Source organism: Durio zibethinus, chromosome 14 (genome assembly GCF_047325235.1).
Source record: "Durio zibethinus cultivar Kanyao isolate XHJ-2024 chromosome 14, ASM4732523v1, whole genome shotgun sequence".
Lineage (NCBI taxonomy): Eukaryota > Viridiplantae > Streptophyta > Magnoliopsida > Malvales > Malvaceae > Durio > Durio zibethinus.
This window is the reverse complement of record NC_143175.1, coordinates 21829172-21890119: the sequence shown is the minus strand read 5'-3', so window position 1 is coordinate 21890119 and position 60948 is coordinate 21829172. Positions and strand designations below refer to the sequence as shown.

At 30.2% G+C, this 60948-nt stretch overlaps 4 protein-coding genes across 5 annotated transcripts; 2 read left to right on the top strand and 2 right to left on the bottom strand.

Moving 5' to 3' along the window:
* Window positions 1-458: 458 nt before the first annotated feature.
* LOC111293756 (zinc finger CCCH domain-containing protein 30-like) lies at window positions 459-4339 on the bottom strand. Its single transcript, XM_022886682.2, has 2 exons — window positions 4043-4339; window positions 459-3078 (listed from the first exon to the last, which is right to left on the bottom strand). Exon 2 carries the CDS (start codon window positions 2929-2931, stop codon window positions 838-840), a length of 2094 nt encoding a protein of 697 aa, XP_022742417.1. The 5' UTR covers window positions 2932-3078; window positions 4043-4339; the 3' UTR covers window positions 459-837.
* Window positions 4340-20870: 16531 nt separating this feature from the next.
* LOC111295588 (G-type lectin S-receptor-like serine/threonine-protein kinase SD3-1) lies at window positions 20871-24864 on the top strand. Its single transcript, XM_022889131.2, has 2 exons — window positions 20871-21741; window positions 22109-24864. The coding sequence occupies exon 2, from the start codon at window positions 22120-22122 to the stop codon at window positions 24421-24423; it is 2304 nt and encodes a 767-aa protein (XP_022744866.2). The 5' UTR covers window positions 20871-21741; window positions 22109-22119; the 3' UTR covers window positions 24424-24864.
* Window positions 24865-26829: 1965 nt separating this feature from the next.
* LOC111295296 (protein VACUOLELESS GAMETOPHYTES-like) lies at window positions 26830-28350 on the bottom strand. Of its 2 annotated transcripts, XM_022888725.2 has the most exons (3): window positions 27921-28350; window positions 27227-27689; window positions 26830-27090 (listed from the first exon to the last, which is right to left on the bottom strand). In XM_022888725.2, the coding sequence occupies exons 1-3, from the start codon at window positions 28315-28317 to the stop codon at window positions 27087-27089; spliced, it is 864 nt and encodes a 287-aa protein (XP_022744460.2). In that variant the 5' UTR covers window positions 28318-28350; the 3' UTR covers window positions 26830-27086. The 2 variants fall into 2 exon arrangements, with proteins under 2 accessions (XP_022744460.2, XP_089599036.1); XM_089742910.1 differs by having other exon boundaries at window positions 26835-27689.
* A 15311-nt stretch (window positions 28351-43661) lies between these two features.
* Window positions 43662-45991, top strand: LOC111294362 (galactan beta-1,4-galactosyltransferase GALS1-like). Its single transcript, XM_022887642.2, has 2 exons — window positions 43662-44970; window positions 45237-45991. The coding sequence occupies exons 1-2, from the start codon at window positions 43814-43816 to the stop codon at window positions 45583-45585; spliced, it is 1506 nt and encodes a 501-aa protein (XP_022743377.2). The 5' UTR covers window positions 43662-43813; the 3' UTR covers window positions 45586-45991.
* Window positions 45992-60948: the final 14957 nt, after the last annotated feature.

The window sequence follows — 60948 nt, the reverse complement described above, 5'->3', positions numbered from 1 at the left end:
AGAATCCAAATCTCAAGACTTTCATGCCATGCCATTCCAATAAACCCCCACCAATACCAAAGAGATAAGAACAGAAAAAGAATCAACACCAATGGAATAAAAGAAAGTTACAAAAAGACAGGAAGATTAAGAAGAAGAAATGAAAAGAAATTTATAGTACAAGTAACAATGAAGGTATTGGAATATGAATAAAGCAGTAAAACTATAGCTGAATGTTACATCATCGTCATCATCAACAAAAGCATCATAAATTCTCCACCCCATTCTTTCAAATTACAGGCACCAACAAGTTATTGACTCCAAACTACATTAGAAGAAACAAATTTTGCTCTATCTTATAATCTCTCTAAAAAAATTGACCGAGCCCGAAAAACCATCAAACTCTTTAGATGAGAACTTCATGATCCATTTTCATTTGATTTCTCACAAATGTGATAACGAATATAACAGGAAAAGGATAGAAGGAGGCACAGGATTTTTGGTTTTCATTGTAATGGAATAAAGTTGCTCATCATTAGAAATATGGAAAAAAAATAGAAATAAAATGACAGCAATAGAAGTCTAATTTCGAAATATTGGAAGAAAAAACACCTAGCCTGGGCATAATTTCTTTAAACATAACCCAGAGGTTTATCCTCAACCTTTTCTAATTGTTTTGTTGTAATAATAAATGGTGAAAATGAAATTTCACTTGTCAACTGACCTTCTCTCTTTGCCTTCACCTTTTGTTACTGTTTACCTTCCTTCCGCATTCATCACCAACAAAATCCCAAAAAATACATATGTTATTTACCAAAACCTTTTTGTTGTCTCTACCTCAGGGCTTAGTGAACTGGTTCAGTTTTGCTGAGCCACAAGCTGATCAAGCTGCATTTGCTCAAACCAAGCTCCCAACACAGCATGATCGACAGGATCAATTTGAGAGTTCATATTAGAACCCTCACTTGAAGAAGCATTAGGTGCAATACCCGAGACAGGTGCTGCCATTTTCTCTTTGATCTCAGTGGGAGATTCTTTTACAAGGGACTGAACCCATGATAAATCGGGCTCATCTCCATTGCCAAGCTCAAATGAAGATGACCTGCGATGCTTGCCCAATTCATCTGCATTGACAGCCCAGTCTGGATTCCCATTGGAGGATCCCCATTTTGACCAAGAATTTACAGGGGAACCGACAAAGGCAGCAGAGCCAGAACCTAGCTCCCTAGAGCTTAGGCTGCGAAATTGTTGCTGCTTCTCACGTTGAGCTAACATTGAAACCCGAGAGCTCATTGGTGAGATAGGTTCTACATTTCGAGGAGACATCCTACCAGACAGAGAAGCCTGCAATAGAGGATGCTCGATATTTTTAGGAGAAAAATTTGTATTTATAGGTGATAGCATGCTTTGCTGCTGCTGATATTGATTGAGAACAGCAGACTTATGGGTTGGAGAGAAAACGGCTGCAGCCAATGCTTGATCAGAGTACCGAGGAGATGAGTTCTCAGCAGAAAAGAGATCATCAAGATTTGATGGGGTCAGGGTCTTCAATCGACCAGATCGGTTCAAAGAACTCGAACTCATTGATGGCTGGGTAAAGCTAGATAACTCATTTATCAGCTGATGTTGCTGCATATCAAAATCAGGCAGCAAGTTGAAGTCTTCAGCTGGAATGTCTCTTGCATTAAGCGAAGATCTCAGGCGACTAGATTGAAGATTGCTTCCTGGTAGATGCAGGGCTGGAACATTAGGCTGTGGCCAGGCAACATTAGAATGAGACATGCCATTTGCAGATGGAGACATGGGTGGTGTGAATGGTGATGGAGACATTACAGATACAGATGAAGGTGATCCAGGCAACAGACTCAAGGCGGTAGCAAAATCAATGGCTGCAGCACCAGAAGTACTTGAACGAGGAGATGGAACAGCAGAACCAGTGGAGACAAAAAGAGGTCGGAGTTCCTCAGGAGTATGAGCAAAGAAGCAGACTCTCCTTGCACAACTAGTACCATCCTTGCACAACCGGGTTCGATATTGTGCAGGGTGTAGCCAGCATTCAAAAACACCATGAGCATATTCACACATATCTCCACGCCTACATGCCCCCTTGCGAAAATCAGGGCAAGGAACACAACTGTAATGGAACTTCCTAGGATCCCTTCTTCGAGCATTCTCCCCTGGGTGAACAAATGGGCACTCTGTCCAATCATGGGAGTAGGCACGTGAACAAGGCCGCACCTTGAATGAATACATCCGGAACTCATCAGTTGAATATATGCTGTTCTTAATGTCTGGAAGAGATGGATCAATCGGGTATTCTTTCTTCTCTGATGTTGAAGAAATAGGAACATCAGTTGACTTGGACTTAATTGGGGAATCTGAACCAGATGACAGTGACCCATTCTCCTGAGAAGGTGATAAAGGAGGGGAGTTGAAATTTAAAATAGCTGTTGACACCCTTAAATTCCGCTCAAGAACAGAACTCTCAGTTGCAAGGAGTTCTTCAAGAGCTAATTTTACAGCTTGAAGCTTTGGAGGAACAACAATAACATCAGCAGGAAGATGACCATTTGCATCAACCACATTTACATCAGCACCAGCTGCTAAAAGCAGCTTCACAACATCAATAACATTCACAGCCCCACCGGAGGCAGCACAATGAAGGGCAGTGCTTTTGTCATGGCCACACACACGGTTAACATCAGCATCTGATGAAGAAAGGATCAGCTTAATAACATCTATGCTACCATATGTAGCAGCAACCATCAAAGGAGTTCTCTCCTCATTAACCATCTGTTTCGAGCCCTTCTGACGGCCATACCACAGCCCAACCTCATCAACACCAGAAGGATCGCGTTCAATGGATCGTTTAAAGCCCTCAACATCATTATTAGCAGCAAGCTCAAGCAAGCTTGCAAAAGTATCTTCGGTCTCTACAGTCAAGTGATTCATATCTACGCTAGCTGGTCTGCTATCTTCAAAAGAAATATTAGATGTTGTTGGAGTCGGCCTCTGCTTTAACCACTCCGATCCACAACACACGCTTTCATTTGATAAGAATCCAACCGTGATTTAGAAACAGCACCCATTAGAATCAACCTGTGAAAAAAAAGTCAACTTCATATATATGATCAAATATTCCACTAAGGGTTTTAAGAAAACAACGGGGAAGGCCAAGTCAGTGTTCATCAAGAAGATTTCAACAACAACAAATAGTAGTGGAATATTAAATTTAGATTGACAGCAAACCTGATAGATCATTAGAGGGAGGAGAAAAGAAAAAGAAAAGCATACCCCAGGGAAAAAGATAAATAATTTTCACTTCATATTTTCCTACGCTTTCAGACATAATTGCCAAGCCCAAACATAGTGTCTTACTAAAATTTTTTAGAAAAATTGAACGTTATATTATTATTAATATCAGGAAATTAGAGTTTTAAGAATAAAATATAGGGTTTAGCTGAAGGCAGGAACTCGTAAGAACTAGTAAGAAGGAAAAAGAAAATAATTCTGTTTGACAGCCGTTAGAAAATAAAAAGGAAGCAAAAATATTGAGGCTTTCATCTTCATAGGTTCCAAACATTAGAAAACTGATTTTTTAACTTGTAACAAGCTAAAACAGAACATCAAGAAAAACAAGATTGATTCTCTTCCATTTTCTTTCTTAACTTTCAATCAGTTTTCCCAGTAACCAAAAATTAAAATAAACAAAAACATCACGAAAAATTTTTTTTTTAAAAAAAATGAAACACACTATATTATCATTAAAGGATCTTGAAACAAATCTTTCAATGGTCATCACTATCAAACTAAAATAATTTTTAAAAAACAATAAAAGAATCACTGAGAGCAAAAGAAGTAGATAAAAGATCTAATTCTGATGCAATCAAAATCAAAATTTTAGCTAAAAAACAAAGCAAAAACAAAAATAGAGAAGCCCCATGAACGAGATCTTTCTTACATGTGACCACCCCAACCATTACAAAACAACGTAAGAATAGCAAAACATAGTGGCTTTTTAAGTAAAAAATGAACTTAAACTAAAACCAATAAAAACACTTACCAGTTTAAGAACCCATTTCTGTTGTAAGAAACCAATAAAAAGGAGAGGTTTTTACAGATCTACTTGGAAAAAATTGGAACTGGGTCTTTGAGATATAGCTTCAGAAGTGAAGAAAAACTTTTGATCTTCACTTCGATTCGATTATTATTATTATTTTTTTTTTTGGGGGGGGGGGGGGGGGATGGGGGTTAAGCACTCAAGCTAAGAAAGAGAGAATTTTGAGAGAAGGAACAGCTGCTGCTTCTTTTTCTTCTTTCCATCTCTATTTCCTATGTTACTGCGGCTTTTTTCTGTCACGAAAAAAAAAATTTCAAAAACCCAAAACAATTAAAGAAAAAGAACCAATTAAATTTTTGAAGAATTGCTTTATTTTTTAGATAAAATCGCCTACCCAATAAAAAGGAAAGAGAAAAAAATAAAATAAAAAAGGCAAACGCGCTGAGGTGACGTTAATTGGGTGTAGCTATGAATATTCCTCCTGACCGATCAAATAGTAACGCGTCATTTCCAAAGGAAAAGCATGTAATTAAAAATTCCAGTTAAGGTTATTTTTGTCAATTCAAAAAGCATGTGATTTTCTTATTTTTTACGTGGCGTGAATTGATTGCATTTTGTTGTTTTAACTAGTACAACCCTTTCGACAGACAACCTAAGTTGTTGTGTAATAATTTAACCTTGTCTTTAGATCAAATTCCTTAGAAATTCAACCTAAATTCACCTTACATGACGGTTAAATTTCCGAAAAAGTAGCCATCAACTGCAACTTTTCTTTCCGGAGAACACGAAGGAAAAATCAGACCTGGCACCGTTTCATTGGCTCTTGAAACGTAAGGAAATCTATTATTTTCCCTTAAATGCCCTTTATTTGTTGCCAAAAAGGAATCCGTGCCCCATTTAAACCAATACGATTCTGACACCTCATTAGTGTCAATTACAAAAATTAGCTTTAAACTAAAGTGTAAACGCAACTGCGAACCGGTTGAGGAGGTGGAAAGGTAGGAGAAGAGATGGGTTAGGTGAGTAAAGGGGACCGGAGGTGCCAGTGAAAGCGCGGGCGTGCGCGAAAAGGCGATTGAACTGGGATCTACAAAGAGAAATGGAGTCCGCCAATTACTTTTCAAGCGTAGAAAGAGCGGACTCGAAAGGCATTAATCAGTTGTGGTTAATTGTGGAGTCAAATCACAAGGGGGTGGAAAAGCATGGAGTGCGGTGCACTAGGGCTGATAATATTTCGAATTAGATCATATTTGATTTCATTCGATTTTTTAATAATATATATTATTATAAATTTTTAAAATTTGATTTGAATTTAAATTAATATTTTAAATTAAATTTTATTGATTGATTTAGTTAATTAATTTTTTATTTTTATATTTTTAATAATAATTTTAATATATTTAAATAAATTTTTATATATAATAATTATTTGTATTCTATAAAATTTTAATATATATAACTAATAAAAATATATAATTATGTTCGATTTAATTTTTATCATTTTTTATGTTATAATTCAAAATTTAATATGTATTTAATATATATAATTAATATTTAAATTCAATCTAAACTTAATAAAAAAATTGATATATATCAAATCGAATATTATAATTTTAAATCATATTTTTTTATTTTTTTCTTCTCAATAAAGCGCTAACAATACGATAAAAGTGAATAATTATTACTATAAATATCAAATTTACAAGATACGTAATTTTTTATTAAATACAAAAATAAATCTAAATGTTTGTTTCCTACTTAACTAATTAAATTTGTTAATTTTAAAATTAAAATTCATTTATGTAGACGTAACCTTTGTGGACATTAATATTAATAAATATGATATAATGATAATTTAATAAAATTTAGAAATACCCACCCGTTATATTGGGATAAACTATTTTTTGTCAAGATTTTTATTATTATTATTTTGAATATATTTATAATTAATTTAATACATAATTTAATAAAAATATTATAATAATTTTTAAATAAAATATCATATATCAACTTTCCACAATATAATCGTAAGTTCGTTTTTATAATTATTATAAGAGATATTATAGTAATTTTGATCAATCATGATAAAAAGGATATTTTGTAATTATAATTAAAAAATATTATAATAATTTTGATCAATTATAATAAAAGAGATATTTTCATAATTATAATAAAAAAGGTGTCATAATAATTTTAATTAATTATGATAGAAAATTTTTTTTATAATTATGGTAAAAGAGTCATTATACTCATTTAAGGCATGTCAACTCATCATCGAATAATTAAAAGGCATTCTAGTAATCTCAATAAGAAACTATTAATTTAATTTGCAATTAATTTTATGTTATGTTAAAAGTAAAAGTATTATAATAATTTTTAAATCAAATGTCACATGTCAATTTTTTTCAAAATGAAGGCAAAAATATTTAAATAATTTAATATATAATTAATTTTATATTATATTAAAATTTAATACATAATTTAATAGTAATATTTATTTCAAAATTTTAATAAGGGTGTTTATAGTAATTTTTAAATAAAATATTATATGTCAACTTTTTATGAAGCAATTATAAAATTATTTTCATAATTATGATAAAAGATATTATAATAATTTTAGTTAATTATAGTATAAAAATAATTTCATAATTATAATAATTTTAATTAATTATGATAAACTAAATATTTTCATAATTAAGATAAAAATAAATTATAATAAATTTTTATATTATTTGAAGAATATTTTTGTAATTATAACAATAAGGACATTACAATCATTTTAACAATGTGTCTACTAATTATTAACTAAAATGAGGGACATTTTAGTAATATTGGAGGGATGTTACTTTAAATATTGTTTATAGATTGATTTAAGAAGTGTTATAATTTATGTATAAAGAATTTAAAATAAAACATGGGAATGAAAAAATGTACTCTAAAATGGGAAATTTTGGCAGCCGCCCCATTTGAACAAATACCAGAAAAAGGTGAAAGAGAATATATTATTATTATTATTAATTGTTTTAATAAACTAAAAAAGGGAGATTGTTGCGTGTAACGCATTGGATTCCATCATGGTGTCAGCTAGTGTAACAACCGCTGATGTTGCAGATTCTTTGTGGGACCTAGACGATGGAGAGGGTTGATGTTGATAAAGCCCACTACTTATCTAATTAGTATTCGTTGTTGGGTCAGTGGGGTGCAACACCTTCTTAGTTATGAAATGGAAATTTATATATTTGACATTAAAATTATAGCCAAATTCTTCATTTGACATTGAAACTTTAAAAGTTTGCAATTATGTGTTTAAATTTTATTTTCATCCATATGTTTTTACAATCTACGCAAGACTAATATTTTTAAATATATATGTTTGTAAAATTGAAAAAATTATTTTTAGTTATATTAAATAATTTTAAATTAATAGTACATGTATTTTATATTTTCTAAATAAAAATATTATTCATTTATGATCTGTATTTAAATTACATTGTTTATTCAAGCCCAACAAAATAAAGGTAGGTGTAATGGTTAGACCTTAGTGTGCTTGGTCTTACCATGACTATCTTGATGTGAGCAACAAAAAAAGCCTTGTGCATAAGATAGTGATTCCTAATCGAATGTACAGGCAAGTGTCTTGGTGCGAGCTAGTGTGTGGACATCTTGAAATCTATTAGCCAGTCAGTGCTCTCAAGTGAAGCTTAGTGCAAGCATCTTCAAATGGGTTGATGGAACAACAAGTGGAATCATAGCATCATGGTGGCCAAAAGGAAGATCACTAAGCCCTAAATTGGCTAAATATGGCTTGGAATTGGTTGGAGAAAAAAATGTTTTCATTTCAGACATTTTTATAGTTCCTGGTAGTATAAAAGTGAAAACTCTTATGTTATTTATAGAAAAACGCCTATTATCAGCTCTCCACCACCTCTATGGCTAACAACTAGCAGAGGCTTTACTAGTCTAAATGAGCTACTTCTAAGTACACGTAGGGTGAGCAAAAATCGATTTAACCAATCGAAACTGATTAAATATGGTTAATTCAGTTTGACCTAATCAATTTTTTATTATAGTTGATTTTAAGGTCAGTTAAACTAGTTAAATCAATCGATTATCGATTTTTAAAACTGATAACTAAATTAATCACATTAACCAATTGTATAATAACTAAGGGTAAATATGTATATTCCCCCAAAAAAATCCTAAACTTAACTCACTTTGTTTTACCCCTATCAAGACCCACCAATGTTGTGTCCCTTTTCTGCTCAATTGCTTTTCAGCCTTTTGTATCTTTGCCTCTCTCTCTTGTTCGACTACTTCTCTACATATCTCGTACTTTGCCTTTCTCGCCTCTAATTTGTTACACAAGATCAGAGTTTGACAGTTGTTGAGATTTTCCTTTGTTGCACAAGATTTACGGCTATTGTAAGTCCCTGATAACCTTTCTTTCTTCTTTTACCGTGATACTATAAACATAATGATCTTTGGCTTTTCTCTAATGAATTAATGCTAAACCCCAAACAACTAAAAAAAAAAACAACTTACCAATTTGAAATTGAGCTAACAACGATTTACACTTTTTTTAGTGTAATTATTTAGGTAAAAATTAGAAAAAAAATCAAAAAAGAAAATTAAAGATTGAATATTATATTAAAAATGTTTTAAAAACCAATTAATCTAAGAAGAAAAAAGCCATATGGTATTGTTAATTTTATGACTTATTACCTTTGAAAGCTTGAATATATAATCTCCAATCAATTTCCCATGGGTTCCTGAAGCTGGCAACTCAAATGCATGGGTAAGGTACATTAATCAAATAAATTTGTCCACAATTAGCATAAGTTAGAAAAAATGCATTTACATATCTATAAACCAAAAGTGATTTTGCCTCAAGTAAGTAAATAAATTAGCAAAAGTTGCTTTAAACCCACATAGCCAGAGGAATATACTACAAGAAAAAATAATAGTAGACAATATGGGATTGACCTATACCTATGTACATTACAACATTCAAAATAGTTGTGCGTGATGTGTTCTAATATATATATATATATATAGCCACTTGGTCAATTAAGCTTATGCCTACACCTACCTAGGCTTTGGCTAGCAACATTAGTTTCAGGCAAATTTTCTATAATGAATTCTTATAGAACCAACCCTCGATTTTTAGATAATTTTAGGATTGGTGTTGTAGTTAGAGCTCATGAATTGTTTGCGATTGATTCTGTTTAGGAAAGAATTGGGTGTGAATCTTCCTTATGAGTCATTTATTTAATTATTTGAATGTAATTTAATTATATAATTTTATGTTTATGTGAATCTAAGAACCAACCCTTGGTTCCTAGATATTATTTGAATATTCCTTGTGAGGCATTTTTAATAATGTTACTTTTATGCATTATTTGAATATAATTTAATTAATTATTTTTTATTATTTATATATAATTTGATTACTTTTTTTAAGATGTCAAATGAATTGAATGATATGACTTTAGATTCTACATCTAATTAAACACAATCAACCTTTCAACTTTCTACACATAATGGAATAACAAGAAGTAAAGCTGTAAATTATAAAGTGATGAAACGAGCATCTAGGTAATGGTCAGAAGTATAAGACCACTTCATTAAATTTGTTAACAAAGATGTTAATTGTAAAGCTAGGTTTTATTATTATGATGGAAAATTTTTTGCTGATCTTATATTTATTGTGATAGTAAAGCTAGGTGTAAAAGAATGGAACCACTAGATTAAATAATCACATGAATTATTGTAAAAAGCTTTTTTATGTTGTGAGGATGATGGTACTCAAATAGAATTGGTGTTACCGTCAAAGAAAGTGGAATCTTTAGGCACATGGAAATCTAATCAAGATATTGTTAGAAAAGGTGTAGCTAAAATGATTATTCTAGATAGGTTGCCATTTAGATTTGTGGAGGTAAAAAGATTTAGGTATTGCATGTCAATTGCATGTCCTAGATTTCATGTACCATCATGATGGACAATTGCTAAAGATTGCTATCAATTTTATATTGATGAAAAAAATTATTTGAAGCAATTCATAAAATCATCTCCCACAAGAGTATCTCTTACCACTGACACATGGATCGCATTACAAATGATCAATTATATATGTCTTACGGCTCACTTCATAGACAATGATGAAAAACTAAACAAAAAGATATTAAATTTTTATCCTATTTCTAGTCATAAAAGTGAAGCCATTGGTAAGACAGTTCAGAAATATTTGGGTGATTGAGGGATTGATAAGATTTTTATCATTACAGTTGATAATGTTAGTTCTAATGATGTTGTATTTAAATATTTGAGAAAAAAATTAATAATGTTGGAACTAGTATTTTATGATGTAAATATCTTCATTTAAGATGCATTACACATATTGTTAATTTTATTATTTGTGATGGATTAAAGAAAATGAATGAATCAATTGCTTGTGTTAGAAGAGCATAAAGATATATGAGACAATCATATTTTAAGTTAGTCAAGTTTAAAGATTGTGTTGTAAACAAATTTATTTAGAGTAAAAGTTTATTGTGTTTGGATGTTAACACTAAATGAAATTCTACTTACTTGATGTAGACACTGATTTTGTCCGGGTCTAATAATAATAATAATAATAATAATAAATATATTTTAAAAAATAAAAAATAATTAATAACTATATAAAAAAACAAAACAAAAAAAGAGAAACAAAAAACAGTAGAAAGCAGGGCAGTTGATGCCTGGCACCAGCCACTCTGCAGCCATCACTAGCTGCCCACGCTCACTAGCCTACAGCCACCCTACAACCACCACTTATTCTCCTTTTGAACTCCTTAAAAACCCCCAACTTTTTCCCCTTAATCTCTCTCGGACCCCCATTTCTGAAAGCTTTCTCGGATGCCTAAGAGCCAATTTTTCACCCTTACCAGAAATAACCAAAACTACCCCCCTCAAAAGACTTTCAACAGTCCCAGACAGAATCCTCATCCCCACGCATAAAGAACCCAAATTTCAAACCCACACCCAAATACCTAAACCAAAGAAAATAGAAACAAAAAATAGACAAACACAGTCATCCCTTCAGGGAAGAACCTCAGCGCCAAGCTCCTTGCAAAAACAAAGAAAACATATCAATTTTAGTCTCATTTCAACAAAAAAAAAGGCAAAAAACTTTAAGCCCCAATCTATGACGATCGGGGCGATTTCTGACGAAAAAAAAGTCAGACTGGAAATAAGGCGTGGAAGAGAGCTGTCAGAATAATTTTTGTATTTTTCGATGATCGAAAACCACAGGCAGCGACCGTCGACGACTGTCGGTGCGGTGGTTTGACGATCAGACGGTGAGAGAGCTTTAGAGCTCTCATCCGTTTTTTTTCTAAAACAAAAACAAAATGAACAAAATTTTTTTTTAGTTATATATAAAAGACTAATGAGCAAAACAACATCATTTTAGGTCAATGAGGATTTGTGCTTCAACCCGAATTTAACCCGGGATCCGTGCAACCTGACACATGGACCCGCTCTTCCAACAGCTGCTGATCGGTCCAATTGAACCAGGTTGACCTAGATCGAATTGTAGACCGCTAGCCTGATCCGTTGACTGAACCGCAGAACTGATCAGACTGGTCTAGACCAGCGTTGATCGATCCGGTTCAGGTAAAAAAATTTTTTTTTTTAATTTTAAAAATTTTTTATATTATTATTTTTGTTATTTTGAGTTATTTATTTATTTATTCTTGCATGATAAATTTTTAAATTTGTTAGAATAAATGTCTCATTGTTTTAATAATAAAAATAAAAATAATTAAAAATATATATTAAAAATGTTCAAAAAATATTATTATTATTTTTTTTTTCTGCCTACATGTTGGGGGGAATAAAAAATATTTTTCTAAAGAAATAATTTTTCTTAGATGTTGAAAAATTATTATTAATAAATTTTCAAAAAATATATATATAAGAAATTTTTAATTAATTTTTAAAAATTACTAAAATCGAACTCACTTCAAAAATTCGCCTAGAGGTTGGAGATTTTTAGAGATGTTCGTATTTTTTTAAAAACGAAACCTTAAACACTATTTTTTAATTTTCAAAATCTTAGGTTTCTAAAACCCCTCAAAATTCAAAATCCTAAAAATCCTAAGGACACGTGTGAAAATTTCATTTGAAGTAATTTGTTTTCGAATATCGTCTAGATGATGGGTATCTAGGAAATTTTACTTCGTTAAGTCTTTTCATATGATTTCTTAATTCGCATTAATAATAAAATTAATAAATAAAATGTATAACAGTAAATTGGGATCTTAAATATAAACAGTCGCACCTAAGCTCTGCCTAGATGTTGGAGAGTCGTGGTGGTCTCATTATACTTAAGAATTCAACTTTAAAATTGTATCTCATCCTACATAATATTCATTGGCATACATACATTTACGTGTTATCATTAGTAATTATTTACATTATTCTGTCTTTAAGTTTTATTTGCTATTTGATGATAAAATATTTTATAGTTAAAAAATAAATAATACTTTTTTTTAAAAAAAATTGTGATATTATAAAATAAAATAAAAATAACATTTCGAAGGAAATAATTCTTGGTACTCTGCCTAGATGTTGGAGAGTCACTAACATTTATCTTCTATAAAGATTGTTATTTCATTTTAAGGATTATTGTGTTAAATCTTAAGCAAAAAAAGTTATTTTAAATTCTGCCTAGATGTTGAAAAATTTTAAGATAATTCTTTAACTTAAAAATTTTCTCAATATTTCTAAATAAAAATTTTAGCAAAATTTTATTTTCCAAATGAAGAGAATTATTGTTAAATTTCAAATTAAAACCATTTTTATCCAACACCAAAAATAACGCGTAATTAAATGGTACTAATTTATGGGCGTTATGGGGATGCTAATCCTTCCTTATACTTAACCGACTCCCGGACCCAACTTGATTTTTCGTAGATCAAAATTTATCTTTTTGATAAACTTTAAATCCGTTTTTATAGTTTTATTCAAAAAATAAATTTTTGAATGGCTAATCACACCCTAACAAAGATTGGTGATGACTCCTTTTTATTTCTCTCGATTTTAAAATACTTTACGTTTGGCGGTCCCAAAACCTTTATGACACTTGATGTTGGAAGAGTTTATTGTGTTTGGATGTCAACACTAAATGAAATTCTACTTACTTGATGTTGGATGTAGCTTAAAAGTTTGAAAGAGCATTTAATGCATTTGATGATATTGATCCTTATTATAGGAATGAGCTTTTGATGGGAGATAGGGTGCTCGATTAGAACAATTAGGTAGCTGTTAGGAATTTTTATCTTTTCTTATAACAATTTTATGCTCTCAGCATGAAAGTTTCAAGTACTTTTTAAGTCACATCTAATACTTTCTTGATGATATATGTGATATTTATTCTACTTTGTGAGAATAACAATTAAATCCTGATGCTGAATTGCATGCAATGGCAAAGAGAATGAAGGATAAATATAATAAGTATTGAAAAAATATTGAGAAGATGAATATGTTGGTTTATATTGCTTTTTTTCATAATCTTTAAAAAAAGCTTCCTTTTGTTGAATATTGCTTCATGAAAATGTATTATTTTAATGAAGCTTCATTGAGATTAAGAAAGTACAATAAACGATATAAAACTTGTTCAATGAATACAAAAGAATGTTAGAACCACAATTTGAGCAAGTTGGTAAAATTAGTCAAGTGAGCCAAATATTACAGCTCATCGATGATGAAAGTGGAAATGGAATGACAAAAAAAAAAGCAAAGCTTTAAGTTTAAGTACAATAGGTATAGGTTTTAACATGGCAAAGATGAACATAAATTAGAATTGGCTAAATATTTGAGTGAGGAGCATAATGATGATGATAGTGATGACTTTGACATTTTAATTTGGTGAAAACTTAATAGCCATAGGTTTTCTATCCTTTCCCATCTAACTTGTGATATATTAGTGATTCTCATATCTATAGTTGTTTCTAAATCTGCTTTGATTACTGGTGGTCATGTGCTTGATACATATAAGAGTTCTTTAACTCTTAAGATTGTGCAAGTCCTTATTTGTACTCAAGATTAGCTACGTAGATATTTTAATGTTGATTCATTTCAACCTGATTTGACATAGCTTGACAAAATGGATTTGAGTAATATTTTATTTATACCATTATTTATTTTGTAAGTATTATTATTTTTTATTTTTTTAATTGTTTAAACTTTACTTTTGTTATTTTTTGTTTATATATTTTTAGATTTGTCAAAAGTTACCTTAGATCTAGTAATTGGTTAAGAAAAAGGTGCATGGACCTTTTGAAGTAATTTCATTATTAATTTCTATGAAAAATTGCATTTAGAAACTATTTATTTAATTCTTTGATAAGTAATTAAAGTTTTGATCTTTTTAACATCTTAGGAAACAATGAAGAATGTGCACCAAAGCTATAGGGTTCATGTATGAAGAATGTTGTTAGAACTTGGAATGTCCTTTAATTAACTTGTTTTATGTTTTGTATGAGTTGTTAGCTCAATTTGTCAACTTAAAATATCTTTTATGTTTTGCACAAAAGTTATGAGAGCTGTATCTACTTGATTTGGTTTTTTAAGTTGGCCTGTTGACACTTAAAAACTTATTTATGTGTTAAAATGACAATTATTATGTATTGTTGGCTTTGTTTATTATTTGATATATATTAGAGTAATATTTTTTAAAACTTATTGTTTAATTTATTTTGATTAAACAAGTTGAGATAAGTATTTATTTATCTTTTTTCTTGTAAAATGTTGTTGAAATTATTAAAATTTTTAGTGATTTAATTTGAATAATACATGAATTTGAGTTTTATTGAATTGAATTTATAGCTAAATAATTATTCAAAATAGGAAAAATGATAAAAAATTGGATATTTAATTGAATTGATCGAACTAAATCGATTTTCGGTTGGTTCAATTAAATTAGTATTTAAAATTTTGTTGGTCGGTTCGGTTACTTGTAGAATAAAAGTCTATTAATTCAGTTATTAATTTTTTCAGACTGAACTGATCGATTACTCACCCTTAGTGTCTAGGTGGATATATATATCATTAGATCACAAGCGTGGCACAGTATCTCCTCAAAGTATAGTAATCTCGGGAGATGGTTGGGGCTGGTGGGTTTTGTATCACACTTTTGTGTTAAATCGTAAAGTTAGATGGTAGCATTCGCCATACCTCTCGATTTTTCCTATTTAAGCTAGAGAGTAAGGAACCAATGATCATAAGAGAATGTTTATGTATGAGAGCACCAATGAGCCTAGAGGAGAAGCAGGCTAGTAGGCAAGCAAGTTGCTAAACTTTTATGGCTATTCGGTAGCACGTGCAATAGTGGGTTACAATTGGGTCAACATACTTGAGTAACGCAATGATATGTAGGTATGGTGTTGGGTGTTCATCATACATGAAGGCAATCTGCAATAAAGGTAAGGGGCGATGCCTCAAGATTTAAAATTCATAGTTAATGAAATGAGCCTAATGTAACTCCAGGCTGGCTTGTGACCAACGTTTGTGTTGTGTCTTATGGTTACAGGTACAAAAGCTTCGATTGTGTGTACATGCATGGTGTTGGGTTCTCACCATACTAGAAAGTTTTTGCCTTGTAGGACTCGGGGCTGCACGTCTCTATACGAGATCTTGTTTGGTCGTTGCTCGAAACCTTAGTGCCTTTAGGCACTATATGAGTGCTTGAGACCACTTTGAAACCTGTGGGTTAATTATATGAAGAGAGATGTGGTCCACTCTCAATGAGTTTAATAATTATGCTTGTGACCCTAACGGGTTAGAGCGAATAAAGACTCTTGTAAATATGGCTTACAGGAATCATAGCAAGTTGTCCATGAGAAAATAGACTCGAGAAAAACTAACCTTGACTACGAGTAGCTTTTGTGCACATAATCGTGTAGTTTAAGCATAAAAAATGCACGGTTTGTGATAATAGGCTTGTTGACCTTTTCTTTTTTTTTTTTTAATAAAAAAGAAAAGGCTACTAATTTATAAACATAAAAAGGGAAATAAAAAGTTAATTTTCATTAAAAAAAAGTAAAAATTCATTTATTCTGATTTTTTTCTTTTTTAAAATTATTTTTATGTCTTTACCTATCAATTTAAAATTACTTATTTTTACAGGTTATAAATAAATTTATATTACTCTTTAAGTAATGTTTGGTATGGGGTGATTAATTCAAAAAATATAATGTTTTATACAAAATTATTAAATCATTATATTTAATAAGTATTTAATGATTTTACATGACGGGTAATCTTAGATCACCAAAAGCAATCTAAGTCACTATTTCAGAAAATTATCTAATTTTTATTCAAAAAGGTGAAAAACTTTTATTACAAAAATAAAATGATATGTAAAACTTTTAATTGTTAATATTACCCATTTAATATGAAAATTAAAAACTTACTTTCTCTTAAAATCGTAATTATTTTATATTATAATCTTTTATATTTTTAAACTAATATTTATTATAACAAGTTTAAAAATATTTTTTATGTTTTATATTTTTTAATATTTTATATATAGAAGATAGTCTTTTTATTTTTCTTTTGTTATAAACTTAATTGATTAGTTTTATTTATTAATTCAAATATTTTTTACATAATTTATATATAAAATTTATTAATATTTTATAAATTATTATTTTTAAACAACATTAAAATCATTAATTTGTGTAACTATTACAATGTACATGATTATTTTTGCATTTTTAAAAAAATAATATTTAATTTTTAATAATATAAAATACAATTATCTTTAATTTTTAAAAATCCATAATTATTAACTAAATAAAATGATTTCAAATCATGAATAATAAAATCATTTTGATAATAAAATCATCTTGGTATTATTTTGATAATAAAATCATTTTGATAATTAAATTATCATAATAATATTATAAATGATACAAAACATTATCTAAAAAAATACCCCAAAAAATTTTTGAAAAAATATTCAGATAGTTCTCATTACAGTAAAAACCGCCAAGGTACCAACTAACTATATTAAATAAAATATTTAATTTAATTAATACATGTCATGTTACTTGGACGTTTAACAACTCTGATATTATAAAATTCTTGTCTTCGAAGGAAATATACTAATTTATCAAACGATAACAACATAAAAAATTAAAAAAAAAATGTTAAAAACGTATGAATTCTCCAACCCATTTTAATAATAAATAAATTAAACTATCCCTCTGACTGGATAAAAAAAATATTTCCATAAAAAAGCAGAATATAATATAATGTTCATAAACATTAAATATGATTTAAAATTTGGCTTAAAACTTTCAATTTCAGGTAACTAAGGTTACAACATTTTTAGAACTATGTCTTTGTCTCTCTTCATATTTCATTTTCAAGTTCTGTGTGAAATGGACATGAACGAAGCATTGGTTCTAATTTTGACAAACACAAAGCAACTTTGCATGTATTATATGCGCTAAGATGAGAATATATGGTCCAAAATTTGGAGATTTGGGCATGTGGGGATGAGATTGCACCCTTTTCAACTTCTTCCAAATCAGCCATTTTGGACTGACTCTCTAAGGTTTTGATAAATGGACCGAAAAATAATTTTCGAGAATGCCCAATTTGACAAAGATGTTTTCACTTTGGTATCGGTGGCTGTAGCCAACTTTGGACTATTATTAGCTAACACCTCATTTTTGTGGGGGATATGACATGGAAATGGCCGGCTCGATTGGCTCCCTCCCATGGGGACCGAGGTCAAATCATTGCAAACACTTGGCACTCTATGGTTGCGCCGACCGGTTCAATCAAGAGATGAAAATCATTTGTGTTTGGTTGTGGATTTCACCAGAAAATCAATGTTTGATTTAGTGGTCTATGATGAAACTTGCTTGTTCCTTTACCTCATTGCTAGTTCAGTTTTGTATGTACCTTCTTGTTAGTGTAATTTGTCAATTTTCGATAGTAAGTGGTCTTAATTTTGAATTTTATTAATTTATTTTTGTCGATATTCTCAAATGAACAATTTTATACACAATGATATTAGACCCGTCAAGGGCCAAATTATCCGCTCCGAGATTGAAAATCTATCCAAAATTTAAGAGGATTTTAACATTAATATTAGGCCCAATAAACGAGTTTACACTTAAAATTAAAAGTTTATTAAGATCATTTAAAGAAATTAAAAAAAAAATTGAACAATTCTATATTTACAATACATATTGCCTTATTAAAAAAAAAATGAATAATCTATCTAACCCAAAACTTTGTTTTTGAAAAAATCTGCATTTATATGTATGAGCAACTGAATTAATTGAAGAACAATGAGCAGATTAGAGGGCTCTAGAATGAATGGATATATTTGATCGAAATTTACACAAATGGGGTCATCTTGGCTGTGGATGGGTCATTTTCATGTGGGTGAAGGATGTAAAAATGGTTAAATAATTTATAGATTTGCCTTTCCTTTTATGTGATGGTGTCTATGATCATTAATGTCTTTGGGTCCTTAGCAGCCACCATGTCAGACTGTGCTTTTACTTTGAACTTGGACTGTGTATAAATAAATCAATAATATGTGAAGATTATTATATTTTTTTCTCCTTTTAATTATAAGCAATGATGCTTCTAATTAATGTTATGGTTGGTTGGATTATAAAATTGAAGCAAATGTTTATATTTGTTGTGTTTCTTTGAAACAGCAAAATATATTTGAAATGGGATAAAATGAATGGTTAGAATCACTAAAACAACAAGATTAAAATATATTTGTTGGGACTTCCTAGAGCAATTACCTTTACTAAAATTTTGATCGGAAAACACTTCTTATTTTGACTCAAGATTTGAGTTAAAAACTTTGAAAATCTTCGAGTTTCTCGAGATTGCGAGATTTTTTTTCGTTTCAAAAGGGCTTAGCCCACCTAGTGAATGCTAGGCCTTATGAAACAGTACAGGCCACTGGGAATTTGACATGGGCTTCAACATTAATCCAATTTCTCTTCTATTAGCCCAACCTTAACTGCCTTCGCTGCTCTACCGAGCTTTGCTTGGATGATCAAGAAATGGATTCTTTGGCAAAGAAGATTAAAATAATAATAATAATAATAATAATAATAATAATTGAGATTAAGAATTAAGATTTTTTTTATTTGCTAAATTCTCTTAGACATGAGCCAGTAACGTGGGTCCATTGTACTTGAGAATCCGAGGGAAGAAAAAGCTACTTTATGCATAGCCATGCACCTCAAGGCCTCGTGATTTTCCTTTGTATTCTTTTGAGAAAAAGTAGCGAAGCAAATGAGATTATCATATCAATTTCTTATTTCTCGACCCTACATTTGTTGATTTATTAATTTAATCGTACAAGTATGGCCTTCATCTTCATGGACTGAACAGCTGGGATTTTCTTCATCAATTTGTTGGGGTTTGGTCATATGTCTTGACCAAAATACTAACCACTACTAATTTATAACTATATTGCCCATAAATGCTTCAATTAGTTAATCGTGATTTCGTCTACAAACAACTCAGCTTTTAGACTTTGTGGATATGCAACATTTTTCAAGACTATTGTCAGAGTGGCAACATTTTTTCAAGACTTAGGTACTTTGCCATTTTTGAAAACAAAGTAGTCTGATAAAATCAATCCAAATCTGTACTCGAAAAGTTCTATTAAAGATCCAACTCAAATTGGACCAAGCCCACAAACTTGATGGACGGTCTGATCCATGAACACACACAGTATATGGTTCACGGATATACCTCTAATCAAATACTTGTTTATCGAAATAATATATATATATAATAATGTAATAAATGTGAAAGTAAATGGCAATAACTGTGATTATAGTTAAATCTGGGGGCAAGAGTGGGTGCGTAGATCATTCCGACATTCTTGAACAATGAGATGAGAGGGGCAGAGGCGGCCATGGCATCCGTCCAAGTCTACTCGCATCCTTATGTCGGGACCACTTTTGATTCCTCCAAAGCTGACTGATTATTATTTTATTATTATTATTATTTCCCCAAAGCCTTGCCCACGTGGGCTTCACTTCCTTTTCTCCTTTGCCTTTTTACTCCTCCTCACCTTCTTCTCACTTAATTTCTACGTAAAAAATTTCGCTATAATATTTAAAGGTTTTAGGTTTAAGTAAAAATTATTAATAAATAAAATATATAAAATGGATCTTTTTTTTTTTTTAATTTTCTACAACTACTTTAGGTGAATTTAATTCTTTATACTTTAATTTTTTTTTATTTTTTACTTGATTTATATATTTTTTATACTTTCAAAATTTTATTGATATTTGTTTTCATATATTAATTTTTATTTATATTTAATACATTATTTGTGCATATAAATTATTAATGACATGTGATTTGTTTGGTAGAATATTAAATTTTTAATTTTAATGATAAAAATTTAATATGCTTCAAATATGAAAAAATAATAAAAATTTTAATTTTTAAATTACTAGATTTGGTTTGAATTTTGCTCAAATTTAATATATGGTGAATTTATCATTTTTAATCAAAAGAGAGAATTTAGAAAATAATAAATCTATTCACTCTATCAATAATCTAATCAGATATTGTCTTTCATAATAGATTGCCTTTTTCTATTGATTAAGATTGAATAAAAACAATTCTATTTCCAGTGATTAGTTGGATCCAAAACAAGCACACTACATTATATGATTCAGATAGTGATTAAAAAGAACAAAATAAAAGTAGTACTACTTATAAAAACAATATACTAATAAAAAATAAAGCCGACAAAAGAAAGGGCAAAGCCCACTTCTTCAAACACCAGTCATCTGATCAGACAATCACATTAATTTTCTTTCCCTTTCTAGGCCTTAATAAGTCTGCTGGTTGCTGGTTTTCTTTCCTGCCTGCTTTCCCTTTAACTCCTATTTCTCCATTTCACATTTCAACAATTTCATCTAGCCTTGTTCTACCTAATAATGTGACCCTTTTTGTTGCTGTCTTTAATTCTTCCTTAATCTCTTTTTCCTTTGCTCATAGCAAATAGCCATAGATCTTTCTTCTTCATTAATCCTGTTCTTCTTCTTTCTTTCTTTCTTTCTTTTTTAATAATTTTCCTTTCTGGGTTTTTCATTTTCACCAAAAGGAATGTAAGAGAAAAGAAGAATCTTTGATTCACTTTGTGAAGAGCATATTCCTCTTGCAACCAAGCCCAGTTCAACTTTTTCTTTCTAAATTTATCACCTTTTTTTAGTGTTAAAAAGAAAAAAAAACTGAATCATCTGTAATATCATTGTCCAGAGCCCATCTTTTCCAGCTTTGAAAATGATGGCGTTTTTCCAACAGTGCATTTCTATTCTCCTGAATTTGGGTCCCATAAATGCTTAAAAGTTTTTTTTTTTTTTTAATTGACGCCACCTGCTCATCGATATCACATTGTTTAAAATCTTTTTACAGTTCATTCATGCATAATAAATAAATATATATTTTCATTTTGTTTAAGTCATATTCTTTTCTGTTATTCTAATATTCATTCAACCACTTCTGAAATCTTGTTGCTTTGGTCAAGTTTTTAGTGCTCACTCGTTGATAAGTGCCCTAAAAGGGTTCTTCCTTTTCTGGTTATGCTCAAGGTGCTATTCTATGCCTGCTGCTTGAATTTCTGGTCTCTTGACTTATTCTTTCAGGTACCAAACTCTGAAAATATTTGCTTCCCTTTCTTCAATTATTATAATTTCTTTTGATTTTTGTTGCTAATCCCTTGAAATGTTAAGTTTTTAGCCGGCTTTTACCTAATAAACATTGAAATGTGGTTCCATTACTTTGATTCAACGTAGATAGTTCACAAATTTTGAAGTTTGTAGTTATAGTTTTCTATGAGCTGCATTATGATTGGTCTTGAAAATCATGCACTTTGCCTACTTTCCTCCTTTATCTTAGCCTAATTACATGCTAAAAGAGGTTAAATGTCTTAATCAGTGCTAAGTTTTATAGTGTTTTTGTTTTTGTTTTCATTATTGTACTGATTTTTTTTTTAATGTTGTATCTCTAAAGCATATGCAAATATGCTTGAAGAGGAGAGATTCCTCCATGGTTCTGCGCTCCTGCTATGTATCTCTCTTGGGTCTTTGCTATTTGGGGTTGCAGTTTCAGAAATTCCATTGGGATCTAAACTTTCTGTAGAAGAAAATAATTCATGGGTTTCTTCTAATGGTGATTTTGCAATTGGATTCTATAACCGCCCTGATCTTCCAAACCAGTTTAGTGTTGGCATTCGTTTCAATTCCAAGTCAATTCCTGTTGATAAACAGATAGTGGTTTGGGTTGCTGGAGCTGATGTTACTGTTAGTAACAATTCTTATTTCCAGCTTCGAGAGAATGGAGAATTGGTTCTTTTTGATGCCTTGCAGAGTCAAGAAGTGTGGACCAGCAAAACAAGCCAATTATCTGTTGCTTTAGCTTTTCTTCGTGATGATGGCAATCTTGTCTTACTGAATGAGAAGAAAGATGTAATTTGGCAAAGCTTTGATAATCCAACAGATGCGCTTCTTCCTGGCCAGAGACTTTCCTCCTCTAGAATATTGAGAGCTGCCAGCCAAAATTATGTTTCAAGTGTATATAGCCTCTGTATGAATGTTTCTGGTCAACTACAGCTAAGGTGGGAAAGCAGCATCACCTATTGGAGAGCTGGAGGGCCTTCTCACTCAAATCTCAGTGCTGTTCTCACTCCTGATGGAAGCCTGCAACTTGTGGCCCCAAATTTGGGACCTGTTTGGTCTGTGTTTGGAGAAGATCATAATGACACGGTAAGATTTAGGTTCCTTCGGCTGGATGTGGATGGCAATTTACGGTTATATTCATGGATAGAGGTTTCACAAACATGGAGATCAGTTTGGCAAGCCGTTGAGAATCAGTGTAATGTCTTTGCAACTTGTGATCAGCGAGGCATCTGTGCATTTAATGCATCTGGTTCCCCTGTTTGCACATGCCCATTTCACCACACAGCGCATTCTAATTCAAAATGTTTGGTTTCATCTCGGCATGAGTGCAAATCCGGGTCCATTATGGTTGAGCATGCCAGCATGTTTCTTTACGGAATTTACCCAGTCAATGATTCTATCTCCCTAACTAGTTTAGACCAATGCAAAAGCATGTGCCTCAGTGACTCAAGTTGTACTGCTGTAACCTTCACAAATGATGGAAATCCAAAATGCAGGATGATGAAAACTCAGTATGTTAGTGGTTATTCAGATTCCTCCTTTAGTTCCACTTCTTTTGTGAAGAGGTGTTCAGACCCCATAGCTGTTGATCCCATCTTCCAAATGAAGTCCCCGCCACAAGCACACAAGGAGTCTTATAAAATTTGCATTCCTTGTATTGTTGGAGCAGCCTCAGGCACAATTTTTGTGTTTGTTGTGATTCATTTGGGAATTGGATTTTACCTTTATAAAAGAAGAAACACTTACCGGAGAATGGCTGCTGTAGCTTATTCCAGTCCTGAGTCAAAATGTTTAATCATGTTATCCTTCACTGAGATCAAGGACCTTACAGGCAATTTCAACCTCCAAATTGGGCCTAAGATGTTCAAAGGTGCCTTATCTCACAACCAACCAGTTGCAGTCAAAAAACTGGAAGCTACCATTGAAGCAAGAAAATTTCGAGCTGCAGTGTCAAAGGTAGGAAGCATTTATCACAAAGGTCTTGTCAAGCTGGAAGGCTATTGTTGTGAGTTGGATCACAGGTATTTAGTCTATGAATATGCCAAGAATGGCTCGGTGGAGAAATATATTGATGATCCAACACTGGCTGAGAGACTGACTTGGAGAAAGAGAATGGAGATTTGCTTAAGTGTCAGTAGAGCCATATTTTATTTGCACACAGAGTGTAGAGAATTTTTATGCCATGGAAATTTGAAATGTGAAAATATAGTCCTTGATGAAAATTTTGAGGCTAAAGTGAACGAATTCGGGTTGGGGATGCTTTATGGTGAGACAGCCACCCATAGGGCTTCAGCACAAAAGGATGTGGAGGATTTTGGCAAGATAGTTTTGATACTAGTTAGTGGCTTTAAAGAAGTGAATGATGTTTTTGATTGGGTTTACAAAGAATGGATGGAAGGTCATCCAAAGAATGTAGTAGATAAAAGACTTGAGGATGAAGTCGATGCCCAAGAACTGGAGCGTGCATTGAGAATTGCATTTTGGTGCCTTCAGGCAGATGAACGTGTGAAGCCATCTATGGGGGAGGTAGTGAAGGTGTTGGAGGGTACACTTCCTGTTGATCCTCCTCCACCACCTTTTGGTTGCTGGAGAGCACCAAGGGAGGAAGAAGACTCATCAGAGTTAGGCTCAAAGACATTAGGATTGTGATGTACAAGTCATCATTTTCGTTGATTTTTCATTCCCATTTTTGTACAGTTAGTAGGACTAACATTCACAGTAATGACACTCTTTAGAGGCTTTGTTCCAAAAGGGGGCATCTGCCAAAATTTCGCCTACTAATGTTAGTGCAAGAGCCGCCTTCCTTTCGTCAAATTGTCGTTCTTTTCTTTAATATTTTGGCTCAGCTTTTTCTGTACTTTCTCATGGTTTTAGTTTCAGACTTTGAGTACCAACATAAGCGGGCATTCTTTGGTTGAGTGGGGTCTCGTTGCTCAAGCAAAATTGAAAGGTATGAAGGGCGGCTGAGCAGATGGCCGACGGACAGTGCATCCTGGGTCGGGCTTGACATATTAAACCTGGAGCTCCTTCTGCTTAACAACTCCTGAGTCCTGAATCAAGATGATTATAATAAGAAGCCACCAAGCTTTGATGATCTGAAAATGTGACCGAATTATAATAAAAAATGATAGCTATCAATAAAACCATGACCATATTCTTTGGAAATTCAAATTAGGCTGTTTAGGTAATACCCCAACTTCGAACATTTTTTTTTAATGAAAGTCATCTTACTTGTGTATTTGTTTTAATTATTTCAGAGGTTATATCTTTTAAAAATTATGTAAGTTACCCTAAAAATGATATTATATCAAGGATATGCTTGAAATTTTATTTTAATTTGAAAAAAAAAATTATACACACCAGACATTAAATAAAAAACACAACTTGAAAGTTAAAATAAAATATTGTTGATAAAGTTTATCTAAATTATCTAAGTACATAGTGTTACGGGTGGAGCTTTAAATATAATATAGTTTTAATATATTTTATCAAAATTTATAGTTTAAAATAAATAAATTTTAAAATTTTTTGATTTTAAGAAGTTTTTATATTTTAATACATAAATAAATAAAATTATATATTTTCTCTAGTTTTATAATTTTAAATAAATAAATTTCAAAATTTTATTTTTTAAATAAGTTTTATTTTAATTTTTAGAATATAATATATTTTTAATATATTTTACCAATTCTATATTTTAAAATAAATAATATTTTATATTTTATATTTTTAATAAGTTTTTATTTTTTAATTTTTAAATATAATATGTTTTTATATTTTATCTAGTTTTATAATTTAAAATAAATAAAATAACTAAAATTTTAAATTTTAAAAAATTAGATAATATATTATAGTGTAAAATAAATAAAATTTAAAATTTCTAATTTTAATATTTTTTTATAAATTTTTATATATAATATTAACTTTTAAAATTAAACTTAAATACAAAAATTACAAATAATCTAAGCATCCACTTTTCTGTCGTCGATGCAGACACGGGGAGCCAATTATTATTAAAGTCAGATTTAACTAAATATTTTACAAAAAAAAATAAAATTATTTTAATGCAACATTAAAGATTTAACAACCAACAAATAATATTTAAAAGTAAAAAGAACAAAACAATACGGAACCTAAAATTTACTCTTTTGTCTTTATTTATTTGTCTTACATTGATTTTCATAGAATTAAAATTTTTTTAATTTTAATATACTTAATATTAAAATATTTTTTATAAAATCAAAATTTCTTAATTTTTAATATAAATTTTTTTTAAAATAATAAAAAATAAATATTTTAAATATTTAAAAAATATAATTTTAAGACATCTAACAAAAACAAATAAAAATAATGAGACAAAAGGGGTAAAAAGCACGAAAACTATCTACGCAAATTCTCCTAAAAAGAGAAAATAATTCCCTGGCTGCGGTCCATGGATCCCTTGAATTATGATTACAACAATGAATCACAAACTTAATTTTTTTGGACCAATGAATTACAACCTTGATGTGACATGATTAGGCATTTACTTTTCAGATTCTTCGTAGTAATTAATGAGTGGAGCAGGATTATTAGACATGATATTTTTTAATTTTGAGCCTTATTATCGGATTTACACGTATCCAATTTTTTTTTCCTATTTATGGTACTTGCGCTAGAAATTAAATCGTCTTAGCTTAGTCATTAATCAAGTGAATACCAAAGACTCGAGAAACATTTTAACAATTAAAATTTAATATTTATTTAAAAAATTTTTGAGTTCAAATCATAAAATATATAAAATAAGATATTATGAGATGAAAGAAAATTAAATTTGTCAATTTAAAATTTTAAATAAATAAATAAAATATTCAATAACATGAGTTACACATTTCGTTAATTTTGATTCAACTGGTTTAATTGGGTCAATCAATTTATAATTGATTATTAAGTGACAATAATAATAATAATAATAATAATAATTCGAAAGATACTTCACTAAAAAAAAATTATATATAGATGGGGTTATTAGGCTTAAAATTAAAAGATTGGACTGACAAAATAGAAAGGCCTGCACATGGAAGCCCTATATGTTGCGAAGGCCCACAAATGTTTAATTGGTGGAAACAAAATGGGTTCTTCAAATCAAAGCAATGCCATTGAAAAATATACAAAATAATTTCCTTAAATATATTGGATATACAAAATAACTTACAGAAAACCATACTGTCATTTGATTGTTATAATTATTGACACAATCAATAAGAGATATAATACGTATGTAGCAATTGCTGCAACACTTCCCCAACTGCAAACTTAACCCAGAGCTCCCATCAACTGCTGAACAAACAAAAACTGTTGAACATATAGATCGTAGAAGAAAGACACAAAAAATCAATCAAGTTAAATTAATTAATTAATATATATAGCTTAAGAAATGCTTTATGCAGTTCTAGCTGATGTAGTAGAGCACCTTCCTTTAGTAGCAGTTTGAAACAGCACCTGTCCAACCCCTTGTCCAAGCCCTCCAAGCAGCCCTCCAATGAATTCTATCACCACTTGAGAAGCAACCTTAGCTGCAGATCCTAGCTTGCTCGGCTTATCCATGCCTTTGATACCATTCGCTTGAAGTCCATTCACCATGTTCTTAGCACAAACTGCATGGAGATGATAATCACAGATGGTGCATTGGTACACTCTCCCTGACCTCCTCCGATTGCACCCGCGACATACAAAGCCATCAGGGTCCCCATACGCAGAATGAGCCGGCATGGGCAAGAGCCTTAGGGTGTGTGAGTGGACTGAAATGCTGATTTCGGTTGACAACATTGCACAGCATGGGTGCATTTGGAAACTGCATACTTTGCATTTGAAAACGCATCCTTTGGTGGTTTTGGCACAGATATCGCACTTCGGTTTCAATAATCCTCCTTTAACTAAAATTAATTTTTTTATTGTAAAGTTTCAATCAGTATCAAGTATGAAGATCTTGAACACAATATATAATTTAACTGATTGTCATCCACTATATTTTAGTGAACAATCTAGGTATTTAGTGGTTGTAAAGTCTTGAAGTTTGCTTTACTTTGAACTATATATATAAATATATACACTTGCAAGTGATGAAAGGGGAAAAAAAAAAAGAGCGGAACTAACTAGTTAATTACCAGGTTTTGGTAAGAATATGATGTCGTGAAGGGGGTGGATGGGATGTCTCTTAAGAGCTGGAGGAGCAAAGGCGCAGAAATCATGTAGCTGATAGTCACAGTCAGCGCAGGTGTAGCACTCGCCGGCGCCATACTCCTTGCAAGCTGCGCAGGTGAAGAGGTCAGGCAGGTAAGTTTGCGAGATGGGGTGTTGATGGTGAGCGACATGGAAGATTTCATCTACCAGCTGGGGGACCTCAGGGGAGGTTGGGAATTCTACCTGATGAGGAGACCTCCAGCTGGTTCCAACTATAGTCTGTTGAACATACATGGAATTAGGAGACTTGTTTTTTAAGGAAAACGAATTGGTCTTCTTCAAGGAGGGTTTGTTGCTCATCATCATCATCTGTATGCTCATGTAGCTAATCTAAGCTAGCGGTGCAATTTGGGAATGACTGATGGAGTATTTATGCTTGAAAAGTTGACGCTATTGACCATTTTGGAATGCAAAACTGACGGTACGACAACAAACAACCAATGGCAATGGGGGGAATTACCAATTAACTTTATACCAAAATTATTTATTTATTATATATTATTGATCACAATTTTTTTTTTTTTTGTAAATTAAGATTCAATAATAATAGTATAACATTAATTTTTCAGCTACAAAATCTTTGTTGTGTTGTGCTTTGTGAGATTAGTTTATTAGTTAATTGATATTGATAAATGGGTACAGTAATTCATCATGTTTCACACTCTCTAATTATTCCATATATATTATGTATAACTTGGATAAGCACAAGTTGCTATGTATATATCATGTGTACATATTTATATATAGAAATAGTAATTATGTTATATAGTTTATATATTTATAAATGAATTAGAAGATAAATACTTCAGAGAATATTATTTTAATAATTTTAAAAATTAGACTTAATTCATTCATTAATTTTTAAATTTAATTGGTATGATTATAATGAAATAAAAATGCATAACTTTTTAAAAAATTCATAACCTTAATCATGTAATAAAAGTTTTAAAATTTATATTTATTTTTAAAAAGGTTTGACGACTTTTTGGATATCATCCCTAGCTTAAATTAAAAAACTTGAATTAGTATTATATTTACTTTTTTTTTGTATTTTTTTCTAAAAAAATTAGGTTTATGTCCCATGGAAAGCTAATAGGAGAATATGTATAGAGGGTCCCATAAACAGTTGGGATTCTTGATGACAAAGACAATTGCCCACTGCACACTCATTTAGTTAAGAACTCACAATTCCATCAGTTAATAAAAAGGGAAAAAAAAAAAAAAAGAAATAAACGAGTAAAGAAATTGGTGTCTATTAGCTGCCTATAGATACCATGCATTGGCATCAAAGTCAAAAGGTTTTTTTCTTTAACATTTTAAACGATGGACAGCTGCAATTATATTGCATGTCATGTGAAGGTTGTCTTCACTTTACGATCGAGAGTCCCATACGACTACATCAAAGCGAATCCAAATCCATTTCATTGAATTGTTGTAAATATTCGATATAAAGTGAGCAAACCATAGAAGACGATATTGCAGCTTTTATTGTTTTCTTTTTCTTTATAATGAAATGATATTCAGCTGCAGAACCATAAAAACAATGGAGATGTGATGATGCATTCAATATCTCTTGTTTAATGTCCGTGTAGTTGTAGAGAATATTTGGACATGAATTTAATAGGATGGCTTTCTCAATCACCTTGACTAAGTGTCACTGATGATTCCCCAATTATATATATATGTTTGTGAGTTGCAAGTGATTCTCCAATATGTTAGTCCTTTTCCACCAAATTTCTACACAAAAAGAAACGTACACCCAATCCTCAAATATTCCCTGCCATGTCTAATTCATTTTTATTAAAATAAACACCATATTAGCTTTTGCCTCAAAGTCAGTAGTTTCTATGATACCATACAGGCATACAGGGACTAGCTGTATTAAGAAGAAATTAATTTATAATAGTTTTATAATTGAGAAAGTGTCAAAATTAGGGATAGTATCGGGTCGGGACGGGTTTTTATTCGCTTCGAACCCGATTCGATTTTAAATATGCAAAATCTGAATTCGACCTGATCCGATAATTTTTTATTATTTTTATATTCGAATTCGATCCGATATTGTATAAAATCATATCCGATCGGACATGAAATTAATAAAATATTATTTTTAATATAAATTTAAAATTAAATATATATTAAAAATATATAAATAATTATAAAATTAAATAAATAATAAAAAATATACATAAATCGGGTAGAGTTTGCCCAAAAGCCGATCTCGATTTTTTTTTTCATGCCACCCGATCCAACCCGATACCCGAAACCCAATTTTTTTTTTTAAATCGATCTTAAAATGTCAAGTTGAGTCGAAACCCATCGGTTTCGGGTTTTTTTGTCTTTTTTAATCAAAATCTTTTAATATGAATATAATATATTTATTAAATTTAAAATTTAATTAAATTGATTCATACAATCACTCTTAAAAGATTACATTTAATGAATTTGAAATTTAAATTTTAATATTAATATATATATCATTTTACGACACAAGTTATCCAACATGATAGGAAAACATAAAATTTAATAGATCATGTTGAAGTCAGATCATGAAAGTGAATCAAATGGAGCAACAAATAAAACATTGGACCCAATTTTACCTTTCATATTACTTTCTAATAATAAATGATTCTAATCAGCTGCAGAATCATGAAAAATGAACTGTGCACCGAGTATCTTATTTGATTTCTGTGTGCGGTGATGAGTTGTAGTTGTAGAGCATCTCTGGACATAAATTTGATAGGGTGCACTTCTCCATCTCTTTTGATTAAGTTTCACTGAATCTCAATTATTTGTTTTTGTTTAACAGGAAATTCTCCAAGCTACGATAAGTCTTTTGCTTTTCCCATCAAAATTCTACACAAAAGAAACTACTGGGAAACCCCAAATTTAAAGGAGGAAATATTCCCTCGCTAGTTCATCTTTTAAGACTTCTTTAACTCTAATCATAATTTTCAGATGTATTCGCTGTTTTGGATAGGAAGTATCTCCGCAGCTTCCGATATTCATATTCTATTACTGTTAAAAAATTTTCATTACCCTCAATCAATACGCTTTTTATTTTTGTTTCCTTATTAAACAATTTTTTTTTTTTTTTGCAATTCTGACATGATACTATTTAAATCGTAAATTTTTTATGTTTATGTTTTTAAATATAACCATCAACAAAAATTTTTATTTAATATTAAAAAAAGAAAAGCCGGATCCCAATATATTAATTATTTATGTTGCTCGAATCTGGGATTTGATCACATCAAAGTTGTGTCTAATTTTGAATTTTCGATTTCAACATGAAAGAATCACGCAAAAAGAAAAAAAAATTGTAATATTGGATATAGCGCCTTTGAAATCAAAGACCTTCATGAATATAAACCAAAAAGAAAGAATCTTTTATCAGAAATCCAACTAAAGCAAACAAAGACGAGAGTTTTCACAGGCAATGCACCGAAAACCCTCTCACTTCCAACAAATTTGCAATAAAGGCCTCTCAATTTTCACAAAAAGGGTATCAAACGTAGAATTCCTTTTTCAACCTCGCAGAGCAAACAAAGGCAATGGTTTCCCCCACAATGCACCAAAAACCCTCTCAATTTGTAATAAATTTACAACAAACCCCAAAAATCATCAAATTGAAAAAAAGGCATCCAAAAGTAACAACCTTTGATAAAAAAAAAAGCACCCACCTAGCAACCAATTCAGACTTTTTAGAAGACCCAGAAAGCAAACCACCGTCGCCACCAAGAGCCAACTGCTACTGCTACACCAGCAGCAACAGTTCTACCTCCTTCCCTCAAGGCAATTCTCTGTCCCGTTACATTGATGGCAAGCAACATATTAAGACAACCCTATTTTCTAAGTTTTGAGTCTTTAATAAGTAGGAAGAGAAAAAACTCTTTTTGGCACAAATAATTTGCTATAATGGAACTTCCAATTAGCAAATTCATCATTTTTTATTTTTTTTTGAAAAGAAAAAGGAATACTACAGCATACTTGCTTCAAAAGGCACAGCTGAGATCAGCTCGAAAGTTGCAGAAACATTGTCCCTTGGCAGAACCATCTTAACATTTTCAAGTAATTCCACTTTTCCAGTTACCTCTGTAGTCCTCAGATAAAACTGGGGCATGTAACTTCATTAAAAGGTTGTATGACGTCCATCTTCATCTTTTGTGGGGACATATATCTTTGTCTCAAACCTCTTGTATGTCTTCAAGCTTCCAGGTTTGGCAATTACCGAAGCAGTTGGAAGAAATTAGATGTTTTACAGCATTCATTTTTTGGACATCATGTCCAACAAAACCAACTTACCATTAAAATATATTATTTTTCAAAAGCTAATAGTAAATATTACTAAAAAACTCTTTTCTCTCCTATTCTACATAAAATATTCCTCAAAGCATGAAAGATGCATAAGGTTTTAAGTAACAATGGCAAATGATTAAAAATTCACATAAATCATAAATAGATTAGAGTTACTAAAAAAAGTTCTATTTGTTGCTACATAACTAAGTGGATGTAAAGTAGCTTGGTTGGTTCCACTTACCATTCCATGCTGTACATCATCTCTTTTTAGGCCACACAGAAGAAGTCCCACATTGTCACCAGCCTATTAGAACATCCACACACATAATTATAGTTCAATACCAAATCCAGAACATCCACAAATATAACTATAATTGAATGCAGGTCAATAACTCTCTTTTACAAAACCAAAACCATTTTCAATTTTTCAAATATATACATCACCAAGTTTAACTACTAACGTTGAAAATAAGAAGCAAGGGTACCATCCTCAAAGAATTGTAACATAGTTATGTCTCACAATTGAAAATAAAAAACATTTATAAAAAATGGCCATAGCTTGGGAATGTAGGCATCAGACATTTAACATAAGCATTTGAGATACACCGAAGTTTAGAACCAAAATCTAGAGTGAAATTAGGAAATATGTTAACATGGGTCTTCAATAGACAAATTTTTGGTCAAACCTACATAAAAGTTCAATATAGTGAGCAAGAAAAACAAAAATCAACCACCCAAAGAGTTTTATCATATTACAAACATTCAATAAAAAAGAAAAAACCAAAACAACCTTTCCTCTTAACCAACATCCTTTTAAAATCCAGGTCTAAATTTAAACATTAACATCAAATTTAACCTTGTTTCCAGCCCAATGATATTAAGGATGAGGACATACATGATCTTCAAATGCTGAAACTATGCTTGAGTTTCCAAGCATAGGTACAATAATATTAATCCTTGATAACATTAAAGTATCCTGAGACAGTAAGACTCCAAAAGAAAGATCTAACACAAATTTCCACCCTTATTGAAGCCTTTGTCAACTACATTTTAATTGCTTTAAACTGTGTCTTGTACTATAAATGTTATGTCCCAATTGTTAATATATATCCAAACAAATATATATGTAATTCCTTCATATCAGTGAAAATTCTATCACTACTACTTTTCTAGGGAATAAAGAAAATAGTAAAAGATCACACTAAACATATATCATATGATATTCAATGAAAAGAAAACCTATTTTCCATCATTTTCCTTAGAAATTTTCCATTTTTCTAAAAAAAAAAATCATAAAAAACCTATTTCCTATTATTTTCCTTAAAAAAATTTCAACTTTACCAAAAAAACAAATCAAGCCAAAACAGAAAACCAAAATTTTATCAATGTCCCTAGAAAAATTCCTAGCTTTCTTGACAAACCAAAATCAACCAACGGTCAAACTCATCCCAACTTGCCTTCTCAGCAATATCAAGCAACTCAACAGTAATCCCAACATCAGCAGAGTGCACAAATTATTATGAATTGAAATTTGTGATAATTCTTTCACCTCTATTTCCCTATCAAGTCCAGCTTTCAATACAATTGCCAGAGGTAAGGCTGAGCAAACAATCTATTCAGTTAAATCGATTATAAAAATCGAATAATTGACTTAACTGACTTAGTACATTATAAAAATCGAATCGATCGATGTATGTAAGGAAAATCAAAAAAGCCAAACTGAATTAAGATGATCGATTTCTATCGATTTTCTTGGGTTAGTCGATTCTAGTTTTTGTTTCATGTATTAAACTTTGAATGTAATTGATGTAAGGATAGTTAAGTATTAGTCTGTTCTAGTTTTTGTTTCCTGTATTAAACCTTAAATGCAATTCATGTAAGGATAGTTAAGTACTCAAATACTAAAAACATAATCCAACACGTTCAAACATTGTTAATAATACTCAAATAAAATACAAATACAATATAACATAAACATAAACTTAATAATTCATAATTTATCTAGCACTAACTATCCATAATAGTCCATAAACACAAAATTTATCTAGCACTAATAGTTCATAACTAACAGTTCATAACAGTCCATAACATTCTTGAAACACAAATTAACAGTCCAAAAACCATGATTCAAGTCCATAACATCCCATTGCCAATCATTTAGCAAGCCTGAAAAAAAAAAAAAAAATAGAAAGTAAGAATAAAGCAGAATGAATTATTCAACAACAATACTTAACTAATTATATTCAAGAATGCCCACTATCGATGAGCTTGCTCAACATTAACCATAAAGTAATAAGCTTTCTCAACAACAATACATAGCAAAAACACGAACAAAAAATAACAAAAAGTTAATTCATGTTGCCTCAATTTATCAATACGCTGTACTAATCAATTATGGGATCCAATGTAATCTTGGATAAATTTAAATATACATAAAAAAAATTTAGCTATAAAGATTTAAAGAAATAAGAATTGAAAGAAATAATGGTAAAAATAAAATAATTACCTAAATCAATCTTATCAAGTTGTTCCACTTCATTCTTTATGGTATTTATATCAAAATTTAAAGATCTGCGTAGTCAATCTTGAGCACAAATAAGAGCCTACAAAAGTTTATAAGTTAAAGAACTCTTTTATGCATCAAGCACATGACCATCGATGCTATAAGCAAATTCAGAAGTAATTATGGATATGAAAACTACCAACACATCACGAGCTAGATAGGAAAGAATAGGAAACCTATGACGATTGAGTTTTCACCAAAGAATAACATCAAAGTCCACTATCTCTTTGAAAATATCAGGCTCCTCATTTAAATACTTTTTTAACTTTGATTTATTCTCTTCTCTACCTTATTGCTTCTTAAACCTCGTAAATTAGCCATAATAGCTTGTGAGTCACATAAATTTTCAATTCTAAGTTCATAGGTGGATTCTGTAACTTGATTCGTATGGTTATTTTCACTAACTTATTCGAATTGAGCTTGCAACATGTTTTTGTATTTATCAAATAACTCACCAATTATTTATTTTACTTTCTTCATCATCATTAAAGTTTGATCATAAGAATACATCTTCATAAAATAAAACTTCATAAAAGCAAGTTTTTTCATAGGATCAAGAATATAAGCAATATAAAGTAACATACTCATTTTATCCACATTCCCCCAATACTTGTCATAGTTATCTTTTATTCTCTTAGTCATTACACTCAACTCAACATCAACATTCAATTGCCAATCTTGCAAAATACCATAAACACCACAATATCTTCAAGAAAATTATTAGCGGTAACATATAAAAAATTTGAAACTCTAACTGTAAGATTGTAAATTTTTTGTAAGGCATAATCTTTTAACACTTACCCAATCATTTTCATAAGGCTTCTTATCTCCAAACACAAGCTCACTTATATAGTAAAGATTAACATCATTAAAAGCCTCGAAATCTCTTTAAAATTTTTGAGCTTATTCCAACATCAAGTAAATAAAATTTCACCTAATGAAAATATCCAAGCATAATAAACTTTTACTTTGAATGTGTTCATTGGTAACACACTCTTTAAACTTAGCCAACCTAAAGGGTGATTATCTTACATATATAACAGCCCCTTTAATATGAGCAATCGAATCACTCATTTTTTTTAACCTTTCACTCACAATAAAGTTAATAATATGAGTAATGCATCTCAAATGAAGATAATTACCTCATACAATACTAGTTCTTGCATTGTTAAATTTTTTTCTCAAATATGAGATTGCAACATCATTGGAACTATCATTATCAATTTTAATAACAAGAACTTTATCAATCTCTCAATCACACAAGTATTTTTCAATTGTCCTACCAATAACCTTACCTTTATAGTTAAAAATGAGATAAAAGTTTAATATTCTTTTGCTAAGTTTTCAATCATTATCAATAAAGTGAGCTGTGTGACACATATAATTGACTCTTTGTAATAAAGTTCATGTATCAGTGGTAAGAGACATTCTTGTAGAAGAAGATTTCAAGAATTACCTTAGGAAAGCTTTTTCATCCACATAAATTTGATAACAATCCCTAGCAACAATCCATCATAATGGTATATGAAATCTAGGACATACAATAAACATACAACGCCTAAATTCATCGTGAGATTTATGTATCAGTGGTAAAAGATACTATTGTAAAAGACGATTTTAAAAATTGCCTTAGGGAAGCTTTTTCATCCATGATAACAATCTCTAGCAATAGTTCATCATGATAGTACATGAAATCTAAGACATGTAATAGCCATACAACGTTTAAATCCTTTTGTTTTCACAAATCTAAAATATAACTCATCTATAATTATTATCTCAACCATACCTCTTCTAATAGCATCTTGATCAAACTTTCAAGTACCTAAAAACCCATATCTTTCTAAGCTAAAAACTAATTTTGGTTGGGAAGGATCATCATTACCACAAAGAAATGTCATACGAAAATTCATGTGATTCTTTAATATAGATGTTTTTTTTTTTTTTGGTGAGCATAAAATTTTCTATCATAATAATTACATCTAGCTTTGAGTTCACCTTTATCATTAGTAAATTTGGTGAAGTGGTCTCATACCTTCGACCATGTGTTTGGTCATCTCTTTTTCAATTTAGCAGTCATAACTTCACCTTCTGTTCTATATATGTCTACTTAAGGGATTGATTGAGCATCTTTTTGTGTAGGATTTCGATTAGTCATTTCGTTTGACATCATTAAGGAAAAAGATCAAAAGTTAAGCTATATATAAACATAAAAAAATGAATAGCATTTGTAAGACATGTGAAGTAGATGAACATAAGAAATACAAAGAAGTGGGAGTGATTGCATTTACAATAAATGAGGGAATTTGCAAAGGAAAGCTACAACTATTAACGTGCCCTAAAACCATGAAAAACAATTCTTACAATTGAATTTCATTCCAATCATGCTTAGAGTATGCAAAAATTTTTCAAGCAGAATGACATTCCATATATTTACAAATAGCTTGTAAGAAAATATGTTAACTTGAAAGTCTCAATGGATTTGGACAAATCAAACATGTTACTTTGAAAGTTTCGTGGCTTTGAACAAATCAAACAACTTTTTCAAAAATTCCTAAGAATTGTTTCATAATGGGAAATTCTTTGTTAAGCAAACTTAAATTTGTGAATATGATAAGTAAACACTCAATCTTTATTCCTTCCCCAATTGTCAACAAAACCATATAAAGTCCACCTAGTCACCAATTTGAACCCAGTATAAAATAAATTCCCTCTTGCAAATGGATAAAAACTAACTAGTAAATTTTCATGGATAAATTGAAACATTAATTCCAACCAAAACAAAATTTTAAATTAAATTGTTTAGGCTTAGTCCAAATAACTACTGGAAAAAGTCTTCCATTATTTTGGTGAATAAAGGTAAATTATTAAGCTTCACAAATGAAGCAATAATATTCATATTACAAGTTAATATAGATAATAGTGTAAGCTTCTTTTTGCTGAATGCATAATGTATCTTAGTAGATTATAAGTGCATAATACCATTGTTTGTTCCCAAAAGTTACTATTAAAAAAAACATGTATAACGGAAATTTCAACAAAAATGATATAACAAGCTATTGTCACCATGTATATGAATGGAATAAACCAAAATTGAAGGGTGATGTGGGGAAAATAAATCATTGAAAGTGAGCATAAATTAAATAACTTAATTAACCGAAAAAAGGCTCAAAAATTAAATTTCAGACACTAGATACCTCGTTACCTAACATGAAATCTTAAAGTCATTAAATCTCAAAAAGAAATACCAGTACATTAAAAGTCCAAAAATAAGGTCAGCATACAGATGCCTTAAACATTAGGGTTTCTAAATGGGTTAATGATAATTATGACTTTATAGCTGTGGACAGTAAAAGTAGCAAATCGAGGAAAGAAGGAAACAATTGATAGCCAAATAAAAACCAATCTACTGAGGCCTATTGAATTAAATGGAAGAAATTGAATTGATAGAAGTGAAGAAAAGAACTACTACAGTTACGGGAATTTCTTAGATAATAGAAAGCTAAACTTTATTACCAAACCAAGAGTACACCTATGCACTTAAGGTGATCTAAAGCAATATTATCTACTTTCATTTTCCTAGATTTAGCACCCTCAACCAATCAAAAAATAAATAAATCCATGGTACCCCATCCTTGCCTTTCTAGCAAAAATAAAGTGACAATAATGCAAAAACTGGCATAAGATGATTTCTTTGGATAGCAAAAGAATTTAATTCAAGGTTTGGTATTTGCTCCATATCCAACTTGAGAACTTCAAAAAATGAGACAAATTTCAGGTGACTTGAATGAGAAGATAACAAATAGGCAAGTTGAATTCAATCTGTCTACAATAAATAACATACTAACATCACTTTAACCCAACATCAAGAGTTATCATTTCAAATTCAAAAACACAACTAAGTAGTCAAATCCAATCCAAAACAATTAAAAATCAAATACTCCAAACAAGAATACCAACATTTTAATAGCTAGAAGAAGCCAAAAATAAAAAATAATCTTTTTACCAACCTTTAAGTATCTAGCTTCTTACTCTAACCTTATGAGTTCGGCTTGTATCCTATGCTAGTGAAAAGAGCTAAAGCTTAAAGAGACTATGATAGGCACTGAAGAAAGAAGTAGAATGAGGCATGGAGTGATGTAGCAAGCAGAAGTAAAAAAAAAATGACATATCAGAGTGTTAAGAGTGAGATGAGAGTAGGATATGAGAGACAGTAGGGAGAGATAAAAGATGTGTAGCAGATTAGAATATTGATTGTTGAGATCGATGTGCGACAATCGACAGATCAGGGAGGGGAGATCATGAAATCTATGGGAGAAAAAAAGATAAGAAAATGTTGATAGTGTAAAAGATTAAAAGTGAATGGCTATGGTTCAACAAGCAAAAAGAAAATATAAAAAATGGGTGATTATAATTTTTTTAATTATTTATCTTATATTAAATCAGATATTTTGGTTTATTATATTTCAAAATTTAAACCTAAAAACAAACTGTTTTAACCATTTAAACCAAAAGGATAACCAAAAAATTCATATAACTCAAATTAACCGACTCGATTTACTTAAAAACTTTGATTTTATTGGTTTTTTCGATTTTAACCAAATTTTGCTCTCCCCTAACTAGGGGGAATGACAAATTAGAAAAAGTCTCATCAAAATCTTATTTAAATAAGTACAAACAAATGAAATGAATGCATGCAAAAATCCACATACACAAAACTTTTTTTTGCCTTCCAAAAAAGTAAAAATTCACTAACAACAACAAAAAAATTCCATCATTTGAAAATTAAATTGAAAATAAATGTATTTAAGAAAAAAAAAAAGTAGCAAACCTTCCACGGTGGCAATTTGGAACATAGATAAAGTAGTTCATTCCAAGCGGTCTAGCCCAACATCCTGACCTGAACTTTTAGTTTTCTTCAACTGAGTCACCACTACATTGAGCATAATCCCTCTACCACACCTGATATCAAGTGCTAGCTTCATCGTCAACCAATTATTAATTGACCCCACCATCCATCGCGCCATGTCATAATGCTATATTGGAAATAACTTTTCAATCTTATCCAAATTCCTTTTTTCCTAACTCTTTTTTTCCCTTTTTTTCTTTCAATAGTGCCTCGTCTCCCATTTTTTATTGTTTCATCTTTTATCTTCTAGATTCTTCTTTAAACCCTTTTTTCCAAAATATTCCTATCATTTCTTTTTAAATTGTCCTTACAATCATTTTTTTATCAAAATGTTAAGTTGGCCATGAAATTGAGAATTGGGGCACAACTTTAATATAATCTTATAGATATGAGTTTATTTTGGTCTTGATCTTTTTAATTTCAAACAAGCTATTTCGAAATTAAAATATCTCCAATTATTTTGGATTAAAAACATTTCAGTTTTAATTTATTATTTCAAGTTAGATTCTTAGAGAGATAATTTTTGTTGATTTTTCTAATTTAAAATTTAATTTTTTACAAGTTTCAGATCGATTTTGGGATTGTGTCATAGTGGTTTTAAATGACTTTAGCTTCCTATGGTTTTTAATTCAGATTGTTTTGAATCTGAATTTATTATAAATTTAGATTTTTAATGCAAATGTTTGATTTTTCAAAACCAATTTGGATTGAATTGAATCTTTACGAGAAAGGAAGCTGAAATCCATGGACTTAGGGCCCAAAGCCCTAATAAAAACGTCAAGGTCGTTGGGTCCTATTCAGAAATTGGCTTGAATATCCAATGCACCTATTTACATGCTAGGTTCGGCCTGCGCAAACAACGCCGGCGACAATTTGAGAGATGGTACTTCCACCCGTGGTTTTAGTATAACCATGGTCACGGTCATGGTCATGGAAAAGCTCCCTTGGGCAACAGCCAGCCACCCAGGAACAAGAATAACAAGGTCCCATGATGCGTAGGCCATTGATATCCACAGCCACATTAGAAGACGGCCATACCGACTCCGAATTGATTAAACTAATCCATTTATTAATTAGCAATTTTCTTCTGTTTTCACAATATTCCTCTAATTATTGAAAATTCAAAGGATGAAGTCTAGTCGGCTGTTAAAGGTTACGGCGAGCGAGAGGGTAAAGGATTAAAGAAAACGCAGTGCCCTAAAACACAATGTCAGAAAGACAATATGGGATTTAACTCGAGGTGGGTGTCAGTTGAGAAAAAAACATTCCCAACGTTCGGTCGGCCGTACCATACCCAAAATTTTTAGCCCTGAAAAATAGGAGGGTCCAAGCGGCCAAGCCGAACCGCGCCCACAAAAATAATACAGATGTCACTTCTAATAACAGATCCCATCAGAAAGCCATGCCAAGCGATTTTTCATGGATTAGGGTTTCAACTACTTTGTTTGGTTTTATGATTAACCCGACCGACAATATTACCATTCGTAACCACCGACACAAACCAGTTGCAATAGCAAAGTAACACATAAGAATCTTATCATTAGATTTTTTGGCTCCTTGTTCCTGTTCAGATTAACCCCTCAACAGTTTATCTCTTCACTTGTTTTTTTCATCCGTTAACAAAAGAAATATTTTTAAAGGCAATATCAGCCACGACGAGAAACTTTAGTGGCGACTAGTCCTGAGATTAAAAAAAAAATTATGGTGAATTTATCTTTTTTGCCGATTTAGTAATTTGGAGCAGTATACCTAACAACATTTGAAAGATTTGTGAAATATAATTCTAGTTAATCTTGTTATATTTTATGCATATTTTTAATTTTATCAAATAAAAAATAAAACATGTGTTCAATAAAACAAAAAATAATAAAATGTAATTATTTAAAATTCCTTTAAAATGAAAATTTTAAAAATACTCGCTAGCGACAACTTTTTAAATTGTTCCCATTGTCAAGAAGAATTAAAGCTTGATATTTTTAAGTTTCAGTTTCAAGTATTATCATTTGTGTTCTGATTCAATTTTTCATTTAACTTTGTATTATATTAATTTATTGGTTAATTTTTTATGTTTGATTTATTATTTATTTTTTAAGCTCCATTTGATTGGTGTTTTTATAATTTTTATTTTTTATTTGTCCCTTATTATTATTTATTATTTATTAATTTTTTATTAAAATAAAAACAGCGACCAAACACAGTCTTATTATAATTTTTACTTGTAATTTCATTAAAAAAAAAAAAAAACTTAAAATCTTTTCCCATTTTGGGTCCCTTTTGGTGGAAGGTTAGGTGGATCCTGGCCTCCTAGTTCTATTATCTTGCAATTAAACAGATGTAGTTTGTGTGTTGGAAAATATTTTTATGTTTTATATGATAATATTGTAAATTAAGCTGGCATTTTCTACTTATAAGCAAAAGAAACACTACAATAATGCTTGTCATAATTCTGAGCTGTAGGGACATGACATGCACATGGCTCCATTTATGTTGAATTATGACCCCTCCTACACAAACACTTATTTTATTTATTTTATAATTATAAAACTTAGGCTTACCTATATAAATAAGTATGACATAAAATCAAGTTTAATTGGTTAACCTGTTGATTGAGGGAACAGGGAAGAATCACTTTGCTGACTTTTATTGATATTCTATGTGTTGAAAATTTAATGTAACGTTTGATTCCAGGAAAGCAAGCACTGGCAGGAATAGTTTTGGTATAGTTTTGGTATATATTCAAATACCAACAATGAAATTTTATATTTCTATCAACAAAGGGCTGGTTTTGTCAATTACTTGATTGTTTTGTATTGGCCGTAAGAAGTCATGGATTATTCAAATACCCAGATTTCCTCTTGAGGTCAATTGAAGAAGATTGGATAACTTCAATCACTTTTAGAAGAACTCCAGCGTGTTCCTTCTGCTCTTCTTATTAGTACTTTTCCCACGTTTATACAAAGGACGACATAGTCTATGGAGATAAAAAAAAAATGACTGTGGATATTAAAATTAAAATTAAAAATTTTAATTTATTAAATATTATTTTTAAAAATAATTATATAAATTAATTGAATTGAATTTCAAAATTTTTTAATGTATATGCATATATTGTACACTTGTGATGAATTCATTTACCTACCTAAAAAATGTCCAATTGTAAATCAGATAATTTAGAAGATATGGAATTTCGTGATTGGTGTTTTTGCATGTGGATAACCGTTTTAAAAACAACAAGGAAATTCCCAAAATATTGGTAGTTTGGCACCGTCATTCATTCATACGTGATTTTGTTGCTTTCAAAGTTTTTGACCAATGGAACATGGTTGAAGAGGCTTAGAGTTTCCACTTCACAACCGTGAATAAACCAGCCAGATATATTAAAAAATTGGAGTGTCAAATTTGCAAACAAAAAGGAGATCAAGACCCAACCATGTAGAAGCAATTCCATTCATATATAAAATATTGATAAATGAGTGCTTGTAAATATACCACAATAAATGCTTTCTATACTTTTTTTTTTTTTTGTTTCAAAAATATCTTTATGTTAAATTTCTTAATTAATTTTTAACAAATTATCTTTCTAACTTTTCATACACCTATATTTATTTCTTCTTCTCTTTAAGTTTTTGAATTTATATTTTCAGAAAATTTAAAAAGTTTTTAAATTTATATCTTTGAAAATTTCTACAAACTCTTAAAAATACAAAGTTTTAGATTTGCATTTCCAGATGTGTAATGAGTAAAAATTACACTTAAATTTTGTATTTGTAATATAAATAATGATTGTGTATAAGAAAAAAAAAATTGGGTTGTGAATGGAAGTTCAATTGGTAAATTAATGGCTAAGAATAGGAAGCCGAGGAGTATAAGGTGTTAAGCATCAGTGCCAAAAGGAAAAAAACACTGTGTCGGTATGAGTGTGACCCCCATTTGACCCATACCTCTTTTTTCTTTTCTCTTCTTTTCTTGAGGAATAATCAAAATTGTCCCTACAGAATTTTACATTACATTCACAAAGATTGCTATCACCGCCACGAACCGACACCAAAATGGGGAAGGAAGCGGCGCCCTCCTCCGCCCCTTCCAACGCCTCCACCGTTGGGAAGCTATTCGTTTGCTTTGAAACAAAACCATTAGGTGCCACATTGCTAGCTCTCACCTTAGTTATGCTTCTCTGGAACCTTCCTCCTTACTACCAAAACCTCCTCTCCACCACCCGTCCCTGCTCTGCCCCTCCTGTGACTTCCGTCGCCGCGGCCACGTCCAATTTACTCTCTAACAATGCTTCACGCCCTTATACAGCCACTCCAGTAGCTGAAAAGAAGTACTCCTCGGCTCCTAAAGCTAAACCCAGTGACCCAAATAAGCGAGTGTTCGAGGCTTACGGTAACGCGGCTGCTTTATTTGTGCAGATGGGTACGTACAGAGGCGGTCCTACAACGTTCGCGGTGGTGGGATTGGCGTCGAAGCCCATTCTTGTGTTCGGTCGGCCGTGGTATAAATGCGAGTGGATCTCAAATAACGGGTCTTCTTTCAGGGCCAAGGCCTATAAAATGCTTCCAGATTGGGGTTATGGGCGTGTCTACACCGTGGTGGTGGTGAATTGTACCTTCCATTTTAACCCAAACCAAGACAACCTTGGTGGGAAGCTGATGGTCAACGCCTACTACGGGGAGTCCCAAAGGAAGTACGAGAAATTCACGGCCTTGGAGGAGGCCCCTGGATCTTACAATGAGGCCAAGTACCGCCCACCTTTTCAGTACGAATATTTGTACTGTGGGTCATCTCTATATGGGAACCTCAGTGCTGACAGGATGAGAGAATGGATGGCTTACCATGCCTGGTTCTTTGGACCAAGCTCCCATTTCGTGTTTCATGATGCGGGTGGGGTCACGCCCGAGGTCATGGCAGCGCTCGACCCTTGGGTGCGAGCCGGGAGGGCTACGGTGCAGGACATCCGAGGCCAGGCGGGATTCGATGGGTATTATTATAATCAGTTTTTGGTGGTGAACGATTGTCTGCATCGCTATCGACACGCTGCCAATTGGACTTTCTACTTCGATGTGGACGAGTATATCTATTTGCCTGATGGGAATACTCTGGAATCGGTGTTGAATGAGTTCTCCGATTATACACAGTTTACCATTGAGCAGAATCCAATGTCCAATGTGCTCTGCTTGAATGATTCCTCCCAACAATATTCCAAGTAATCTCATCATTCACCACCTCAATTAGATTTCTCCATATGTTCATTTTCTCTTAAAAAAACTTACAATATTTCTGTGAGAGATTAAGGAGAGGTCTTTCTGGATTTGAATATGCTTAATTAGGACCAAAAAAGAAAAAAGAAGTCACAATTTATTTGTTCGAAAAGAAATGGAACTCATTTGAACATTTGGTTCAATTGCAATTTGTCCAATGTTGTAGAGATTATAAAAGTGTTCATGTTATTTCTTTCATATATTTTGGCAGGCAATGGGGATTCGAGAAACTACTCTTCAGGGAATCAAGAACCAGAATTCGACGTGACAGGAAATATGCAATTCAGGCGAAGAATGCCTATGCAACAGGAGTGCACATGTCGGAGAATGTGATTGGGAAGACATTACACAAGACAGAAACAAAGATTCGTTATTATCACTATCACAACACGATAACCGAACACCAAGAGCTATGCAGGGAGTACCTCCCCCTCTCTGCCAAGAACAATGTCACTTGGTTCAATAAGCTACCCTATGTGTACGATGATAATATGAAGAACCTCGCCAACACCATCAAGGAATTCGAGCGCAATACCATTGGAAACCTACGCCTTAACTGATGATCTTATGACCCTTACTGTGCCTGCAGCTACCACGTAATCATCCACGTGTCCAACACCGCAGTTTAATGCGATAATGGTTGAGCAGTCAGGGTCACTTCTGATTTGGGTTGCTCAAATTTTACTCTTCTTTCCTGCCGGGTATCTGACCGCACCCATCGCTACCTGTGACGAGAAACTCAGGGAAAAAGCAGGAAGGCGGCCCCGATATTGTTTTGATTTGTCTGTAAAGGTGAGTGTTTTACTTGTACCATTCCCACAACCCCACCCCCCTTCCTTCCCCACCCCTTAATAATTTAATTTGATTCTATATCTCTAGCGGAATACTTGTAAAATTGTTTCTTTGCATTTTTATGTTATTGCTTTATAGATTCATGCCAGTAATATAATATAAAACATCTAATAATGCTTGGTTGTCAAATCATAAATAGAGATGGTTCTGTTATTTTTTCTTTTCCAAGTAAAAGTTGCATCAACTAAATCACAAAGGACCGTGAAATGTAAATTTTGATATAAGACTTTCTATGATGATTATTTACATCATAGAAAGCCCCGTTTTCTTGTAGAGTATTCCATCTGCAGCTATTACGTTTCGCCTTTACAAGCTGAGAATGATAAATTGATAATAAATCATCTTTTCAGCTGGTATCTTGCTAATTTAGGTTATATTTGAAGTATAAATTTGATGGATAGAATAGGACGATGGTTATCTTATGTTAAGTTCGGTTTGTATTTGAAAAAAAGAATAAAATTCTAAAGAAGATTAATCATTCAGAAGATGATTGTAATTATTAAAAATTGAGAGAAATATGTTTTAGTGGGTACCATTATGAGGGTAAACTTATCTTAAAATAATTCTGAATATTACCTTTAGTGATAAATTTTTTTTACTATTTTGACTGAGATTCAAATCGTTTCACAAGGTAACGATCTAACCAATTTAAGATCTCACAAATGATTTTTTAGTTATTATCAAACATCATAATCTAATTAAGATAGATACATCATTAAATTTTTTTTTTATATACAAAAGAGATTATAATTTAAAAATAAAAAATTACAGATATTAAAATTTAAATTTTAAAATTTAAAATTATTAGATTTTTTAAAAATGATTACATAAATTAATTAAAATTTAAAATCTCTTAAAAATAAAAAATAAAAAAAGCAGTATGCAAATGTGTGAAATTGAAAAGTAGATCCAAACGACAAAGTTGTAAACAAAAAGAAAAAGAAGCCCAGACCTCGAAAGGCTACAGCCATTGTTCTTATTGACACTAATAGAAGGGGCTATTAGACCCAAAAAGAATGGCCCATCCACTTGGCGACCAAATGTAAAAATGCCAATACCAAATTGCCAATCTTCTTCATTTTTGTTACGAATTGGATTGGTGGGTCAGATTGGTTGAAGGAATTCTGAATCAGTCAAAAATCGATAAAAACACTTTTGAGCCAAGTTACGTCTTATTGAATCAATGGTTTGAACCATTTCATTTTATTATTTAAATATTTAATATTATAATTTGATAAAAAATAAGTTTATTTAAATAAAAGATAAATATAATTGGACGGTAGGAATATATTTTTGTTCTATAAAATATTTTATTCAAACACACGTTTTATTTTATATTATTTTTATGATTTATGAAATTTAAGTAAATATAATGAATGTTAAGAATGACAACAGATTATTATTATCATCGTACTCATATGATGATGTATATGATACTTTCTATGCTTGTACTTAATTACGACACCTTACATATATTCGTTAGGTAAAATTTTTTATTTTCATATTCAAATTCGTTTTGAACATATGATTATAATTAAAAATATATTAAAATAATTTGAAAAATACATTATATATCACAAATCTACAATACAATAATTTTATTTTTTAATTAACAAAACCAACAAATTAAAAATGTCTTTAAATAGTGTTAAGAATAATCGACTAAAAAAATTTCCTTACCTAATTTCCTATTAAAATAATCAGATAAAAAATGTTTTTATTCCCGTAGCCAATTGGATGCAAAAGCGAATTATCCACAATCTTCGCGTGAGACTGTCTTCCTAGATTGCTTGCAATAGACTTTATTTGACATAGTAATAGTATCAACTTACCATAAATTGGTACCTTGAAAGTAAGTAAAGATTAAAATTAAAATTCAAAACCAAAGGATACTTTATCATCGAATCATCGACAATGGGACCTTGAAATTGGTCATTTTTTGTCCTTTAGTGCGCACACAAAAAAACAAAAATTGAAAAACGTCACTGCTCTTTCACGACCATGGATGAACTGTCCTCTTTACTTTCCAAAGTTTCTATAGACCTTCCACTTGGCGGCCGTCCACACGCTTTCCAGGCGGCTTATAATTCACTCTTTCTCTTTCCGGGACACGTGGCATTACGGTCGACGTCTTGGAGATCCGTGCTTGTCGTCTTTTTTTCCCTGCCCTTCCCTTCGGGGACCACACCTTGCTTGCTACCTAACGCCACGACAGACTAACGGCGCTGAGCCGTTAACGTGGACCTCGTGGCCGTTTTTGGTGGTGGTGAGTGGGTTTTGATTTTGTGGAAGGTGGGGGGACGGGTGGACACGTTTAGACGTCAAATCCAGTGGCAGAATATGTAATATTTAAGGGTAACGTCATATCATAAATAATCCTTAAATTATAATAAAATATTTAATTAAATATTTAAATTTTAAAAAAGTTTAATATAATATTTTATTATAAATTTATTAATTAATATAATATTTACTTTATATTTAAATAATTTTAAAAAATAACATATAATAGATAAATAATTTTGTAAATAATATATTAATTAATAAATTCATAATACAAATAATATATTAAATATTTTTAAATTTCATATATTACATTAAATATTTAATTATAATTAAAGAACCATTTATAATATTAGTTTAATGCTTAATTTATATTTTAATTAATTAATTACTGATTAATTTTGGTTAAATTAATATCTGATTCATTGTTAATTATTTATTTATTTTTGTGGACGAATCTGCCCCTTTGCGCATTTCTGTCTCATGTTGTTTTTCGAATCATCGGATTTTGTTTGTTTTAATTCAAAATGCTACTAAATCTAAATTATTTTATTATACCAAATATAATATTGATATACGTCAGTTAAAACTAAAAAACATTTTAATTCATTTAGAAAAATTAATCATTTTATTAAAATAATTGTGAAAATCAACATCTTAGGCCCTTAATATTTCTAAACATATTATTTTAGTATTTTAAAAGGGATACTATCCTAAATAGCCTCTTAGCTATTATAATTTGTTAGATTTTATATCTAAATTAAAAAAATTGTTAAATAAGTACCTAAATTATGAAATCATGCATCAATTTAATCAAAAGTTACCTTCATTAGCTTAGATATTAACTTGGCTATTTTAGCCAATAAAAATTCGTTACGTGGATATAAAATAATATGTAATCATGACATAAATTGTTCATGTGATCAGAAAATCTGAAAAAAAAATTCCAAACAAATTAATTCTTCTTTAAAAATAAACCACCCTAACCTCCAAATCGGTAGTGTAAACAGTGCTTCAAGGCAACACGTTGTAGCTTTTCTCTGAATTTAGCGTTGATGTTGTGAGGCCAGATTTTAAAGATATTTCATAAATGATTGGAGACGGTGGGCAATGTTTTTGGATAAGAGATGAAGATTTTGTGAAAATGAAGGGTTTTGGCAATGTGGTGAAATGTAAAATGATTGATCTTAATCTCTGCTTGATGATCGGTGATGATAGAGCGATGAAAAGATGAGAAAAGCTATGCCGTCGGAAGAGTCCAAAACAACAATAGTGGGAAGTCGATCTTTTGCAAATGGCAGTAATTTTAAAGGCAGCGATCAAAAAAAGTTTTAAGATTGTTCATCTGAAAAACATTTCAACCTTTTTACTACATTTTTTTTTTTTGTAATTTTGAGGCATAAGTTTTATGAGATAAGGTATTTTTTTCCGTATTGACATGGTGAAGTTCGATGAGTTTTTATAAAATTTTTACTTTCCCTTATAAAAAATGGTTTATTCATGAGTTATTGAAACAGTAACCTCAATTTTTTTATTTTCTTTTCATTTTCGTCTTATTGAATCCTAGAGAAAAAAAGAAAGATAAATGATTTTTGGTTGTATCAATCAAACTATTGAGCATATAAATATCAAATGAGAAGTGTAGATAGAAAAGAAATAACTGTCATAACGTATAGATTCGTAGACTCATCGTTAGACGCAGATTTTAAAAGTTACCATCAATCTTTTTTTTATTTATGTATGATTAGCCATCTGATCGAATCTATCTTATTTAAATAGATGTATCAAGATTGACTTAGGGATCTTTAAATAGTAAATTTTAGTCCACAAAACTAGATTTTAGATTTGAAAGTGCAGTTACATGTGAAGAAGGTTATAGCACCCTCACAGTGCTCAACCAAATGATGGTACCAGTTTGGTTTCAAATTATCCAAGCCTTAATCATATTTATGATTTATCAAAATATTTAATATTAAAAATTGATCTTAAAATTACTCAAATAGTTTGGTAGCAATTCAAGATAACTTTTTCATCTCAGGAGTATTAATGAATACTAGTATCCCACTTTAAAGAAGTTCCATCGTTGGATTCATTTAAATTTTATTTAATGAAATAATTAATAAAATCTTTTAATAGTTTAGTAAGATTTACTTTGATGTAGATCTTCCAATAGTTTGGTAAGATTTTATTGTAAAATTATTTATGAAATTTATTTTAAGAAAATTTATTAAACCTTCCAATAGTTTGATAAAATCTAATTCAATATTTAAATCCTCTAATAGTTTGGTAAAATTTATAATTTAAAATTTTTAAATCCATAATCATCCTCCAATAATTTGACAAAATGTATGAATTTAACAAAACATTTTCAAACTAAGTAAATAAATATAACAAAATACATAAAAAAATATAGTTTACAAAAATTTGACTAGGTTAAAGGCTTAGAACACGGCTCAACTTGATGGATTGGCTTGGCTCCTCCATCAAAGGAATTAGCTAAGCTTATGGCTTACGGCTTGTGGCTTGCTTAAATGACTTGGCCTCTCTTTTAATCAAACTGACGTCATTTTAATATATACATATAACAAAAAAAAAGAATAAGTTTTTCTTCATTTCCTTTTGGCTCTTTATCTCTCTTATTTTATATATTTTTAGAGCTTTTCTCTTAAAAAAAGAATAAAAGCTATCAGACACTCAACAACCAAAAAATTGATGAATAATTGCCATTGCCACCGCCATAGGTTACCGTCGACCATTGTTTGTCAGTCGTCCGTTGGTGGCCGAAATTGTTTTAAAAAAATTTGCACGAGCTTGCCTCAGCCTCTCTTTTTACGTGTTCTAGTTGGTTTTTTTAAAAAACTCACTAGATCTCCATAAATTTGAACTTGAAGTTACGGTTTGGCTTTCTCTTTTTCATCACTCCAACGACCATTGCCTCTAGGTATGTTGTTGTCCTTGCTTTTATCTATCTTTTCATTATGTTTGGAAGCTTGAAACCCTTTAGAGGATGACCAAATCGAAACACAAAAAAAATTTTTTTTGCTTATTTGCTTTTGTTTTTAACTTTGTTTTTTTCGGTTGATAGAAAGTGGTCATTTTGCTAGAGATTAAGGATGATGGCAGGGTTTGGTTGAGTAGAGTTTGGTGGTTTGATCCATTGGGTTTGGTTTTAGTGCTTGTAGGTGTTTGTGAAATTGTTTACAGGTTTATGAAATTTTGACTAGGTTCAACTAGGATTTGAAAGTACTGGTTCCAGTGATAGGTTTCAAGTAGGATCAAATTTGTGGCAGTGATAGTAATAGCAGTTGGTTGGTTTTTTTTTTTTTTTTAGTTTTAGGTGTTGAGTTGACTGTGATGAGGGTTTTGGTGATGGGCTACCAATTTCCTAAACAATGTGATAGTGAGGCATCAGATACTAGTGCGAATAGCGATGGTGAAAAAATGTGATAGTTTTATGGGTTGATGGAAGCCCTATCAATTAATGAGTTTTGAACCATTCTTTTCCCTACTTTAATAATAGATTTATAAAAAAATTCATGCTAAATCAATTTTCTTTAAATCTGTGATTTGATTTGATTTGATTTAATTATCAGTTAATTTTTTAATGACTACATGAATTAAGCATCCAAAATTTCTTGCAAAATCTTCAACATTTTTTTTCAAGCTTTTTTTTTACTGATTTTTTTTTTACTTTTTGAAACAAGTAAAATTAAACAAAAATTAATTAATTAATTAATTAAATCAAATTAAAATTAAAATTAAAATTTTTTTATTGGGCTCGAAGTTTTACAATCGGGCCTAATTCACGATCAAAACCCAGTTTCGATTTCGAATAAACTCTTGGATAAAATGGAGTGTCTATAATTACAGATGATGGCTTATTTTGCTTTTGGTCTCTTTTTTCTTATAATTTGGAGGTTAGGTTTTGGGTATTGAATTTGGGGTTTAAGTTTAAGGAAAATTCATTTGTTTGGGGTTTAAATTTTTTTTATTGATAAGCTATCAAACAAAATGGAGTATCTACAGTTGCTCATCTTAGCACAATTTTTGTGAAACAAAAATTATGCAAAGATAAAATATATCCATTTTGTTCGAATTCAGACAAGCTAAAAATTTGAAATCCAAAAATTCACAATTTAAAAAATCAAGAGTTCACAAATTTTCAAAGATTCACAAAGTTTCATAACAAGAATTGAAATATTCTAAAACTCCAAGATTCGTAAAAACTTCGTAATGATTTCAAAATTTGTCAAAAGTCAAGATTCGCAAAGGTTTGCAAGGATTTCAAGTTTCATAAAGATTCCAAAAGTTTTTAATGACTTAAGATTCTAAAAATTGTTTAAATTCGTATAGGTTTCAAAATTCGCAATGGTTCCAAAATTCAAGATTTTCAAATATTCTAGATTCATCAAGGTTCCAAATTTGACAGAGTAGAAGATTTGTAAAAATTTAGATTCATAATAATTCTTAAGAGTTTCAAATTCTCAAGAATTTTAAAATTTTAAGAATTGAAAGATTCACAAAAATTTTCAAAGATTCGCAAGAGATTCAAGTTCGCCAGAAATTTAGGTTAAAAAAAAATTCAGATTCGTATGAGATTCAAGTTCGTAAGATATTCAAAGATTCACAATAAATTTAGATTTGCAAGAGATTCAAAAATTCGTAAAAGGTTTAGGTTTACAAGAAATTTAGGTTTACAAGAAATCCAAAATTTTGCAAGAAATTCAAATTCAAATATTAGTAAGAAATTCAAATTCGCAAGAACTTCAATGATTCACAAGAGATTCAGGTTTACAAGAAATTCAAGTTCGCATAAATTCAAATATTCACATTCAAAAGATCCAAAATCTAAAGTTTATGTTTGAAAAATTCAGGGATTTACATCAAAGATTTCAAGGTTCAAAAATTCTTGTTCAAAAAATTTCAAGGTCTTATATCCAAAAGTTAGAGATTTTTATTGAAAACTTTTGGGATTCACATCAAAATTTCAAAGATTCTTATTCAAAAAATTTTGAGGTTTCGTATCCAAAATTTAAAGAATCTTATTTGAAAAGCTCATTTTAAAAAAGGCTCTGTAACTTTAAAAGTTTAAAAAGTTCATCAAAAAAAAAATCTCACTATGAAAGATATTCCTCATTTGAGGATTCAAAAGTAAAAAAAAATTTCTTCAATCATAGTCAAATTCTTATATGCGATAATTGTCATGCAAATATCATTTAAATGATGCAAATGCCACAATCTCGATTCTCACTAAATGTTGCAAATGCTAGTGTCCTACTATAATTTAAACATTCTTTACATAATGCAAATATATGCCCCAACAATGATGCAAATGTAATTATCATAATATATGTAATGCAAATGTCACTAAATCAATATCAAAATTCTAATAGTGGTAACAAGGTTCTCAAAACTCTATCATTTTTTCTTAGCTTCTCAGTTTTAACAATTTCAGAACAAATTTTGTCAATTAATCCATGTCGTATTTCTCATCTGGTCACAACTCACAGATTATATCAACTAATTTATCATTATATTCATCACTAAATCATCTTGTTTACCCTTTTAAAATCAGTTTCTCAAGTTTTTTTCATTTATTTCATCTTGGATTTCTTTCAAAAGAATGAAAAAATCTTTTATGAACATTGTCATTTATTTATTTATCATTTTTCTAATTCATGACAAATATAATATATTTTCTTGATTCATTCAAAGGATGTACACTTACTAAAGAATGAGAAAAATTGGTCTTTATTATTGAAAGAAAAAAGGTATAGTTAAGAACAACTCAGAGATAAATGAAAGCAAAATGTTATAACTGTGTAAATGGGATATTAAATCCAGACTAATGATTGTTCAGGCAATTTTGAACTCAAACTCAAAATCTTCCTTAAAAAACACATTTGATTAACATTTTTTATCTTTAGATATTATCCATATCCCTGGGATCCTTAAATAAAGCTATTTTTTCAAGTTTTCATCTTTACTTAAATTGCCCTCTCAAGTTTTCAGTTTAAGTTTTCATTTTTCCTACTTTTCTCTTTTTCTCTTTTTTTCTCTTTTTTTTTATTATTTTTTTGCACACTATTTTCTTATCTTTTTTTTCTCATTTCTTTTTTCTTTTGATGCATCAATAATATTTTGATCAAAATTTTAAACAATTCAATAACAAATTTACCTTAGTTTAATTCATGATTCTCTAATTTAAGTATTCACATTCGATCAAAATGAACTTTTAAGGGATGTAACATAAGCTAAGGTGAAGAGTTATGAAAGAAATAGATGAAACATGCGTAAATTGTATTTAAAGGGTAATCAAACTAAGGATCATTTCTTTTTATGTAGAGCACATTGACATTTTATCCTATAAATTTTTCTTTCATTTTTTTTCTTTCATTTTTTTTCATTTTTTTCTTCTTTCATCATTTTTCAAGAAAAATTTAAGTATAAAAATGCTTTACCCCTGAAATCACTAAGGATGAACAAGTTTCTCAGACTTTTACCCTCAGTGTGAGGTGATCTTTGGCTAGGGTTTCTTGAAAGAAAATTCTAATAGGTTTAAATGGGATAACGAAGGATAATTTTACTCATTTTATGAAATGTAGAAGAAAAATGATCATTTATCATTTCCAATATGAATACTTTTAATGAAGAACATTGATTGATTGATTGATAACAGAATTGTAAATGAACCATTGCAAAAATTATGCATTGTATCACTTTTAAAACTCTTTACTATATTTATCTTCTTTTATTCAGCAATCTCAATGAATTAACTATTTAATTTATCAATCATATAATCATGAATGATATTTTTAAAATCGAATATTAAATTATTGTTATGACCCGTTTGAACGTTAATTATTCAAAATCAAATAATAAATATAGTGAAAAAATGTGAGAAGGTAAAAGTATATCATGGTAATTCACATAAAAGAGGAAATGTCATGAAAATACATCAAATCTATCACTTTTATTAAAATGATGAAAAATAAGATGAAATTCAAATACGTAAAAGAGATTCATATTTTTAAAAAATATTAAGATGATAAGTAATTTCAATTGACCTTTCTAAAATCATGTCTCTTGATGATTGGATAAGAAACTTTTGTAGATATTTAGCTTTTCTGATTTATTGAAGCTTATCGAGCCTACTAGAATCAAACTTTATACATTTTGCTTGAAAGTAAGGTAGGTTTCTATGAAGTGACCTACATTCTCATTATGGTAGTTACATGTAGTATTAACATTGTACTATTTGAGATAAGGTGATTTTAATGGTTTCAAAAAGACTGGGGATACCAAGTTATTATTGACTAATTCTGAAAATAGCTCAGATAAGTTATGGGGATATGATCAATGCAAGCTCTCTTTTGGTTATTCCTGGATCTTCTCAAACTACTCGCTTGATTATTAAGCTTTGGACTGGTATGGTGATAGGATTAGGCCCATATGTTAGTGCTTGAAAAGTTGATTAATAAAGATTAAGGTAAATGTTATTCATGGTTAGATAATGAGGCTGATAAGGAACTAGTGTAATATTGTTGATTACAGAATAGTAACAGGGTGATCATATGGTGGATATGGAGTATAACCTCTAAATTGTTATCCCTTAAAACTCAACGTTTAAGCTTCAGCTTATTTATTCTTAGGCATCCCACTTTTCTTGGCACTACTAGCCTTTTTTTCATCAAGCTTACCACTCTTAATGACATTTTTGATAATTTCTCCTAAGATCAACATATCAACAAAGTTTATTATTATGTTCTCTATCATCTTTTCATAATAAAGTGCTCTTAGGATGTTTATGAATAAGACCATTATTATTTTCTCGATCAAAAGAAGTTGAACTTAAGCAGCCATATGCCTTCACTGTTGGACATATTCTTTAAAAGATTCTTTTACCTTCTTTTCTATGCTTTGTAAAAAAAAATCAAGAGTCATGTCTATAATATGACGATATTGATTGTTGGAAAAAAAGGTCAAATCATTCCATGATTGGATACAAGTCTTGCCCAACTAAACATACCACCTTACAATAAAACCAATTAAACTATCTTGAAATATATGCATAAGTAGCTTTTCATTACTGACATAAGCTATCATCTTTTGACAGTATATGGTGACATGAATTATTGAACATTTAATATCATTGTACTATTTAAACTTTGAAACTTTAAATTTTGAAGGAATCACAACATCTAGGATCAAACAAAGGTCAACAGTATCCATGGAGCCATAAAAATCTATTCCTTCAATAGCTCGCAACCTTTCTTTAAGCATGTTCATCTTGTAACAGCTTTTGAATCTTTCAAAACTCAACCGTTTTCATTTTCTTTTTTGAAATATCCAAATTAAGAACTTGGACCGATTCAACTACCTTTTTAGTAAGGCCAATGTTATTATAGCTTTGGACATTCTATTTGCTAACTGTGGGCAACATTTTTATGTAAGTATAGTTTGTCAAAAATGTAAATTATTGTGATGATAGGCTTAAAGCGGACTGAGCTTGAGGTGGGCTATAACTCGAAAGATACAATAGATCAAAAAATTCATACGAAACATCTTCATTTATCGTCTTTCCCTTATTCAGCTTACTCAAAGCTTTAAAGATCTTGCTAAGTTTTCTATTGATTTTCTCTTGAGCTTTTTTAACTTTTCAACATGGCTTGCATTATCTTGTTCCATTCTTCTAGCTTAAGCTCGGATATTGTACTTATGGGGAATTGGTTGAACTATCTTTGATCTTAATTTTTCATAATTAAGGTATAGATTTGGAGTGATGTTTATATGACCATCAGATTATGCATGAGACTAAATGCAAAAATGCATGAATTCGATAAGGAGTATTTAATGATGTCAATACATGTATATATAATAAAAGAAAATGGTTAGTAAAAAAGGATATATGCAGAGAATAATATATGCAAAAAATAACATAAAGGATTAGTATGGAAATACAAAAAAAATATATAAATTTACAAGCAAAATAAATGTTCCATCATATGTCCTATTTGGGATTTTCTAACACAAGAGAAGACATGACTCTAACCTAAGTTCGGACCTTTAAAGTGTATTTACATGCTAGCTTCAAAGATTTGACAATCTAAGGGTTCTTAAATTGTTTCTTACATCATTGTCTATTATAGACTAATAAAGCACCCTAATTTTCACCCATTATAGGCTACAAGCAAAAAAAATTCAATTTGAGTAAGAGTTTTTTGCTAGCCCATGCGGAGACATGAAATCTCACGAAGGTGTAGGTACTTTACTCTCTCATAAAGAATGAAACTTGGGTATAGAGCTTACGTTATACATATACAAATGAATAACAAATAAATAAAATGAATAAACAAACAAATAAATAAAATACAAGCAAGAGAAAAAATCTTAAATTTATTAAGTTAGGCTTGGATAATAAGAAATTATTTATTGGCTTGACTCTCGATGTTCCCAACGGAGTTGTCAAATTATCATAACGTATAGATCCGTGGATCCATCATTAGATATAGACTTTAGAAGTCACCATCAATCTTTTTATTAAGTATGATTGATCACCTGATCGAATTTGTCCTATTTAAAGAAGAGTCTCAAAATTGACTTAAGTATCTTTAAATAGTATATTTTAGTCTATGAAACTAGATTTTAGATTTAAGAGTATAATTATACATAAGAAAAGTTATAGCACCCTCATAATACACATCCAAAGGATGATATCAGTTTGATTTCAAATTATCCAAGCCTTAACCACATTTATGTTTTACCAAAATATTTAATATTAAAAATTAATCTTAAAATTACTCCAATAGTTTAGTAGCAATTTAAGATAATTATTTCACTTTAGTAATATTTATGGAGACTAGTGTCTTACTCTAAAAAAGCTTTGTTATCGAATTTATTTAAATTTTATTTAAAGAAATAATCAGTAAAATCTTTCAATAGTTTGGTAATATTTACTTTGATGCAAATCTTCCAATAGTTTCGTGAATTGTTATTGTAAAATTAAGTGTGAAATTTATTTTAAGAAAATTCATTAAATCTTTCAATAGTTTGATAAGATTTAATTCAATATTTAAATCATCTTTAGGGTGGTAGGATTTATATTTTAAAATTTTTAAATCCATAATCATCCTCCAATAATTTGACAGAATGTATGAATTTAACAAAACATTTTCAAACTAAGTAAATAAATATAAAAAAATACATAAAAATATAGTTTACCAAAATTTGACTAGGTCAAAAGCTTAGAACACAGCTCAACTCGATGGCTTGGCTTAGTTCCTCTATCAAAGGACCTCAGCTTGCACCTTACAGCTTGCTTAAATGATTTGGCCCCTCTTTTAATCAAAACGATGTCATTTTAATATATACATATAACAAAAAAAGAATCAATTTTTCTTCATTTCCTTTTGGCTCTTTATCTCTTTTATTTTATATATTTCCAGAGCTTTTTTCTCCAGGAAAAAATAAGAGCTACTGGACACTCAACAACCTAGAAATTGATGAACAACCACCATTACTACCAACACAGGTCATTGTCGACCAATGTTCGTTGACTGTCCGTCGGTGGCTGAAATTGTTCTAAAAAAATCTCCACGAGCTCGCCTCAACCTCCCCTTTTACGTGTTTTGATTGGTTTTTACAAAAGCTCTCTAGATCTCCGTAAATTTTAGCTTGAAGTTATGGTTTAACTTCTCCTTTTTCATTGCTCCAATGGCTGCCACCTTTAGGTATGTTGTTGTCCTCACTTTTGTCTATCTTTTCACTATGTTTGGAAGCTTGAAACCCTTAAAGGACGACTAAATCGAAAACAAAAAAAAATTTACTTTTTTACTTTTGTTTCTAACTTTGTTTTTTTTTTTTTTCAGTTGATATAAAGTGGTTGTTTTGTAGGAGATTGAGGATAATGATAGGGTCTGGTTAAGCAAAGATTGGTGGTTTGATTCGTTGGGTTTAGTTTTAGTGCTTGTGGGTGTTTGTGAAATTGTTTGTAGGTTTTATAGAATTTTGATTAGGTTTAACTGAGATTTAAAGGTGTTGGATCCAATGATAGGTTTTGGGTAGGGTTAGATTTGTGGTAGTGATAGCAATGGCAGTTGGTTTGTGTTTTTGTTTTTATTTTTGGCTCTGGTTATTAAGTTGACTATGATGAGAATTTTGGTGATGGGCTATTGATTTCCTAAACAATGTGATGGTGAGGCATCGAGTACTGGTGGGAATGGCAATGGTGAAAAAATGTGGTGGTTTTATGGGTTGATGGAAGCCCAATCAGTTAGTGAGTCTTGAGCCATCCTTTTCTCTACTTTGATCACAAATTTATAAAAAAAATTCATGCTAAATTAATTTTCCTTAAATTTGTGATTTGATTTGATTTGATTTAATTATGAATTACTTTTTCAATGACCACATGAATTTGGCACCCAAAATTTCCTACCAAATTTTTAACTTTTTTTTCAAGCTTTATTTATTTATTTATTTATTTATTTATTTATTTTATTTATTTTATTTATTTATTTAGACTTTTTGAAACAAGTAAAATTAAGCAAAAACAAATAAATCAAATTAAAATTAAAAATTTCTTATTGGGCTAAAAAATTTAGAGGTTAAGGTTTAGGTATTGAATTTGGGGTTTAGGTTTAAGGGGAATTCTTTTTTTTTTTTTTTGGGTTTAATTTTTTTTTTTTACTAATCTAATTTTTTTTTCAAAATTTTTACCTATATAAATAATCCATGTCATGTTTACATGTCATTTTGTATCCACGTGGTGGATTTTTATTGGCTAATATAGCTAAGTCAGCATCTAGGCTAATGAAGTTAACTTTTGGACTAAATTAATACACGATTTCATAATTTAGGTACTTAATAACTTTTTTAATTTAGGTACTAAATTCAATAAACTAAAATAGTTTAGGGGCCATTTAGGATATTATCCTTTGTATAAATTATATAAAATTTTTGTGCTACTTATTATTTAAAAAAGAATTAATGTTATGAATAGATCTTGAACTATAGTAAAGTATTTAATATAATATTTAAAATTTAAAATTTACTAATGTGATATTGAATTATAAATATATTGACTAATGTGATATTTAAAATATTGTTTATTCGTCATGTATCATCATTTAAAGTTAATCACATTAAGGATGAGTTTTATATTAATTATATATTCATGGTTCAAGTATCATATTGAATATTTTATTATAATTTAAGAATTATTAAAAAAATTAACATTTTAAAAAAGATATGTAAAATAAATTTTTTTATATGTTTGACTTAATACTATTTAATTAAGAATGTAAATTAAAAGAGTATGAATAAATTATATTTTATTAATGATATATTAATTTAATTAAAAATTTTAAAATATTATTTATGATCATTTATCAAATTTAATAAATTAAAAAAATCAATTTTTTTATATATTGTTTGTTGAATGTTTTAGTCGTTTACATCATCAAATATAAAAAATTAAATATAAATTAATTTTTTTATGTTTAAGATCATTTATTAAATTTAATAAAAGAATAAAACTTTAATTAATTTTTTAAAAATTTTTTTATTTATTTGTACCTTTAATCTCAAGAAGAAATAATGAAGTAATTTAATTATATTAAAGTAAACCACACGCTAAATCACTAATTAGCAAATTAAAATTTGGCAAATGGTCAAGGAACGTGGGTTGAAATTTTGAGAATTAGGTAAGAAAAAAAAGGAAAAGGAAAAGCAAATAAAGAAAAAATCGTACATTTTGTAGCTGTGACCTAAGAAGGATGATCTCGTCATTG

What these genes read in the sequence shown, in the direction of transcription:
- LOC111293756 (XM_022886682.2), bottom strand. Translation starts at nt 2,931, where the DNA reads ATGAATCACTTGACTGTAGAGACCGAAGATACTTTTGCAAGCTTGCTT.
- LOC111295588 (XM_022889131.2), top strand. Translation starts at nt 22,120, where the DNA reads ATGCTTGAAGAGGAGAGATTCCTCCATGGTTCTGCGCTCCTGCTATGT.
- LOC111295296 (XM_089742910.1), bottom strand. Translation starts at nt 28,317, where the DNA reads ATGAGCATACAGATGATGATGATGAGCAACAAACCCTCCTTGAAGAAG. An exon ending in CATATTCTTACCAAAACCTG is followed by an intron (nt 27,690 to 27,920) that starts GTAATTAACTAG and finishes AATTAATTTTAG; the next exon opens with TTAAAGGAGGATTATTGAAA.
- LOC111294362 (XM_022887642.2), top strand. Translation starts at nt 43,814, where the DNA reads ATGGGGAAGGAAGCGGCGCCCTCCTCCGCCCCTTCCAACGCCTCCACC. An exon ending in TCCTCCCAACAATATTCCAA is followed by an intron (nt 44,971 to 45,236) that starts GTAATCTCATCA and finishes ATATTTTGGCAG; the next exon opens with GCAATGGGGATTCGAGAAAC.